Raw genomic sequence first — 72,089 nt, 5'->3', positions numbered from 1 at the left:
GGACTTTGTGTCCGGACTGCCATTGTCAACAAGTAAGAAGGATGCGATTTGGGTTGTTGTTGATAGACTGACTAAGTCGGCTCACTTTATCCCCGTGTGTATGGATTTTTCATTGGATAGACTAGTTGAATTGCACGTTTCTCAGATTGTGAGATTACACGGGGTACCTATTTCTATCGTGTCGGATAGAGATCCGAGATTCACCTCGCGATTTTGGAGGAAATTGCAAGAAGCTTTGGGTACCAAGCTGCATTTTAGCACTGCTTTTCATCCCCAAACCGATGGTCAATCTGAGCGGATAATTCAGATACTTGAGGATATGTTGAGATGTTGCATCCTCGAGTTCAGTGGTTATGGGAACGGTATTTACCTTTGATTGAATTCGCTTACAATAATAGTTTTCAATCAAGTATTAAGATGGCACCTTACAAGGCTTTGTACGGTCGTAAATGCCGTACACCGTTGTTTTGGACCGAGCTCGGTGAAAGTAAAATTTTCGGAGTTGATTTGATTAAGGATGCTGAACAGAAAGTAAAGGTAATCCGTGAAAGTCTGAAAGCAGCCACAGATCGTCAAAAATCGTATGCGGATTTGAAACGAAAGGACATTGAATATCAGGTGGGAGATAAAGTGTTCCTTAAAGTTTCGCCTTGGAAAAAGGTACTCAGGTTTGGCCGTAAGGGCAAGTTGAGCCCGAGATTCATTGGGCCGTACGAAATCTCCGAACGAGTTGGTCCGGTTGCGTATAGATTGATTTTGCCCCCTGAGCTTGAAAAGATTCACGACGTCTTTCATGTTTCGATGCTTCGACGCTATCGATCTGATCCATCGCACATAATTAGCCCATCAGAGGTTGAAATTCAAGCCGATATGAGTTATGAAGAAGAGCCGATGCATATCCTAGCTCGTGAAGTGAAGGAGTTGCGAAACAAAAGGGTTCCGTTAGTGAAGGTGTTATGGCTCAAACACGAGATCGAGGAAGCTACTTGAGAAACCGAGAGATCGATGAAAGAACGATACCCAAACCTATTTACCGGTAAGATTTTCGGGGACAAAATTTCTTAAGTGGGGGAGAGTTGTGACAGCCCAAAATTGACCCTAGTCGGGAAGTGGTTTCGGGACCACAAAACCGAGTCATAAAAATAATTGATTTCCATATTCTATGCTTATTATGTGTGTACATGAGTATGTGGAAGTTTCATTCTCCAATTTTGCCAATTGCATGAGAAATTATTAAATAGGGATTGATATGAGACATGGTGAAAATATGATAGGCTAATTTAAAATGGTCTATTAATGCATGTTGTGAAAATGATGGGTTTGCATGTCAAATTACCCAAAATTTGAGCTAGTGGTTGGCCATGCTATGGGTGGAAACATGTTGGGAACATGTTGGCCTAGTGAGGTATGTAGGAAAAAAATAAAATAAGGGGCATGGGCATAAAATAATGAAAAGGAGTATGATGAATACAAAAAAAAATGTGTGTAGTTGTTTCCCCCCCCCATTGTCGTGAGCTAAAGAAAAGAAAGGAGAAAATTTTGTTCATCCTTTCTCATCTTCATTTAGCCGAAACTAGAAAGAAAAAAACAAAGAAAAAAAATGCTCATCCTTTGGTTCATCCTTGGCCAAAAATTTTAAGGAGGAAGGAAGAAGAAAGGTTGAAGAGGTTCGGCCATGCATGTAGCTAGGCTAAGGTATGTTTGATGATGTTCCATGAGATGCATGCATGTTTTAGTTGTTAGCTTGAGTTCTACCTAGCCCATGGTCTAAATCTTGCTATGTGATGGAAATGACACTCGGCCATGGATGCATCATTCTTGGTTGATATTTGATGTTGTGGTGATGAGGCATGAGGATGAGTTAAGATTCGGCCTAGGTGGAGTTTGTGTTAATGCCATTGCATGCTAAATATGAAGCTTGTTAATGATGCATGTGATGGTGGCTTGATGATTCTTGAACCTCCTTTTTAGCATTTTTGAGTGAGCACATATGTGCATTGGTTGCTAAATGGAGAAGAATCGGCTAGCAAGTTGTGTGCTAAGGCCGAATATAACTTTTGCATATTAATGAGCAATGCATGTGTTAAATTGATGGAAAGGGAGAGGATACTTTACTAGTGTGTATATGTGTGTATTAGCCAAGTTTTGAACTTGAAACAAAAGGGTGTTTAGTCAATACAAGTGACCATACTTGTAGAATGTATTAAGTGTTGAAATCGGCCCCAAAATAGACATGCATATTCGGCCAAGGGGGAAAAATTAGCTAAAATGTTGAGTTTGATTCATGATTCCGTACATATGTGACTTTAATGTCTAATGTATAAATATGGGCTAAGTGCCTTGTGTTCCTCTTTTCGATGCTCAAATGATTAAATCAATTTATTTGTTTAATTAAGCTCAAGAGCAAAGGGGAACTAAATCCGATAAAGGGAAGGAAAAAGTGGTCGAATAGCTATCGGAATCGTTCGACAACACCTGAGGTAAGTTCTTGAGTAAGAGAGCTTAAATTATGATGTGATTAGATCATGTTTTAAGCAAATTAAAATCATGCTCTTTGTGTGGCTATTGAGCCGAATTTGCAAGAATGATAAATGTCTTGTGTTTGAGTTTTGCTAACGAAAATGAAATACGAATGGGCCATGATTTATTGTTAAATGTGCATGGTTATTTGAATGATGTCCGGGCTAAGTCCCGAAGGCTTGTGCTAAGTGACAATATCCGGACTAAGATCCGAAGGCATTTGTGCGAGATACTAATTCCGGGCTAAGCCCGAAGGCATTTGTGCGAGATACTAATTCCGGGCTAAGCCCGAAGGCATTTGTGCGAGTTACTAAATCCGGGTTAAGTCCCGAAGGCATTTGTGCGAATTACTATAACCGGGCTATGTCCCGAAGGCATTTGAACGAGGAGCTATATCCGGTTAAATTCCGAAGGTACGTGATTTGGGAATGAATGAACTTGCTGTAAAATTCCAGTTAATACTCTCGAAACATCCCAACATTGAGGTATGTTTCGTATGTGCTTGAATTTAGTTGAGCCCTTACAAATAAGTATTCGCTCAGTTGATAAACGATCTTCCGGCCTTTGGCTGAGTTGATCTTTTGTGTATGTACATAAGGGTTGATAATGTGAAGCAAGTACGATATCGTAAATTTGTGCATATGAAATTATCCGTTTAGCTATATGAATGCTATACTTTTGTTGTGCTGGAATTCCTTGCTCAAAACTTACTAAGCATAAATTGCTTACTCCGTTTCATTGCTCCTCTGTTTTATAGATTTGGTTCTCCAGCTATCGGACTCGGGATCTTGAAGTCAAAGTCGCCCACACTATCAAAGCCCCCCTTTTGGTACAATTTTGGTTGAACTTCGAAATGGCATGTATAGGACTACCCGTTTGTTGTGGGTCGTGGACCCTTTGGACTTGTATAAATTTTGGATAGCCATGCGAAAATGGCTTATATGTGTTTGAGTATAATGTTATAATCATTTGGTGTGGATATGCTTGACAAGGATTGGCCACGGGGATGGTTAATCACTTTCATAAATTGTGCTATTTATGCAAAAAGGGCTAGTTGAATCATGGAAACCATGAAATAGGTAAAGTCTACCTTAAAGGCAGATGCTGACAGCAGCAGTGATGTAGATTTGGAAAATCACTAAAAATAGTAGGAATGGAATTAAATAGTGAATAAATTATGTAAACAAACCTTGATGAATCTACTTTCATAGGAAAGTAACGAAACAATCATACGGACAGTATGTTAAGAGATATTCAGGTTCTCGTGAGACAGGGCCAGAACGGTTTCTGGATTCCCTGTTCCGACTTTGGAAATTCATTATAAATTAACCAGAGATAATTAGGAGTCATACCATATATGTATAGATTCCTCTCTGAGTCTAGTTTCTATAGAAAGAAACGGCATCAGTATTGGAGCCCTGTACAAGGATATATCCAAGTCTTAATGCGCAAAGGTCAGGGTAGTCGATCCCTGTAACATGGGAGACTTTGACTAATAAACTGTACTAATTGGCCCAACCAAAAATTCTAGAAAAAAATATGTAGCCGGGCATATGAGTCTAGTTTCAGGGAAAAATCGAAAACTGATTTTCGAGTTGTGAAACTCAAGATATGATTTTTAAAGCGACTAGTATGCAGATTGGCAGTGTCTGGGAAATATTTTTTATAAGGGGTTTAAAGTCTGTTAACACCTCGTGTTCGACTCCGGTGTCGGTCTCGGGTTCGGGGTGTTACATTTGATTGGTATCAGAGCCAGGTTTAGTCGATTCTAGGACTACCGTAATGCGTTAGGTCTAGCTATACATGCCATTTTATGTGATTACTTGATAGTGTGGTGATTTCTGACAATTGTAAATGTGTTTATTTATAGTAATGGATCCCGATCCCAACCGAGAGGTAGCTGATGATCTTGAGAGTGTAGCGCTTGCTCCCGCACGAGGGACAGCGCCGGCGGACTCTCAACCTAATGCTAGTAACCCGAATGATGAAGCTAGACAAGCTTTCTATAGCGTGATGAATGATTGGTTCAACCAATACATTCGAACTAATACGGCTGTCCCACAACCTCCATTCCCAACTAATACCACCCCCGCACCTACAATACCTCCGGTAACTGACCAAATAAGGTCAAATAAGCCCCCAGTTGACAGAATCCGAAAACATGGGGCTACTGAATTTAAAGCTACGGATAGCGACGATGCCGAGCAAGCTGAATTTTGGTTGGACAACACTATCCGGGTACTCGATGAGCTATCTTGTACACCCGATGAATGCCTAAAGTGTACTATCTCCTTGCTACGTGATTCTGCCTATTATTGGTGGAGTACTCTGACTTCTGTTGTGCCCCGAGAGCAAGTAACTTGGGAGTTTTTCCAAACTGAGTTTCGGAAAAAGTATATCAGTCAGAGATTTGTTGATCAAAAACAGAAGGAATTTCTTGAGCTTAAGCAAGGTTCCATGTCAGTTACTGATTACGAGCGAAAATTTGTTAGACTTAGTAGATACGCTCGGGAATGTGTTTCGTCCGAGGCTATCATGTGTAAACGCTTCGAGGATGGGCTGAATGAAGATATAAAAATGTTCGTTGGCGTTCTTGAAATACGAGAGTTCGTAGTACTAGTCGAGCGAGCTTGTAAAGCCGAAGAGCTTAGAAAAGAAAAACAAAAAGTTGATGTGGGAACTGGAGAGTTTCGTAAAAGATCTTCGGGAAAGTCTCTTCAACAGGCATCAAAGAAATTTCGAGATGATGCGGGCCAGTTTAGAGGCACTTCGGGCCTTTTTAGACGAGATCGTGATCGACCCCCTGTGGGTACACGAGGCACTTCGGTCGCCAGTGTTGGGAATGAACGTCGAGATAGAACGAAATGTCGATATTGCGGTAAATGGCATTCGGGGAGTTGTAGATTCCCTGACCGCTCCTGTTACAAGTGCGGATCAGTTGACCACTTCATTAAAGATTCCCCGAGGTTGTTTGAACAGAATGAAAATCAGAGTGGGAAACCGGGTGCTACCACTGCTCGAGGTAGACCATCTTGAAATACGGGCAATGCTAGTGGTGGTCAGAGAGGATCTAGAGATGCTACGACCAGATCCGAGGCTCGTGCGCCTGCTAGAGCTTATGCTATACGTGCCCGCGAGGATGCTTCTTCGCCTGATGTTATTACCGGTACTTTTACTCTCTTTGATACTAATGTAATTGCTTTGATTGACCCCGGTTCTACTCATTCTTACATATGTGAAACCTTAGCATCCAGTAAGACTTTACCTATTGAGTCTACTGAGTTCGTAATTCGGGTGTCAAATCCCTTGGGTCGTTACGTGCTTGTCGACAAAGTGTGTAAGAAATGTCCCCTAGAAATTCGAGGTTCCTGTTTTCCGGCGGACTTGATGCTTTTGCCGTTTCATGAATTTGATGTTATTCTTGGTTTGGATTGGTTGACCGCGCATGATGCGGTTGTGAATTGCAAAAGCAAGACTATTGATTTGAGGTGCGCAAATAACGAAGTAATCCGAGTTGAGTCTACGGACTTGGAGGGGATGCCAACTGTAATATCAGCAATGTTGGCCCAGAAATATGTAAGAAAAGGGTGCGAAGCATACCTTGCGTATGTACTGGATGACAAAGAATTAGACAAGAAACCCGAATCTGTGCCGGTGGTTTGTGAATACCCGGATGTTTTTCCTGAAGGATTACCGGGTTTACCACCTGTTCGGGAGGTAGAGTTTGGTATTGAGCTTGTACCTGGGACTACGCCGATTTCAATAGCTCCGTATCGTATGGCACTAACCGAGTTAAAAGAGTTGAAAGCTCAGTTGCAAAAATTGACGGATAGAGGTTTTGCTCGACCAAGTTTCTCACCTTGGGGTGCACCAGTATTGTTCGTGAAAAAGAAGGACAGAACCATGAGGTTGTGCATTGACTATCGTCAACTGAATAAAGTGACGATAAAGAACAAATATCCGTTACCGCGTATCGATGATTTGTTCGACCAACTAAAGGGAGCCTCAATGTTCTCAAAAATAGATTTGAGATCGGGCTATTATCAGTTGCGAATTCGAGATTCGGACATACCCAAAACTGCTTTCAGAACGGGATATGGTCACTACGAGTTCTTAGTGATGCCGTTTGGGCTCACAAATGCCCCTGCGGTATTTATGGATTTGATGAATCGGATCTTCAGACCATATTTGGATCGGTTCGTAGTTGTGTTCATTGATGACATCTTGGTCTATTCAAGAGATGAGACCGAACATGCTGAACATCTGAGGCTAGTGTTGCAAATTTTGCGGGATAAGCAGTTATATGCTAAGTTCAGTAAGTGTGAGTTCTGGTTAAGAGAGGTTAGCTTCTTGGGTCATGTGGTATCCGCATCGGGTATTCGAGCTGACCCGAGCAAAATTTCAGCCATACTTAACTGGAAGCCTCCAAGAAATATTACCGAAGTTCGGAGCTTCCTGGGACTCGCCGGTTATTACCGACGATTTGTCAAAGGTTTCTCGATGATAGCCACACCAATGACGAAGCTACTTCAAAAGGATGTTAAGTTCGAATGGACGGAGAAATGTCAGAAAAGTTTTGATCAACTAAAAACTTATTTGACTGAAGCTCCAATTTTAGTGCAACCCGAATCAGGCAAAGAGTTTGTCATTTATAGTGACGCATCCCTACTTGGGTTGGGTTGCGTATTGATGCAAGAAGTTCGAGTGGTGGCCTATGCGTCGAGACAATTAAAGCCACATGAGAAAAATTATCCGACCCATGATCTTGAACTAGCTGCCATCGTATTTGCTTTAAAAATATGGCGACATTACTTATTTGGTGAGAAGTGCCATGTATTTTCGGATCACAAAAGTCTCAAAAATTTGATGACTCAAAGAGACTTAAATCTGCGACAAAGACGTTGGCTTGAGTTGTTGAAAGATTACGAGCTTGTCATTGATTACCACCCGGGAAAGGCTAATATGGTTGCGGACGCCTTAAGCCAGAAATCATTGTTTGCTTTACGAGTGATGAATGTGCACTTGTCTGTTCTACCCGACAATGTGTTAATAGCTGAATTAAAAGCCAAACCATTATTGATTCATCAAATTCGTGAAGCCCAGAAAGTTGATGATGAATTGGTTACAAAACGGGCTGAGTGTGCTCTGAACAAGGAATCGGAGTTTCAAATTGATGATGATGATTGTTTGAGGTTCAGAAGTCGTTTGTGTATTCCAAGGAGTTCGGAACTCATTTCGATGATTCTGAACGAAGCCCATTGTAGCCGAATGTCAAGTCACCCGGGGAGTACGAAAATGTACAACGATTTGAAACGTTGGTTTTGGTGGCATGGTATGAAACGAGACATCTCCGACTTTGTTTCGAGATGTTTAATATGTCAACAAGTGAAAGCGGAACATCAAGTGCCTTCAGGATTACTTCAGCCGATCATGATACCCGAGTGGAAATGGGATCGAGTCACAATGGACTTTGTGTCCGGACTGCCATTGTCAACAAGTAAGAAGGATGCGATTTGGGTTGTTGTTGATAGACTGACTAAGTCGGCTCACTGATTTTCGAGTTGTGAAACTCAAGATATGATTTTTAAAGCGACTAGTATGCAGATTGGCAGTGTCTGGGAAATATTTTTTATAAGGGGTTTAAAGTCTGTTAACACCTCGTGTTCGACTCCGGTGTCGGTCTCGGGTTCGGGGTGTTACATTTGATTGGTATCAGAGCCAGGTTTAGTCGATTCTAGGACTACCGTAATGCGTTGGGTCTAGCTATACATGCCATTTTATGTGATTACTTGATAGTGTGGTGATTTCTGACAATTGTAAATGTGTTTATTTATAGTAATGGATCCCGATCCCAACCGAGAGGTAGCTGATGATCTTGAGAGTGTAGCGCTTGCTCCCGCACGAGGGACAGCGCCGGCGGACTCTCAACCTAATGCTAGTAACCCGAATGATGAAGCTAGACAAGCTTTCTATAGCGTGATGAATGATTGGTTCAACCAATACATTCGAACTAATACGGCTGTCCCACAACCTCCATTCCCAACTAATACCACCCCCGCACCTACAATACCTCCGGTAACTGACCAAATAAGGTCAAATAAGCCCCCAGTTGACAGAATCCGAAAACATGGGGCTACTGAATTTAAAGCTACTGATAGCGACGATGCCGAGCAAGCTGAATTTTGGTTGGACAACACTATCCGGGTACTCGATGAGCTATCTTGTACACCCGATGAATGCCTAAAGTGTACTATCTCCTTGCTACGTGATTCTGCCTATTATTGGTGGAGTACTCTGACTTCTGTTGTGCCCCGAGAGCAAGTAACTTGGGAGTTTTTCCAAACTGAGTTTCGGAAAAAGTATATCAGTCAGAGATTTGTTGATCAAAAACGGAAGGAATTTCTTGAGCTTAAGCAAGGTTCCATGTCAGTTACTGATTACGAGCGAAAATTTGTTAGACTTAGTCGATACGCTCGGGAATGTGTTTCGTCCGAGGCTATCATGTGTAAACGCTTCGAGGATGGGCTGAATGAAGATATAAAAATGTTCGTTGGCGTTCTTGAAATACGAGAGTTCGTAGTACTGGTCGAGCGAGCTTGTAAAGCCGAAGAGCTTAGAAAAGAAAAACAAAAAGTTGATGTGGGAACTGGAGAGTTTCGTAAAAGATCTTCGGGAAAGTCTCTTCAACAGGCATCGAAGAAATTTCGAGATGATGCGGGCCAGTTTAGAGGCACTTCGGGCCTTTTTAGACGAGATCGTGATCGACCCCCTGTGGGTACACGAGGCACTTCGGTCGCCAGTGTTGGGAATGAACGTCGAGATAGAACGAAATGTCGATATTGCGGTAAATGGCATTCGGGGAGTTGTAGATTCCCTGACCGCTCCTGTTATTTTTTAGTTGTGTCAGAAATGGTGGTTTCAGAATCCCATTTTTGATATTCAAATCCGTAAATATTATTATTTTCATATTTACGAGGTTAGTATAAAGTTTAATTAAAGAATGGTCCCTTAATTTTTTTAAATCAAATAGTTAATTAAGGTGTAAGGACTAAACTACAAAAATGATAAAAGTTCATAGTTATAAATTTTTAATCAATTGAAGGACCAATTGAGCAATTTGTCCATTATGAATAAGCCAAACAATGGTGATAGACAACTATCATCTGCCAAAATTGTTAATCAAGGTTAGAGTTAGTTAATTATAATTAATTAAGTTAATTAGGATTACTTAATTATTAATCTAACTATAGAAACTAAAATTAAAAGACATCATCTTTTATTTTTATTCCTCTTCATCATCGAAACAAAGGAAGACCTAGGCAGCCATTGTTTTTGCTCCAAACATTCTATCATTTAATTTGATCAAGAATTGAATCAAATTGAAGATAACCGGGGAAAAGACAAAATTAAAGAATAGTATTTAAAGATTCAATTGCTTGTTTATGATTAAATTGTGTTTACTTTGTTTTGTAGACTATTTAAATGTAAAATTAGTATTTTTGGCATTAATTGGACTGAATTGTAAAATGTAGAAATTATGGTTATTTTTTATTGATACATGTTGGATCTAGCGCCCTAATTGTAGTATTTTCGTAAATGTACATTTGTATTTTTCTTTTGAATAGATTGGTTAATAAAAGTATTCATAAATTACATTAATAGTTTGTATAATGTCCTCATGTGGTTTTTGCACACTAAACAAAATAGAAGGAAATGTTGTTCATTGGTTGTCTAATGTTTAAACTAATACCAAGCGATATTACGTGGTTGGATCGTAATACATAAAGACAGCTTATATCAGTAGACAAACCTAAATATGTCCTCAGTCTGATCGAAAATAAGCAAACCAATTGAAAGACTAAATGTTGTCTATCAAGTTCAATTGTAGAGATGTTGTGTCTTAGGCATCGGAGCGCATGATTCCCAAAAAATAGAGACATAGATGCGACTGACTGGACTAACAGTACATTGAACTAGACCCAAGCAAAATAGATCTTGAATTCATTTATGGATTTATTCACTTGTGATGTTCATACAGTTGTATACCTAAATCCTGAGTGGATGATGGACTATGTATGTGTGACTCGTACACTTTGATGTAAGTAAAAGCCTAAGTTCAAATAGATAAGGAACATAAAGTTGGCACACTGGGTGTACGACTTTTGCAGTATATAGCGTCATTCACAACAGTGGAATTCATAGCTCGAGACACGGGTAAATGGTATACTCTTATTGGCATTACATGGTTGATGAAAAGTAAACGTAGCCACGGGTTCTTCGTCTTTGTAATGAATAACTTGATCACGATTTGATAGTGATTGACTTTTTATGAAGGAAGAAGTAATGATTACCATGAGATAAAATAAGATCATATTGGGAGAACAAATATTATGCCAAAGAGATTAAGGATATCTTATGAGGGTAACACACTTATGACAAAGTCATTAGGTGAGCACTAATCGAGTTGCTTTCTTAATGGTATGTCGTTGGGGAGAGCTTAGTCACGATACTATAGTGAAATAAATTCGTGACTAAATGAGTTTATAATTAATAGGCAAAAAGCTTAAACTTAATTATAAATCATTTGAGACTCAACTGCATATATCCAATTGGTCTCTCCACTAGCTCGTTGAAACCAAAAATGAATTACATGTTGAATCAAATGAACAAAAATGAATAGAAATGGAGTAATAGGAAACATTTGGAAATGATTATGGTTTTCTCCTTAATGAAAATTGAGAAATAGAATCATTTGGAAATGAATGTGGTTTTCTCCAAAATGAAAATGAAAATGAAAAATGACCTAAAAATGAATTTATGTTTTTTGAATAAATAAAGTTCAAAAATGTAAATAAATCATTTGGTCATAGTGAATATTAAATATATTTTCGAAGATTCTTTTATGGTAAAGTTTTCATGGTTTTAATGGAATTAGAATTCGATTGAGAAAATTATTTAATGAGAAATATATTGAAGTTTATTTTTGGGAAATAGAAAAAAAATATTTGGTTGGATCAAATTATATAGTATTGGGTTAAAAGCCCAGGAAATACTTGTAATTGGACTCGATTTGGAAGAGTCCCAAAAGCCACTTTTACAATAATGGGGGATGGCAACCCTAGTTAATTAACTAGGGTTTAAGGTTTAGGGTTGTCGCCCCTTACATCTTAATAGTACTAGGATTTCATTTTTCTAGTTGAAATAAACTTCTCTGATTCAACAAGAGTTTTACCTTCTCTCCCTATAAATAGATGGCACTATTAGGTTATTTATACAACTTTCAAATATCGTTATTCTGCCCGAAAATAGTGACTTTTATTTTCTAAGAATTAAATATATTCGAGAAGAGAATTTTCATTTTCACCCAAAAGAAAACTATTTTTAGTTTTTGTGTTTGATTTGTTTTGTTTGAGCCCACGCTTGAAGTAATTCGTGGTAAAAGGATTGTTTGCTTAAAAGTTGAAAATGAAAAGGATCTGTCTAGCTGAAAACATAGGTACTATTTTAGTCTAAGAATTATTGTTATAAATATCACAAACCAAATCAATTTTCAAAATTTTTATTTTCTGCTATGCAAGAAAACTGTTTTCAAACTAGATTTTTCCCAATAAATGGTATCAGAGTTACGATTGTGCTATGTTTATAGTGTAAATCGAGACCAAAATTCTCTCTCTTCTCATGTATGAGTGATTATATTTGACAAGATGTGACATTATTATAATTGCATGCATGTTTAGGGGAATGTATGTGAATGAATGTAAGATATTATTTTATTATTATAGATGAAAAAGTAATTTTGCCAAAGTTGTGATTTCTAGAAATTTAAATGTAATTTATTATTATCTTGGGCATGTATATTTTAGATCTTGGACTGCCATATCCACGAATAGTTTTATTTTTTATTCTTTTAGAATAAAACATTTGAGCCTAAAACGGGCATAAGAATTTTGTAACCTAATTTTCCCTAAAACAAACTTGAAAAATTGAGACGCATCCTAACCATTGACCTAGCAAAACCAAAATGTGGCCAACAGTGGTCCGATGGTGGTCCGATGGCAGCTCGGTGGTGGTCGATGGTGGCTGTGACACGAAAATGGAATTAGAAAGACAAGGACGACAGAAACATGAATTGGTATCGCAGCAGTAGTCCATGGTGGAAAACTTGAAGACCCAAGGTATGTTTTGGGGTGAATTTTTTAATTTTTGCAATTTTTATTATTTTAGGAAACTTGGAAACTTTGATGACCCAAAATTGGAAACTTTGACTGGTCAGAGTCATTTAATTTTATGCTTTTAATTTTATGGATAAGCATGATGATAATTATTTGACTGCGAATGTATGTTTATGCATATATGAGATAAGCATGCCAAATAGATTAAGAGAGAATGTCACATGTACTTGTCATGTATATATTGATCATTAATGATTAAAATCGAACATTAAAAACCTTCCTTTTTTAAATATTGAATGGGATAAGGCCCCTAAACAAGATCTATGGCCTCTATCAATGGTCTCTTGTGATGGCAAAGTAATTTAACTACCCCATGGTAGGATTGTCATATCGATCTCACTGGAGAGATTTCCTAAAGTAAGTACAACTCTCTTGTGATCGTATAGTAGTTGGATCAGCCTTCGTGGTAGGTACAATCATACGATATTTCAAGAAGTTCTATCTTCAAAGATGACAATTAGTCACAACATGCTACTCGATAAGATTGTCTCAGGATGACTCATTTGTGGTGCATGATGCGATAGGTGTTGAGTTGATGGTTATACATTTAAGATCTTGTAGTTAAGTAACTCTCCATGGAGCTCTACCTAAGTTAGAAAGATGATCAAATGTTACATTATTATTAGTACATGAGAATGCCACAAGAATTAGGTTCATGTACTAACTGGATGGAAATTCATGTTCTTACTAGTTGATCATGATCACCCCATAATGGCTTGATTCAATGGGTGTAGGAATATCATTGCAATGGCTTACAAATAATTTCAAGGTTTAATGTAAGACACATGCATCATCTTAATGCATATTGTACTATTGCAAAATGTTTTAAAGATTTTTTTAATACAAAGATATTAACATATGAAAGATTTATTTCCAGTTCAAAAATGGCACCAACTCCCTTATTGAACATACTTACTGAAAAAAACTGAACAAAAATAACTATAAGAAATGGAAAAGGAACATGATAATTGTCCTGAGCTGTGAGAAACTTAAAATAGTTCTTAATAATAAGTGCCATTTAGCCACTCAAGTTGAGGTTAGAAAATACTGGGAGGAGTCTGATGAGATAGCTCATTGCTATATGCTGGCAAGTGTGACCCGCACCCTATATAAACTATTGGAGAGCTGTAAGATTGCCAAAGCTGTTCTGGATAAGCTAGAAGACATGTTCGGAGGCTAAGCTACCTTAGCTCGATAGTCTATTATAACTAGCATGATTAATGCCCAACATAAGTCTAGTACTTCGGTTAATGACCATATGATAAATCTTATGGAATACTTTGTTGAGGTCGCGGACAATGAGGCCAATTTGAACCAAAATAATCAAATTGAGATGGTGTTCAAGAGCTTGTCCAAGGACTTTGCTGGCTTTCAGGCCTTATATTACATTGGCAACAAAAACCTTACGTTTACACAACTCATGAAGGATTTACAATCCTATGAGTTGATGTTAAATGGCAATTAGCCAGTCTAAAGAGTAGAAGAAAATATAGTTGTCCCTTCTTCCTCAAAATGAAAGGGAAAATGCACTAAGAACGGAAAGACTAAGGTCTTTGGGCCACCATAAGTGGAAAGGAAGAGAACCAAAAATCCTAAAGACTTATCTAAGTCTAAAGGCTTCTTATGCAGTAAGAAAAGGCACTTCAAGGCAAATTGTAAAGAGTGGAAGGAATACCTGGCCACCAAAGGCAAATGTATAGAACTCTTTATAGTAGAAGCTTGCTTCGTAGAGGATTCAATAGAACACTAGGTCATTAATTCAAGAGTCGCTAATCATGTTTTGTTTCTCTTTAGGGGTTTGACGAGATGAAAGATCTTAGAGATAAGAATCTATCTTTGCAAATCAAAAATGAGACAACTATGGCAATTGAATCAATAGGAGGTTTACATCTTTATTTTGATAATTTTAGGAAGATTATTTTAATAGACGTTTTCTATGTACCAAGTTTCAAAATAAACTTAATTCCAGTTGCATGTTTATATAAAAACAGCTTGATCGTGACTTTTAATAATTGAATTGCAATATTTAGAAATCACAATCTTATATATAATGGATGGATGTTAAATAATCTCTATTTTATCAAACCAAATATGTACACACTGCTTGACACTAAAATATTGAATAAGAAACTTAAAATTTTTCACTCTAATGAGGCATACCTTTAGCATTTGAGACTTGGTCACATTAACCAAGAAAGAATCATTAGACTTATGAAAGACAACATCTTAAATTTACTTAAAGAAATCGATCTTCCACAATGTGAATCTTTCTTCGAATGTAAGATGACCAAGTGATCTTTTAATGTAAAAGGAACGAGGGCCGTAAAACCCCTCGAACTTGTGCACACTGATGTATGTGGCCCCATGAGCGTCAGTGCAAAAGGTGGTTATGAATATTATGTAACCTTTATTGATAATTATTCCAGTTATGGGTATGTGTACCTAATGCACCACAAGAGTGAAACATTTGATAATTTCAAATTGTTTCGTGTGGAAGTAGAGAAACAATTAGGTTTACCCATAAAGACACTTTGGTCTGATCAAGTTAGGAAATATTTATCTAATGAATTCTTAGGGTACCTCATAGAGTATGGGATTCTATCCCAGTTGACCGTGTCGAGCACTCCACTATAGAATGATGTGTAAGAGTGAATGAATCAAACATTGTTAGACATGGTACATTCGATGTTAAGTTATTCGAAGCTATCAATCTCTTTTTAGAGATATGTGGTACAAACAACTTGCTATATTCTAAATGATGTGTCAACTAAGGCAGCATCAAAAACTTCATTCGAATTGTGGCATGGCAGAAAGCCAAACCTTAATCATTTAAGGATTTGGGGATACCTAGCCCACGTATTGGATAAAGATGCAAGGAAGTTGGTCTCATGAACATAATTGTGCATGTTTGTAGGTTATCCAAAGGGAAAAAATGGTGGTTTGTTCTATAACCTGAAAGAGTAAACTATAATTGCTTAAACTCATGCTAATTTCCTTGAAGAAAGTTACATTAATGACATCAAACCTCGAAGTAAAGAGGTACCTGAGGAACTTTCGGGAAATATACAAAACCCTACAGAAACGGTTCCACAACCAACTCCTAATAGTATACCTTCAAACGATTAGTAGCATAGGGTACTTCGTCGTAGTGGGAGGGTCTCTTGTAAGTCTGAGTTCTTCCAATCTGGTGGAAGTGTTTTTAACACTTAGTCCACCAAACAGCAACATAATGATCCACTTACGTATGACAAAGTGATGCAACATGCTGATTCCAAGCTCTGGGAAATAGTTATGAAAACTAAGATTAATTCTATGGATTCCAACTCAGTGTGGGAACTTGTAGACCTATCGAAAAGGATAACATATAGGGTGTAAGTGGATGTATAAGAGGAAAAGAAATGCGGATGGAAAAGTGGAAACTTATAAGGCCTGACTTTTAACAAAAGGTTATACTCAGAAAGAAGGTTGTACAGGCCCAAATTTGGCTGGGGAGCAAAACCCAAACACCAAAACCCAAACCAACCCAATTACATGTCAGGCCTGACATGGCCTAAATCCAAAACTTGAAAGGCCCGACAACCTAGCCCAATACTCAGCCCAACAGTAACCTTAGCCCAAGCCATAACAGAAAAAATAAAAAAATTTCAAACCCTAGGTGCGGCGCACCGAGGGTCTTCTTCTGGTCAATTGCCCCACTGCTGTCACTTGTCTTCTACCACCGCCACTGCTCTGCCACCTTCTGCCCACCTGCTCCAGCGCTACCTGCACAATGAAAAAGAACACGCAATAGCAGCGCAAAAAGGGGAAGAATACAGTAATAAACAGTGGAAAATTGTTGTATTTTCGGCTATAAAAGCCAGATCGAACCAAAGTATTTTTTTGGACAAAAAACATTAATAAAAAAAACAAAACAAAACAAACAGATTTGAGAGAGATTCAAAAAACAAAAAATAAAAATACAGTTTCAAGGTGAATATTTTATTTCATTTTATTTTATTTTGTTAGTTTTTTTATTTCGAAGCAATATTAATAAAAAAGGAGTTTTTACCTATATCGTCGTCGCCGGAGTGTAGTCGAGGCTAAAAGGGGTTGCATCAAAAAAAAGGGAAACTTTTTAGTTTCTCGACCGCCGTATACGGCGGTGTCGGCACCGGGGACCGGCGATTGACATGACGGTCGATGACCGAGGCTAGGCCAAATTCTGGGGAATTTGACAGAGGGTAAGAGAGTTTAAAAAGGGTTTTGAAATTTTTTTTAAAAAGAAGGGTATAAATGATTTTTTTTTTGCAGAAAACTGGCTTTAATAGTTGGTCTAAACGGCGCCGTTTTGAAGTTTGTCCTTAGAGGCCAAAACGACGCTGTTTTGACTTGGATCGGACCGACCCGACCCGAACCTTAGTTGGTCTAAACGGCGCCGTTTTGGTAAAGGGAATAATTCCCCATCTAGTCCTCGCCCTTTTTCGGCACAGTTTAGTTGGCCCCTGTTTCCTTTTATTTGTAATTTATGACTTTAAATTTCATTTTCATCCCAAATTAGTCCCAAATCTGTTGATTTCGATTTATTTTGCAATTTTTTTATTCAATACTTTTCCTCATGTATTATTTATTTATTTTATTATTTATTTTAAGTTTTTCATATGTTAAGCATTTCAAACCATATTAAACTATTATCCATTTTATTTTTTTGTATATTATATATTTGGAATTGTTTTCACATATCATTTTTCTAAAAGAAATTGTTTTGTATATCCTTTGTTTGAAACTTTCTTTTTACATATTATTTGTTTTCAACTTTTTATATATTATTTTAAAATCGTCTTCTATGTTATTTATTTTTGCTTTGCATGTCTTTAATTATGTTGCATATTATTTACTTTGAATTGTTTTATACTATTTACTTCAAATTGTTCTATATATATTATTTTGTTTCATTTTTCTTGATTGTTAAATATCGACATTAAAACAACATGCATTGTGATATTATTGCCCTTATGTGTATTGTATTGCTTATTTGTACTTATCGATTATTTGTCATCTATTAGAGTACTTTTTTTGGTTTACGAATTATTACTTCGCATTGCATATTATCATTTCCATCATGCTTTATTTGCTAAAAAATTATGTTTAATATGGTTTAAGTTTTGGGAATCATTTTATTCAAAAGCTTTCAAGATAACGCAATATTCGGTATTTAGGATCTTCGAGAGGATTGAGCCTTAACGTATTGGGTTCTAATTTTCCTCGTTGAATCCAAATAATCAAGAATATTCTTCAATCCAAACACATAAATAAAAAGCCCATTATCGGGAATTCGATACGTTGTGTCCAACGCATTGGATATGACATGTTGTTTTCTCAAGATGAGGATTTTTCTAAAAAATAATAAAGGCAATATTCAAGTTTGGAATTTTGAGAAATTGTGTCATAACTTATTGGGTTATGATTTCTTCATCTGACTTAAACAATTGAATATCCTTATAAATTTTATTGCATGAGTTTTTTTACGATGAGCTCATTTTTAAAGAGGTGAAATATCATGCCCTAACTCAATAGGTGTGACATTTTCTCTCTCCGAAATGAGAGGATCTTAACGGGTAATTTGATTTATACAAGTTTTCTAAATACAAGAATCGTATTTTAAAATCTTTGCACATTTTTTATATTAAGACACTAATTAATCGACAAGGTACCAATTTTGGGCGTGTCGAGCGTGCTAACCCTTCCTCGTGCGTAACCGACTTCCGAACCTATTTTCTGGATTTTATAAGACCAAAAATTATTATTTTAGTAAACTTAAATTTTTATTAAAATGATTTAATTATGAGGTGGTCTGATCACACCTAAATAAAAAGGATTGGTGGCAACTCCATTTTCATTTTTTCCAAAATTTAAGTCGATCCCTTTTTTCAAAAAAAAAATGATTTCGACAAAGGTATTGATTATGAAGAAACCTTCTATTCGATTATCATGCTCAACTCAATCTACATATTGTTATCCATTGCGGTGGCTTTCGATTACGAGATCTAGCAAATGGATGTCAAGACAATATTTTTGAACAACTATCTTGAATAGAGCATCTATATGATGCAACCCACTAGATAAATAGCTAAAGGAAATGAGCTTAAAGTTTGCAAACTACTTAGATCCATATATGGACTTAAGCAAGCATCTCACTCATGGAATCAAATATTTGATCAAGCGATCAAGACTTTTGGATTTGAGCAAAACGTAGATGAACCTCATGTTTATAAATGTTTAAGGGATAGAAAGGTGGTCATTCTCGTTCTATATGTCAGTAACATTCTACTTATTGGGAATAAGGTAGGGACATTTTCATCGATTTAATTGTGGTTAACTCAACAATTTATCATGAAGGACTCGGGATAAGCTAATTTTTTTCTAGGCATTCGAATCCTAAGGGATCAAAAGAACAAATTGATAGCACTATCCTAAGCTTCATACATAGACAAGATATTGGAGTGTTATGCAATGACTGATTTGAATAGAGGAAATCAACCCTCTAGATCGGGATTTTATCCTTTTTTAGATGATTGTCCTAAGACACCAGAAGAAAGAGAGAACATGAGAAATGTTCCTTATGCTTCGGTAGTAGGAAGTCTCATGTATGTTATGTTATGCACACACCCAGATATCTATTTTGCAGTGTGGTTGATAAGTCAATATCAGGCGAATCCAGGACCAAGACACTAGCAAGCAATAAAGCATATACTCAAGTACTTATGGAGAATAAGGGATTATATGCTTGTATATTTTGGAGGAGCTTTTACTCCTATCGGATATACTGATTCTGACTTCTAAACGTGTTGAGATTTGAGGAAATCGACATCAAGTTGTGTTTTTATCCAAGGCGGTGGGTCCATTGTGTGGAAAAGTGTAAAACAAAGTTGTACTATTAACTCTACTATGGAGGTGGAATATGTGATTGCTTCTAAAGCTACCATAAAAGCAATATGGCTTTGAAACTTCCTTACGGATCTTGAAGTAATTCTTGGTATGAGAAAAACTATCACGATGTATTGTGACAATAGTCCAGCAATAGATAATACCAATGAGATGAGAAACCATAAGAGGACAAAACATATTGATCGCAAGTATCATATCATAAGGAAGGTAGTTGCAGATAGAATCGTGAACGTAATCAAGGTCGTATTTGAAGACAACCTTGCGGACCAATTTACCAAGACTCTACTAAATAGGAGTTGTGAGAAACATGTGAAGAACATGAGAATTCGGTTCTAAGTTTGATTCGACCGAAACATATTTTCTAGACTCTACTGCTAGAAAATATATTTTCCAAACTAACGATTCTATCAGTTTCTATTTGAGAAGAAAATTTTATTTTCACCCTAAAAGAAAAGAAAACTATTTCTAATTTCTGTGTTTGATTCGTTTTGTTCAAGCCCACACTTGAAGCAATTCGTGGTACAAGAATAACGAAAAAGATCATTTGGTTGAAAACTGGGAATGACAAGGATCCGTCTATCCAAAAACATAGGTACGATTTCGATCTAGGGTTTATTGTTATAAATATCACAAACCAGATCGATTTTCAAAATTTTTATTTTTCGCTATGCAAGAAAATCGCTTTCGAACCGAATTTTTCCAACAATATGGCATGTACCTAGGTTGGTTGGCTTGTTTCCTAAGTTAGTTTTGGCACTTTTTTAAGTGACTGATAATCTTATAGTGGTTGAATTTTATCTTTTGATTACTAGTTAATTAAGCTTAATTATGTGAGTTTGAATGTGCAAATTGGTTGGTATAATAATGTTGTATTGGAGGTTATATTTTGAAATGTTTGAACATGTTTAGATAGGTTAATTGGATGATTATGTTTTGTGGTACATTTTAGGTATGTTTAGGTTCATTTGGTTGAGGCTTTGAACACTTAAAAATGCAGGATTATAACCATTTGGTCACTAAGTCTCGAGACAGAAAGAATATGTTTCAAGACTGCTAGAAAAAAATTCACTTAAAATTTCCATTAAAACCCTGATATCTCGAGACATATTTGTATAGTCTCGAGACAACTAGCCTTTGTCTTGAGACAAAATAACATCAAAGCTAAATAGATTTTTCCTTTCTCCGAGACTTGAGATAGGAACCCCTTATCTCGAGACATTTATGTTGGATCTAGTGCCCTGGGTGTAGTATATTCATTTGTAAACTTGTAATTTTTTCGAACAGATTGATTAATAAATCAAATTCATTGATTACATTAATATACTTTGTATTATTATCCTCATATGGTTCTTTTCACGCAAAGAAAAATAGAAGCAAATGTTGCTAATTGGTTGTCTAATGTTTAAACTAATACTAAGTGGTATTACATGGTCAGATAGTAATACGGAAAGGCAACTTATATCAGTATACGAACCTAAGTATGTCCATAATCTGATCGAAAATGAGCAAACCGATTGAAAGACTAATATTTTGTCTATCCAGTTTAATTGTGGAGATGCTTTGTCATTGAAATTGGAGCGGATGACTCCTAGAAGATAAAGGCATAGATGTGACTCACTAGTACTTCAGACTGGACCCAAGAAGAAAATATCATGAATCTATTTATGGATTTATTCACTTATGACATTCATAGTGTGACATAACTAAATCTGAGTGGATGACGGACTATGTATGCGTGACTCGTACACTTTGATGTAAGTACAAGCTTGACTTCGAATGGATAAGGAACAGAAGGCTGGTGCGTTGGATGTACGACTTCTGCAGTATGTAGCGTCATTCACAACAATGGAATTCATAGCCTGAGACATGAGTAAATGATATCTTTTCATTGGTATTACATGGTTGATGAAAAGTAAACGTGGCCACGAGTCATTCGTCTTTGTGATGAATGACCTGATCACTATTTGATAGTGATTGACTTTTCATGAAGGAAGATGTAATGATTACCATGAGATAAAATAGGATCATATTAGGAGAATGGATATTATCTAAAAGAGATTAAGGATATCCTATGAGGGAAACACACTTATGATAAGGTCATTAGACGAGCACTAATTGAGTTGCTTTCATAATGGTATGTTGTTGGGGAATGACTTTGTAACTAAATGAGTTTATAATTAATAGGTGAAAATCTAAAACTTAATTATAAATCATTTAAGCCCCAATTGTATATGTCTAATCGGTCCCTTCGCTAGTGCGTTGAAATAAGAAATGAATTGCATGTTGAATCAAATGAACAAAAATTGAATAGAAATGATGAATGTAGTTTTCTCCAAAATAAAAATGAAAATGAAAAATAAAAAACGACCTGAAAAATGAATTTATGCTTTTCGAATAAATGAAGTTCGAAAATGGAAATAAATCATTTGGTCATAATGAACCGTTGAATGCGAAAATATTAAATATATTTTATCATAGATTCTTTGATAGTATAATCGCCATGATTTTAACGAAATTATAATTGAGTTGAGAAAATTATATCATTGGAAATATATCTAAGTTTATTTTTGGGAAATAGAAAAACAAATATTGGGTTGGTTCAAATTATAATGTATTGGGTTAAAAGTTCGGAAAATACTTGTAATTGAACCCAATATAGAAGAGGCCCAAAAGACCCTTATATTATAAGGGGGGACGACAAACCCTAGTATAATTAACTAGGGTTGTCTTCCCCTATATCCTAGTCGAACTAGAATTTTGTTTTTCTAGTTGAAATAAACTTCTCTAATTCAACAAATGTTCTACCTTCTCTTCGTATAAATAAATGGTACCAATAGGGATATTTACACAACTTTCAGATATTGCTATTCTGCTCGAAAATAGAGAGACTTTTATTCTCTAAAAATTAAATATATTTTCCAAAATAACGATTTTATCGGTTTTTATTTGAGAAGAGAATTTTTATTTTCACCCAAATGAAAACAAAATTATTTCTAGTTTTTTTGTTTGATTCGTTTTGTTAGAGCCCACACTCGAAGCAACTCGTGGTACGAGAATAGTGAAGAAGATCATTTTCTTGAAAGTTAGGAAGGACAAGGCTCTATCTATTCGAAAACACATGTACGATTTCGGTCTAGAGTTTATTGCTATAAATATCACAAACTAAGTCAGTTTTCAAAAATTTTAATTTCCACTGTGTAAGAAAATCATTTTCGAACTGGATTTTTTCCAACAATTCAATTATCAAAGAAAAATTAGGAAAATATGAGAGGTTGGTCTCCAAACCTAGTCTCAAGACATACAATATCTTGCATTAAGACACAACATGTAGTGTCTTGAGACATGTAACACCCCAAACCCAGCCTAGATGTTATGGCTATATCTGACAATGTTACACGATAGTGTTTTTGAAACCTCGTTGTTACGTTGAAAACATTCCATGTCATTATCTTTAGTAAACCTTTGTTAGAACTTAGAAATTCGTCCTTATTCATTTAAAACATTTGTTTTAAAACATCCCTCGTTGTAGAAGCTTTAATAAAACAGTCTAAGTGATCATGTGTTTAGAAACTACTTTAACTTTTTGAAAACGGAATTTCCTACGACCAGCAGGTATAAATCCATAAAGTAAAATAAATAAATAAATAAAAGCCCAAAATTTAAAACCAAAGTCCCAGAGGGTCCTTAAATTACAACCCAAATAATCAATAATAATTAAATCATAAAATGAAAATTGAAAACCATGAAGTCCAAAAATTTCTGTGGTCACCGCTGAGTCCTCCGTTGCACCGATCCGTCTAAGTCTCGGGATTACCTATGCACGTTAAACAAAAAGGGTGAGTTTACTTAAACTCAATGTGTAATCCCGCAGAAACAAACAAACAATCAGTATTCATAGTGCACAGTTGAACAGTCTTGGTCCTGAGCCCTTTTCAGTATCAGTGACAGTTTTGGCCTTAGCCCATCTCAGTACAGTGTCAAAAATGCAGTAGGGCCTTAACCCATCACAGTATCAGTAGCAATAACAATTATGCAGTACCAAAATCCTACTCATCCAAACTCTACACACCATCTCTGTCCAACCCTACACTCCATGTGGGGATATAATCAACCCACCCATCCTTACACTCCAAGTAGTACCGAATGTGGCACAAAACAATAGTTTGCAGTTGAGCTGCCAGTAAATTAGGCTTAAAGCCTTTCAGTACACTTCCTCCGAATAACAACCCCCAACCCAATGCAATGTAACATACAATGGATGATATGCTATTATGCAATTTCAGTACATATATTCGGTTCAGATATTAACCTGCTCAGTGCAGATATCATTCAGTCAATTTCACACATTTAGAGGTTTAAGTAGTGCTTACTGACCTTATAGTAGGTTCACAGTTGACTTGGGCGGCCCGTGCAACCTTAGAAACATTCCCATAAACATGGGCCCTCAAACCCGTGTGTGGCCCATTGGCCCAAATTGGCCTTGGCCGTGTGATCCATTTTTAATGTAAACCATGCTAGCTAAATATCCATATATGTTTTCACTATTTACTTATATATTCATTCAAAGCTATCTACTTGAGTCATTTTCACTAAATTATTTATATCTTGAGCTACAGAATTCCAAATTAAGATACGCTTGATGTTTTTGAAACTAGACTCAAATACCTTTCTACCATAAAATTTTTAGATTTTATAGTTTATTAAATAAGTATAGTAAAATCTTCAAATATGTCCTGATTCTGTTGTTTGACAACTTCGACCTTTCCTTACTAAAAATTATTTATCTCTTAGTACGGAATTCAGATGATGTTTTCATTTATTTCTCTTGAAAATAGACTCGTTAAGGATTTAAACATATAAATTCAAGCCTCTAATTATTTTTTTACAATTTTCAATGATTTTTCCAAAGTCAGAACAGGGGAACCCGAACCATTCTGACATTGTCTCACAAAATTCATTATATCTCATAACTTACAACTTCATTGCTTACACTGTTTCTTCCATGAAAAACTAGACTCCATAAAATTTAATTTCGTATTTTATTCAACCTCTAACTCAATTTTCATCATTTTTGATGATTTTTCAAAGTTAGACTACTGCTACTGCCCAAAACTATTTTAGTGCAGAATATTGATTTCCAAGTTTATAACACCCTTATTTCCTTTCTCTACAATTTTTTTGCATCATTTTCTATTATTTCTTGACAGCAAGAAATTTTGGCTTTTCACCAAATCTCATTTTCTGCATTTTGGGTACACACCTGATATCGTTTCTGATGCGTAAGCACTCCTAAGCCTCTAGAATCTCGCTTGAGTAACCACGACTTCGTACAATCACAGCGTTGATTCAAAACCATCAGCCCCTTGATTACTCCTAAACACTAAAAAGGAATCCCCCTTTCAGAGATTAACCAAGAATGATTAACAATAGACAAAACCGTTACTTACCGACACACAACCAATGATGAACAACCAAATCAATTGGAAAATAAAGAAAGAAACGGAAGGGAAAAAATAATGGAAACTTCGGCAGCAACTAGGGGAAAGAATCGGCAGATGAGTGAAAAAGAAAAAGAAAATGTTAGAAAAATTTTGAGTAATTGGAGAGAAAATCAAAACTCTAATTTTTTTCTGCAACAAAAAGATAATCAGATTATTTTTTGATAACCTTTCCCCCATTATCTCCTAAAATCACTCTCTATTAACCCACTAAAACACAACTACTCAAAATTTTACCCCAACACAACTCTTAACCAAAATTGGAGCAAAAATACTGTCTCCATGCCATCACAGAGAATTGAACACAGGACCTCCTTCACACTAACACTCTACTTATCTACCAGACCAGCAGGCCCATTCTGTTAATTATTTGCCAACTTTTACTTAAAAGCCTACTAACCAAAGAAGTCCTGGCTTGAACTTGGGACCACTCACACACCCAAAACACTTAACCACTGAAGTAGATACACAGTTGTGTCACACCTTCGCAAGAACAAAATTAAAAATTCTGGGGCGTTACAAGACATGCTAACTTCGAAACTAAATATTTCAAAATAATTTATGACTTGTTTCGAGACAAACCCTTGTTTGGAGACATAATTTTGAAACTTGACATTTGAGTTTGGATTCAAGTCCTATCTTCAAAACTATCTTATCATAACCTTGTAATTAGATGCAATAGATTATTAAATACTATGAATGCATGTGAATGATTTTATTAAATGATTTATTGGTTATGCTATTAAAATTATGTTGAATTAGTTTGAGTTTCTTTGGAAAAGTAATATGATGTCACACACTTAGATCTGACGACTAGGTTGGGAGTGAGGTGTCACAATAGAAATCAACATTCAAACTTTTAAATTTTTTTTGGGGGGGGGCTACAAAAGGATTGAAATCCTCTAAAATTAAACTATCATTGGCCAAGCCAAGTTAATACCGTCATCATGAACATGGTTCAGCACGTCCTCTGATGGTTGCACAAAGGAATGAACACCCAACGGGTAAAGATAAGGCATAGAAGCTAAGCCAATTCCAACTTTTTTTCCCTTCTCTATACGTATGTTTAACATCCCAATGTTGTTGTAAAATCATAATAATAGCCTGAAGAACCGTTGAGTGATACCAAGCTGCTGACTTATTCCGAATCAACCGAGTCATTTTAAACTAACCATTTCCAAAATAATACGATATAGACTAAGACCCAATGCAAGCTTGAGGCCATCTAATGCACCCGTGGTTTTGCTTCCACAACCGAACATCTTATATATATATGCCATATGTATATATATGGCATCTTAAAAGAAAAAAAACATTTGAAATATTACATTCAATGCAATCTTTTTTTTCTTACACATCATTGATTGCATATTTTTTTAATATATATTAAAATATAATAAAATTGATATAATTATACTACAAAAGTAAGTAAATATTAGTTATAACACTTTTTTATTCTTTAAGGTTTATAAGTACAAAACTATTTTGTAAAACTTCACAACACAAAGTAAAAGAAATTTTTATCTCTCAAAATTTTGAGTCTTGTTCTATCTAAATTTTGAGTTTTGTAAATATTAGTTATCAAGGTCATTCCAAAAATTGAAGAGGATCCAATCAAGTAAGTTATTTCAAAAGATTTGAACATTGTATTTTTTTTTTTAGAAAAATATAAAGTTTATATTTTAATGTTAAAAGAAACATAAATATAAATAATAGACTATTCGAAATTAGTTAGAAATAGTTTAACATTCAATATTTCATGGAATGAAAAAAATGCAATTGAAAGCTAAATAATAAGTTGAAAGTGAAATATATATGCAAGAGGTTGAAACTTATTTCCATGCTTTAATCAATTAATTAAGGTGCACTTTGATTTGAAAAGCAATTTTTAAATGTTAATGTTTTATATGTATGGAAAAAATAGAAATTATATATACTATTTGTATTCATAATAAAAATTTATATGTTGTTTGTGTAGATTCCATAAGTACTGTTTTAGCAATAGGTAAGATCAATTACAGACATCCTTCACGCGCTGCTCATGTTCCCTATATGAAGAGGAAAAATATTTTTAATAATTCGAGAGCTCCTCTTGGAAAGAAAATACAAATCTGAGTGGGAAAAGATGGTGTGCCACCTTCAGTTCTTGAAAATTGGTATGATCCGATAATTAAAGAAAGGGAAAAGGTCGTTTTGGAGAACGCTTGCCTAGGAATGAAATTTCTACTTATCCAATTCCTCCCTTCGGTTATTCTTGGCTTAGTATTGGCTCCAAATATTGTTCGAGAAATAAATTTTAAATACCGGCTAACTCAGTTCTAAAGTTTAGATTTGAGCATGAAGAATTCCAGCTTTTTTCAATCAAGTTTGGCTCAAATTCTCAACTTGTTCAAGGTTGAGAAAGTTGGGTGAATAAGATTTTGGAAAAACCTTCATATGAAAGGACTCTTCTTGCAATTAGAGTATTTGATATCATGCGAATTACTTCCAAACTTCTCATTCATATAGAAAAGAGAGTAGATGTGTGGCGTGCCATTCTTTCCAGATGAAGTACCATTTCTCAAACCACCGAAACTACTTGGGGGAGTTTAGTTTCACTCTTGAAGATGTACGTGTTCTTCTTGAACTTCCATGTTTTGGAAAATATAACATATATTCTCTAGATTTATATCAAGAAGAGAAGCAAATTCAAGACTTCATCTCTGACTTATTTAAAAGTGAGTGTGAAAGAACAAATGTCACTTGGTAGTATTGCAAACAAGTGACCGATATGTACTGGAAGAAAGTAGAAAAAAAGACTGGAGCAGATCTAATAACACTGAGTGCAGTGGTAGGTGGTGGTTGATAAAGTGGAAAAAGAGAAATATAGCCGACGATTAGGCTTAACAAAGAAGTAAGTTGGGAGAATTTCAAAGAGAATTCTTTAAGAGTTCAAAATACTTAAAATACCAAAAGTGTCAAAAGTCATTTCACTAGTTGTGAGAGGTTCATATTTGTAGTGTTTCAAAAGTAGTAGTTACAAAACTTGTAATTAATGAGTAATGAAAATATTTTTTAGTTACAATTTCATTAATGATTAAAAAGGTATGGTCAAAAGTTTTGTTAGTGATGGTGAATAGTGAAGAAGAATTCACTATGTTTCTGAAATGAGGGAAAAGCACTCAACGTTACAGGAAAAGGTTGAGATGAGAACTCTTAACTACATTCATTTTTTATTCACCAAGCTAAGCTCTCCTGAACATCCCAAAATTGAAGATAACCTAAGAAATTTGTCATACTCAAGGGTTGCTTCCACTTCTTTTACTTTGGTAAAGTGGCACCACGTGAAACATCTCTCGCGGAACATCCATTGAAACGCAAGACAATAGTTATTTTAAAATGCGAGTTATTTCTGATTAATGATTATTTTGATTTGTTCCAAACGTGAGTTGTTCTCGACATAGTTGTTCTCAATGTAGAGGTTGTTCTAAATAAGAGTTGTTTTATGGTCATGCGTTTCTTGGTAAAGCTTGTTCTAAATAATGGCTCTTCTGGAAAAAAACAATTGTTCTAAATATAAGTTGTTCCAAACAATGATTGTTTTAAACATAGTTATTCCCGAAATGTCACTATTTTAAACAATAGCTATTATGAATTTTAGTTGTTCACAACAACAGTTGTTCTCAAGTAACAACTAAACTGGATGATAGTTCTTCTAACTAAAGCCCTATTCTGAACATAGCTATTTTGGGCATAGTTATTCTCAAACAACAGTTGTTATGAACATCAACTATTCTAAACAAGAGTTGTTGTCCCAGAAGAGATACACTTGGTAACAAAAATTCTTGAAATATAATATTCTTTATTCCAAGAGATAAAACTTTAGTAGCCAATTTTGAGTATCTACAATTAGTTTTCTTGATTATTTTATTGTGTTAAGTTTATGTGCATCTAATCTGGTGAAGGTCCAGCTTTCATTTGAATGTTAGAGAGATCTCCTAATTACTTGTTTAGGTTTAATGATTCTTGTTGATATTTCAAAAAGTTGCTATTGTTTATTGGTTGTTTGTAACGTTTGCTTTAGTGGTTTTTGTGTATTCTAATTGTTTTTTTCTAAGTTTGCACGTTTTACTTTTATGCTACGTTTGGTTGAAGTATTGTTTTTTCTACATGTTTTAGTATTGCAAGCAATAAATTAATCACAATTGATAACTTTTAGCCACTCACATAAGTAATTTGTAGGAAAAAGAAGGAAATTTTGTTACTTATTTTGAAGAGGTCTTATTTTTTTATAAGTTTTTACCCGGCTCTTTAATTGTATGTTAAAATTTGTACTAATTATTCTTTATTTTATGTCTAACTATTTTAGAATATATATATGGTAAATAATTTTTTTACTCATATTATTACACTAGTAACCAAACATGGCATTAGTTCTTTTAGTTCAACATATTCAAATGACATTTATCATCAAAGTTGTTTTATTGACCATTTCTAGTATTTTGCTACCTATGTCCATTGCTAATTATTTTCTTACCATTTTATAATTTTTTATGTAACGTATTAAACAAAATAGTTTTATGTTCGTACATTGATGCACATAGAATGTCATGCCAACAAAAACCGTTGACTCATTAATCATTAATAACAATGTCAGCAAAACCATTAGAATTTTACAATCAATTGTTAAATCTAACGGTGAAATGATTTAATTAATCAAATTTGATTATATAAAAAAATTAAAAAATTAAATGTTTTTTTTAATATTACAAATACTTAATATACCATTAACCTTAAATAAGAAAAAACACAATAAAGAAAGAAAATGTTATGTATATAAAGATTGGTAGTGGAGTATCACGAGAGTCATAAATTCCATCAAAAACCATAGGTGGAGGTACGAAGAATTAATAAAAGATTTTTGGATAAGAAAATGGTTACCTAACTGATTGATGATAGATAGACCCAATTATTCTGTATATATTTATTGAAGTTTTTAACTGGTTAGAAATTATCATTTATCTTGATATAATGTTAATAAAAATAAAATTAATCTAAATTAATAATCTAAATTTTTTTGAAATAATAAGGGAAGGGAGAGTTATGATGTCTGTTGTTTTATTTTGTACTTTTTAATTAAAGGAATATTGGATATGTTTAGGTTAGAATTTTTCATTTATATTTTTAAATTACTAATTCTTCTGAACCGAAAATATTAAAATGTTTTGATTTATTATTGGGAATTATTCAGTTAAAAAGGAAAGTTTGAATATGGATTTGGAGATAATTATGTATTCTCTTTGCAGCAAGAAATTGTGAGGTCAAAGTTGGCCTCTTGACCATCAATATTAGTGAAATTGAGGTTTGCATCTAAATTGGAATGTAAAATTTTCAATCAACGAAGCCTATGGTAAATGATAAATTTTCAAAAATAAATAAATGAAAGAAACTGTCAATCAATTAATGGCGTCCCTATCTATACTGAAGCTACAAGGAAAGAGATTTTTGTGGCAACAAAACCCTTTTATACGTGGCAATACACCACATCTCATTTCCTTTTTTGAAAAAGGCTTAAGTAATTTCATATTTGATTTTGATTTCTTTTTAAATATAGTAGTTAAATATGATATTTGTATTTAATAAAAATTATATATTTTGATCCTTGAATATAATAGGTTAATTTTATAATGTTTAATTCAGATTTTAAAATAGATTTTAATTAAAGTTGATAATTTCTTCAAATTAATTCTAAAACTTGAATTAAATCATATCTATGCAAAATTAAATAAATTTATAATTAATACAAAACATATTATATTAACAAAATCATGAAAAATTTAAATCTAATAAATTAATAGGCCCCTTTCATTGACAGAAACTGTCAATTGACTGGTTTGATCATTAATCTCGTTGACGTGACTGACGAAAGTCAACAAAAATTGTCACATTATAGTATATTGACATGACATGCCAAAATAATTTTTTTTTCAAAAATAAATTTTTTTAAACTAAAATGTGCATATAAAATGAATCTAGATAAATAGTTGTCTAAATTCATTTTGTATAAGTACAAAACTATAAAATTCAAAAATTCTAAAAATTATATTTAAAAATTTTAAAAATATATATATAAATCTCAAATGTGCAAAAAATCAAAAAAAAATTATTTATTAAAACAACTGAACCTTTATGAAAAAATGCACCCAATTGAGTCCTTAGTGATCCCCAAAAAATTAATTGACCCATTCCTTTAATAAAAATCATCAATTGACTAGTTTGACCATTAATCTCACTAACATAGCTAATGGAAGCCACCAGAGACTACCAAGAGATAGTATGTTGACATAACATGCCACATCAAGAAAAAATATTTTTTTATCTTTTAATAAAAAATTTTATAATTTTTGATTTTTTTTTAGTTTTTCACTCATCTAAAATGAATCTAACAACAATTTGTCTAGATTCATTTGAATACGGATAGTCATTTGTCAATATTCATTCTATATACACATTTTAATTATTTTAAAAAATTTGATAAAATATTTGTTAAAAAATTTTGAAAAAAATTGTTGGTGTGACATGCCCACTTTAGCATACTGCCATGTGGTAGTGTTTGATGGCTTTTGTCAATCATGTCAGTGAAGTTAACGGCCAAACTAGTTAATTAACAGTTTTTGTTAATAGAAGGGACAATTGATTTTTTTGGGTCATTGAGGGCTCAACTAATTTTTTTTATTTTTACTATGGGCTTTTTTTTTTACCTTTAAGCCATATTTTTTTAATATTGTATATGTGTTATTTCTTAATTTAATAGGGTATCTGTATTTAATAAAAGTTACGCATTTTGATACTTGAAGATAATAGTGCCAACATTTTAGTGTTTAATTCGGATTTAAAAGTAGATTTATTGCTTAACTTTCAATAAATCAACCCTAAAATCTAAATTAAATCACATCCATAGGGTTGTACTTGACAATTAAATGCAAAATTAAACAAATTTATCATTAACACCAAATTTTTTCTGTTAACAAAATCATGAAAAGTTCAAACCTAATAAACTAATTGGCTCGTTTCATTAACAGAAACTGTTAGTTGACCAGTTTGACTGTTAACCTTGCTAACATGGCTACAGAAGCCACCAGAAACAACCACGTGACAGTATGTTGACATAACATGCCATCTCAGGAAAAAAATATTTTTTTAATCTTTTTATAATTTTTGAATTTTTTTAGTTTTGCACTCAACAAAAATGAACCTCACATTTGAATATGGACAATCATTTGTTAAGATTCATTCTATATATACATTTTAATTAATTTAAAAAATTGAAAAAATATTTTTAAAACAAGTCATTAAAATATTTGTTAAAAGAATTTGAAACAAAAATTTGATGGCATGGCATGCCCACATTAGCATACTGCCACATGACCATTTCTAATGGCTTTTGTCAACTATGTCCGTGAGGTTAATGGTCAAATCAGTCAACTGACGGTTAATGGAAGGGCAATTGATTTTTTTTTGGGTCATTGAGGGCTTAATTGAGTGCAATTTTTCCATAGGGGATCAACTATTTTTCTACTTTTACTGTGGGCTTTTTTTATCCTTAAGCCATATTATTTTTAATGTGATATATGTGTTATCTCTTAGTTTCGTGGGGTACATGTATGTAATAAAAGTTGCACATTTTGATACCTGAAGATAATAGTGTGAACTTTTTAATATTTAATTTGGATTCAAAAGCAGATTTATTGATTAACTTTCAATAAACCAATCTTAAAATTTGAATTAAATCACATCCATAGGGTTGTACATGACAAATTAAATGCAAAATTAAACAAATTTATAATTAACACCTAATTTATTCTATTAACAAAATCATGAAAAAAATTCAAACCAAATAAATTAATTGGTCTGTTCTATTAATGAAAACTGTTAGTTGACTAGTTTGACTGTTAATCTCGCTAGCATGGCTAATGGAAGCCTCCAGAAATGTCACATGGTAGTATGTTAACGTGGGCTAATTGACATGGCATGCCACGTCAAACAAAAATAAAAAAATTCAAGAAATAAAATCTTTTTTAAATAATTAAAATTTGCATATAGAATGAATCTGGACAATTAAATTGCTATTTAGATTCATTTTGGATGATTGCAAAGTTAAAAAAATTATTAAAACATTCTAATATATATAATTTCAAGTGTGCAAAAACTTACAAAAAATATTATTTATTAAAACAATTGAGCCCTTATGAAAAAAGTACATCCAATTGAGCCCTCAGTTTCGTTAATGGAAATCGTCAGTTGATTGGTTTGACCATTAACCTTCCTGAAATCGCTGAAAGAAGCCACTAGAAATTATCATGTTTCCGTATGTTGATGTTGCCACGTTAGCAAAAATAATAATATTTGCTTTTGAAAAATATTTTTTAATAATAACTTTTTTATTTTTTTTCACATTTTAAATATATATTATAATTTTTAATATTTTTTTCATAAGTTTTGAAGGTTTTTTAGTTTTTCACTCATCGAAAATGAATCTAGACAACCATTTGTCCAAAATTATTAAAATCTGGACAATTATTTATCCAAATTCATTATATATCTACATTTTAATTATTTAAAACATATTTTATTTTTGAAAAAATATTTTAAAAAAATAAAATATTTATATATTTAAAAAAATAAAAAAATACATTAAAAATATTTTTTTTTTGAAAAATATATATTTTTCCACGTGACAATTTCTAATGGCTTCAGTTAGCCATGCCAACGAAGTTATGGTCAAAACGGTCAACTTATAGTTTCCATTAATAGAAGGGCCAATTGATTCTTTTTGGGTCACTAAGGGCTCATTTGGCACACTTTTCTCATAAGGGCGTAATTGATTTATTTTTTTTACTGTCGGCCTTTTTGTCCCTTAAGCCTTTTTTTTAATGCGGCATTTATGTTATTTTTTAGTTCAACATGGTACTTCTATTTGATAAACGTTACACATTTTGATACTTGAAGATAATAGTATTAACTTTTTAGTGTTTAATTCAGATTTAAAAATAGATTTAATGAAAGCTAATAATTAAAGTCAATATTAACAATTAACAATTAACCCTAAAACCTAAACTAAATCACATCCATAGGGTTGTACTTGATAAATTAAACGCAAAATTAAAAAACATATAATTAACACAAAAATTATTCTATTTATAAAATCATGGAAAATTCAAACTTAATAATATTAATAGTTAATTTTCATCAAATCAACCCTAAAACTCAAATTAAACTCTAAAAATCTAATATCTACCCCACTAAAAGAAAATTTCATCCTCGAAATTTACATGATCAAAATAGGTGAGGATACTATTGATGCATCGCATCCTCAGGCTCCCACGTGGCCTCCTCGGTGTTATGATTACGCCACAGAGCCTTTACCAGAGGAATAAACTTCCTCATCAGAACATTTACGTCTCGATCCAGAATCTGAACCGGCTCCTCCTCAAAGGTCAAATCTGGCCTAACCTCAATCTCCACCACTAGAACAACATGTGTAGGATCAGAGTGGTAGCGCCTCAACATAGAGACGTGAAACACGTCATGAATCTGATCTAACTCCAGAGGTAGCTCTAATTGATAAGCAACTGGTCCCACTCGCTTTAGTATATGATAAGGTCCAATAAACCTAGGGCTCAACTTGCCCTTACGACCAAACCTCAGTACCTTCTTCCTTGGCAAGACCTTGAGAAATACGAAGTCCCCCACGAAATACTCAATCTCTCGACGCTTTAGATCTGCATAGGATTTCTGTCTGTCAGATGCCGCTTTCAGATGATCCCGAATCAGTCTAACCTTATCCTCAGTCTCCGATACTAACTCAGGACCCAGAACATGTCGCTCGCCCAACTCAGTCCAACATAAAGGAGTGCGACACTTATGACCATATAGTGCCTCGTAAGGTGTCATTTGGATGCTAGACTGGAAACTGTTATTATAGGCGAACTCCGCTAGCGACAAGTAATCCTCTCAACTATCTCAAAAATCAATAGCATAGCTCTTGAATCTGAGCCTTATGCTCCATTCGATAGGGAGCGATGGATATCAGAGCTGTACTTGGAAGTAGCTCAATCCCAAATTCCAACTCACTATTCGGAGATAACCTCAGTAGCTCCTTCAAAAAGACGTCCGGAAAATTTTTTACCATTCTGATATCCTTAATTGTAGAATCCCTAAAATCCGAAACACTTACGTAGGCCAAGAATGTCTTACATTCCTTACGAACCATCTTCTCTACCACCAGTGTAGAGATCACATTAGATAAGTAATTCCGGCGTTCTTCAATCATGACTACCTCTTTATCCTCCTCAGTCCTTAGTGCGACCCTTTTAGTCGCACAGTCCAAGCTAACACGATGCTTGACCAACCAGTCCATCCCTAGAATTAGGTCGAACTCCCCAAATGGAAGCTCCATCAAATCAGCCAGGAAGGTTGCCTCTTGTACCTCTAAAGAAACGTCCCTATACAGTTTGCTAACTCTAATAGATTGCCCTAACGGGCTCAACACCGTAACCTCACTCGTAGTGCTCTCAACTAAAATCCCCAAGTTTCTAGATATGTTGTTAGTTATATATGAGTAAGTAGACCCTATGTCTATCAAGACAATATACGGTACATCAAAAATAAAGAATGTATCCGTGATGACGTTCGGATTATCTCCATCCTCTTAGCGACGAGTAGCATAAACTAAGGCTAGCTATCTCACCTCAGCCTGTCCAGCACCTCTGCTCGATGCTCTCTGCCCACGACCCATATCATTACCCACCTCTGGCCTGTCCACGGCCTATCAGTGGCTGCTACACTACCCTCTGTGGCTGTGCCGTACTAGTATCCAGAGATTGCATCTAATCGGCCCTCAGCAAACACTCCCTAATCTGGTGCTCCAATGACCCACACCGCAAGTACGCCCTAGTCCTTCTCCAACACTTGCCCTGATGGTGTCTACCACAATCAGTACATGGCTGCAGTCCAGTAACAGTAACAGGAGGCCTAGCTTTAATCAGCCAATCAGCTCTAGCCTTTTTCTTAGGCCTCTGTACAGAACTCGAGGGCTCTGAATCCCTCTTATTCTTACCCCTCTTGCCAAGTCAGATGTTTGGGCTGAGTGCCCTCTTTAACAGTGAGCCACCACTGATAAGCCTCATCCCTCAACAGTTAGACTACACCCTTTAATTTCTACTCTAGGGTGCAGTCTAAGTCATCCATGATCCTCTTCGTGACCTCAATCTAGTACTCAGCCACATTAGGGGCAACTCTAGTGACACCCTTGATGAGCTCAGCTCTATTGGACTGGAGTCATTCCGTAACCGACCCTCGACCCCCGATCCAGTATTAGACCTAGTGACCCTCTCCAAAATCCTTAGCATATCTTGGGACAATGCGTCGTCCCTAGCCATACGATCTTGAGGCCCAGTCTCAATAGCAGGTGACACTAGCGTCTCACTCGTATCCAAATTTGGTTTGCTACCTAGTGAAGAGAACTCAACTTGAGCTCCTCTGCGGCCTCTAGTACCCCGTCTACATATACCTCGTGCGCTCATTGTCTAATCACATTTATCTGTATTAAGAGATTTATGAATTAGTTACAGCTCCAGTGTTTATTAAAAATGTTTTATGTAAAACAGTATCGGTTATTCAGAGTTCATTTTCGTAAATCGCAGTCTAACTATAGTTTTCAGTTTCTCTACAATTTTCAGTATACACTAACTAGAGTGTTTTCAATACAATTTACTACCTATAGTAGTTTCAGAATATACTATCCATAATAGTTTCAGTTTAAAACAAATCACAGTTTAGAATACTTATAGGATCGACACCGGAGACTCGGTGTACCACTTGCTCAGTAAAAACATTTCAAATCATTTGGAAATCAATTAATTTTTTGAAAGTCCATTTTTTTATAAAACCCATAATCCATAGTCGATTTTTAAACCTAGCTCTGATACCACTAAATGTAACACCCCAAACTCAGCCTAGACGTTATAATATTAACATGCTCAGTAAAGATATCATTCAGTCAATTTCACACATTTAGGGGTCTAACTAGCGCTTACCGACCTTACAGCAGGTTCACAGTCGACTTGGGTGACCCATGCAACCTTAGAAACATTTCGGTGAAAATGGACCCACACGCCCGTGTGTGTCCGTATAGGCCCAGACGCCCGTGTGGCCCATTCAACCCAAATTGGCCTTAGCCCTGTGATCCATTTTTAATGTAACCCATGCTAGCTAAATATTCATATATATTTTCACTATTTACTTATATGTTCATTCAATGTTGTCTACTTGAGTCATTGTCATTAAATTATTTATATCTTGAGCTACAGAATTCCAAATTAAGTTCCGCTTGATGTTTTCGAAACTAGACTCAAATATCTTTCTTCCATAAAATTTTCAAAATTTATAGCTTATTAAATAAGTACAATAAAATCTTCAAAGTTATCCTTATTTTACTGTTTGACAGCTTCTACATTTCCTTACTAAAAATTATTTGTCTCTTAGTACGAAATTTGGATAATGTTTTCGTTTATTTCTCTTGAAAATATACTCCTTAAGGATTTAAACATATAAATTTAAGCCTCTAATTATTTTTTTATAATTTTTGATGATTTTCTAAAGTCAGAACAGGGGAACCCGAAATCATTCTGACCTGGTCTCACAAACTTTCTTATATCTCATAATTTACAATTCCATTGCTTACACTGTTTCTTCCATAAAAAAACTAGACTCGATAAAATTTAATTTCATATTTTATTCAATCTCTAACTCAATTTCCACTATTTTTCATGATTTTTCAAAGTTAGACTACTGCAGTTGTCCAAAACTATTTTAGTGCAAAATGTTGATTTCCAAGTTTATAACACCCTTATTTCCTTTCTCTAAAATTTTTTTTCGCTTCATTTTCTCTTATTTCTCTTATTACTCGACAGCAAGCAATTTTGGCTTTTCAACGAATCCCGTTTTCTACTTTTTGGGTACACACCTTGTATCGTTTCTAATGCGTAAGCACTCCTAAGCCTCCAAAACCTAAAAATCGACCAACATATCTCTAGATTAATCACTGAATTCATTTTTAATCAACCAATTTTGGAAGGAACTCGACTAAGAACCTAACAAAACCCTTACCTCGCTTGAGTAACCATGACTTTGCACAATCACAGTGTCGATTCAAAACCACTAGCCCTTTAATTAACTCATAAACACCAAAAATGAATCCCCCTTTTAAAGATTAAGTAAGAACAATTAACAATAGACAAAAACGTTACTTATTGAACACGCGCAACCAACGATGAACAACCGAATTAATTGGAAAAAAAGAAAGAAACAGAAGGGGAAAAAGTAATGGAAATTTCAGTAGCAACTAGGGGAAAGAATCGGCAGAGGAGAGAAAAAGAATAAGAAGAAAACGTTAGAAAAAGTTTTGGGGAACTGGAGAGAAAACTGAAACTCTATTTTTTTTTGCAACAAAACGATAATCAGATTATTTTCTGATAACCTCTCCCCAATTATCTCCTAAAATCACTTCCTATTAACCCACTAAAACACAACTACTCAAAATTTTCTCCAACACAACTCTTAGCCGAAATTGGAGCAAAAATACTGTCTTCGTGCCATCACAGAGAATTGAACACAAGACCTCTAACACACCACTTAACTACCAGACCAGTAGGCCCATTCTAATATAAACTTACGAACAATTAAACTTAAGCCCTTTACACAAGGTTAAGGGATTTATTTATAAAAATACCAAAATCTACCCAAAGAAGGCTTGAACTTGGGACCTCACACACACACCCAAAACACTTAACCACTGAAGCTGGCATATATTTATGTCATATTTTCACAATAACGAAATTAGAAATTTTGGGGCGTTACAATATTAACAGTTAATTTTCATCAAATAAACCCTAAAACTCAAATTAAACTCTAAAAATATAATATCAATACCTTTGGTATCAAAATATATAATTTTTGTCAAATATAAGTATCAGATTGGATAAAAAATAACACAAGTACCAAATTAGAAAAAAAGTGTCAAACTCAAGTAGTAAAGTTTTCAAAACTAGCATTTATGTATACTAAACTTACTTGGCAATAATTTAGGTAGGTTTTATTTAAGTATAATAAAATTAGAGTGAAAATAATTTTTTATGTTTTAAATAGTAAAATAATTTCTTTTTAATTTTTGATGTCAACAAGTAAAGAATTTTGACTTTAAATGATTGAGTGAAAGGAAAATCGAAAAGTTGAAAAGTTGAAGGAGTAAAAAAAAATTAAAAGGAAAGATTGAATATATATATATTGGGGGGGAAAATTGGGAAAATTAATATTTTCATTCACTACTCGATACATTACTCGATAGAATTGAAGAAAAAAAAAAGAAAAAAGAAAACTTTTAACATATGCATAGATTTTAACCAACTTAAATCTCTTTTGCAATTTTTCTCTTTTTATTATTAGAATACAATTTGAAATGATTTATTGTTATATTAGGAGGAAAATAATCTCTTTTCTATAAATAATTTACATTTTTCCGTACTCTCTTTCTACACTTGCACATTTTCACTCATCCAGTCGCTCTTTACATGGATATGATCATGCTTCAACTTAATTAACTAGTTATGAAAAAACTATTGCTTTGTTTCAAAGATAATTAAATTAGAGTTGGAGTGAGATTTTTCTCTATTCATAAACTTTAACATCCCTTCCCTCGAGTTCTTAGTTTGGAAGACGAGAGTTTCATTGTTCTTGATGCTCATTTGAAGGTTTTTTCCCCTTTTAATAAAGTAGTTATCAAGGAAACTAATTAGTAATTAAATCATGTTCTAATAACAACATTTTCATCTTCAAGAATTCAATGGAATGTTAAAACTTCCCATTTGAAATTTTGGATGATAATGGATTAGAACTTTAACAATGAGACTAATTATAACAATGAGAAAAATAAACCTTGAACCAATTGAAAGCAATCAGACTCAACCATGACACTGTCAACGCGCATAGACCAAGCCATGATAGCGCCTCCTTAACTGCCATCGTCTCTGCCAAAATGGGGTTCAAATGAGCACCAGCCAACAAGGACACCCCACGAGTCTCGAAGAGCAGCATCCACATTGCACTTCAAAGTACCCTCAGGTGGTGGCTGCCAAAACGCAGCAGATTCTGAAGTAGCAGGCCGCCGCGGCTGCACTCGTTCAAACAACCCATTGGCCTCCCTGCAAGTAAGCATCCACAAACAACACAATATGAGAAACCAACACATCCTTTCGCTGCCAACAGAAGAGGTTACGATGGAACCAGATACTCCAAAGAATAGTAAGAATCCGATCCCTACTCTGCCCAAAATCACTATCAAACAGTTGTTCGACGAACTTGTTAACGAAGACCTGGGAAATAGAAAGACTAGCGAACCACCAAATCTGAACAGAATGAGTACATTGAAGGAAGACAGGCTCTAGATCCTCGGTATCACCACACTGGACACAATCGGGAGATATAGACAACCCCTTATCCAACACCGAGCCTTGCAAGGAACGAAATTATGCAAAAGACGCTCTTTGACTTTCGGAGCTACTGGTAGGCGAATTGAAGTCCAAGGAGTTAAGCCAAACTTGAGCCTAGGCTTTTTTTATTAAACCGTAACTAGACTCATGGACACTATTCCAGTATTTGTAATATAATTTACCAGTATTACTTTTCAACTCTAACAATCTAAGAGTAAATGTTTAAGTAATAGTAAATAAAATTTTAAAAGAATAATCAAAATGAGTTTAAAAAATATTAATAATTTAAAATATTCCAATTAATTCAATCATTTATTTAAATTTATTCAATTGAAATTTAAAGAAGGTGTGCACTTGGGAGGCATGAAAGCAGTAAATGACCTATTGCCATGCAGAGGCAGTGTGACTCAGTGGCATTTAATGTGAAGATGCTATGATATAGAAAAGATAATGTATTGCTTACCTTTGGACTTCAATAATGGAAATTGTTATCTGGTGTGTTTAGAAGAATCGTAATTTCTATGTATTTTAGAGTGTGTCTTGGAGTAGCATAGATTTTATTAACTGTTCTTATAATTGGGTTAATCAATTTGTTTCGTCGGTAGAGGTCTAAAGAATTCGATTCGGAAATCTATTCCTTACACACACATGATTGGAAATTGGGCTTGTTTGAATTTTGAAGGTTCTATCAAATACGAGGATGGTTCAGCTGCTGGGGAAACTTTGAGAAATTCATGAAATGGAGAGTGGATCATTGGGTTTAATAGGTTCTTAGTGTTGAATATTGGCAATATCCCACATTAGGAAAAGATAGAAAGGGAGGGGGTTTGGTTTGTTATATATAGAACCCCTCCCCCTTTGGTTGTATCATCCCAAAATCTTCTCCTTTGTAATATTTCTAGAGGAAATATTAATTTGGTAGTGTCCGAGGACGTAAGCTAAATTGGCCGAACCTCGTTAAAACTCTGGTATTTTATTTCTTATTTGTTTGCTTTTATTTAATAGCTTTATGTTGGTTATATTTATTTAGTTATTATTGCTATAAATATCTAAGTGAGTTCTGTCTAGTTGTTGGGTTTTAAGCGGGACCATTGTGACCCCTCCAATTTAACTGAGAATTTTCTTAGTATAATTGTTGGCATAATAATTATCTAAATATTTCTGATAATATTGTTATTAATATTATCGTCGCTTCCGCAACAATTGGTATCCGAGCCAAGGTTTTGTAGTATGCTCTGTGTTTGCAGCTTAGTCTGATCTTACACATCAGAAACATTTCCTAAAGCTTGTGGGTATTCTGCATTTGGTGGCTATTAAGTAGAAGCTATGGCAAAAATGACAGAAGAAAAACCATCCATATCAACAACTTCCACTTCGTACATTTTGCCGAGGATTGGAACTGCAAATACGAGATTTGTAGTGGAAATTTTTGATGGAACAGGTCATTTCGGCATGTGGCAAAGTGAGCTTCTAGATGCCCTATTTCAACAGGGTCTAGATATTGCCATTGAGGAAGAAAAACCAGAAGGGGTTGATGATAAAGAATGGAAGACCATCAACCGATTGGCATGTGGTACAATTCGATCATGTCTTTCCAGAGAGCAGAAGTATATATTCAGTAAAGAGACTTCTGCAAGTAAATTGTGGAAAGCATTGGAGGAGAAATTCCTGAAGAAGAACAGTCAAAATAAGTTGCATATAAAGAAAAGACTGTTTCGTTTCAGTTATGTTCCTGGTACCACAATGAACGAGCACATTACCAATTTTAATCAGCTGGTGGCTGATTTGTTCAATTTGGATGTGACTTTTGAAGACGAAGACTTGGCGTTAATGTTGTTGGGATCGCTTCCAGAGGAGTTTGAGTACCTTGAAACTACTTTACTTCATGGAAAGTCGGAAGTAACTTTCAATGAAGTAACTGCTGCATTGTATAGCTATGAACTACGCCGAAAGGATAAGTTGAAAGGTTCAAGTGAAGCAGCAGTGGAAGCATTGGTAACAAGAGATCGTCAGAAAAGTCAGTCTAAGGGGAAGAGAAGAAAGTCCAAAGGTCGAGTTGTTGCCAAAGATGAATGTTCCTTTCGCAAAGAAAAAGGACATTGGAAGAAAGATTGTCCAAAATTGAAGAAAAAAGGGAAGACTCCGCAAGATGCAAATGTTGCAGAATGCAATAGTGAAGCAGAGTCAGACTTTTCTCTTAGTATGACATCTTCAACATTACATGCAGATGAGTGGATCATGGATTCTGGTTGTTCCTATCATATGTGTCCCATTTGGGAATGGTTCTTTGAATTTCAAAAACTAGATGAAGGGGTTGTTTACATGGGTAATGATAACACGTGTAAAATAGCCGGGATAGGTTCAATTAAACTGAGGAGTCATGATGGATCTACTAGAATTTTGCGGGATGTACGATATGTCCCAAAGTTGAAGAAGAATCTCATCTCTTTGGGGTCGTTAGAATCTAAAGGCCTAGTTGTGACAATACGAGATGGAGTTCTTAAAGCAACTTCAGGAGCATTGGTGATGTTGAAAGGCATAAGAAAGAACAATCTGTATTACTACCAAGGTAGTACAGTGGTCGGGACAACAGCAGCAGCAATTACGAGTACCAAGAAGGACGCTGAGGCAACACAGCTGTGGCATATGCGTTTGGGCCATGCTGGTGAAAAATCCTTGCAAACTCTAGCCAAGCAAGGATTATTGAAAGGTACAAAGACTTGCAAACTTGAATTTTGCGAGCATTGTGTTCTGGGAAAACAACGAAGGGTGAAATTTGGCACTGGGATTCACAATACTAAAGGTATTCTGGATTATGTGCATTCTGATGTATGGGGACCGTCCAAGACTCCATCACTTGGAGGAAGACGTTATTTTGTCACCTTTATTGATGATTTTTCCAGACGAGTTTGGGTGTTTCCTATGAAGAACAAAGATGAGGTGCTTGAAGTTTTCCTTAAGTGGAAAACTAAAGTTGAAAATCAGACAGGAAGGAAGATTAAGGTTCTCCGATCAGACAACGGTGGAGAATATAAAAGCGATCCATTCCTGAATATATGCCAAGATTGTGGCATAGTAAGGCACTTCACCGTAGGTGGAACACCGCAACAGAATGGGGTGGCAGAGCGTATGAATCGAACGCTTGTGGAGAAAGTTCGATGTATGTTATCTAATGCTGGATTAGATAGAAAGTTTTGGACTGAGGCTGTGACGTACGCTCAACATCTCATCAATCATTTGCCATCATCTGCTATAAATGGCAAGACTCCTTTGGAGAAATGGTATGGAAAACCTGCTACTGATTATGACACCTTGCGCATTTTTGGTTCTATTGCATATTATCATGTGAAAGAATCAAAGTTAGATCCAAGAGCAAAGAAGGCTCTATTCATGGGCTTCAATGCTGGTGTTAAGGGATATCGTTTGTGGTGTCTAGAGGCAAAGAAGACGATAATCAGTAGGGATGTTACCTTTCATGAATCTGCCATGTTGAATAAGGTAAATCCAGAAGGAGTGAGTAGTACTTCGCAGCAGGTGGAGTGTACTCCGCAGCAGGTGGAGTTTGAGCAGAGTGTGGTAATTCCAGCAGAAGGTACCACTAGTGATTCTTCATTGGCAGATGCAGAGTCAGATGAGGAAGAGGTTTCTACCCAAGAACCTCAACAGCAATCAGAGCCAATTGCAGTCAGAAGGCAGAGACGAGAAATTCAGAAACCAGCTCGTTTCACTGACATGGTAGCTTATGCACTTCCAGTTGTTGATAATATTCCATCCACTTACACCAAAGCCATTCAGAGTTTAGAGAATAATAGATGGTTAGGTGCAATGGAAGAGGAAATGCAATCTCTAGAGAAAAACAAGACGTGGAAGCTGGCACAACTACCAAAAGGGAAGAAGGCGATTGGTTGCAAATTTGAAGACACTATTGAAGTTAGTGTTATGAGAAGATGTTCGAAGATGTGGAATATCGCCAAGGTGGAGATTTGTTGAATATTGGCAATATCCCACATTAGGAAAAGATAGAAAGGGAGGGGGTTTGGTTTGTTATATATAGAACCCCTCCCCCTTTGGTTGTATCATCCCAAAATCTTCTCCTTTGTAATATTTCTAGAGGAAATATTAATTTGGTAGTGTCCGAGGACGTAAGCTAAATTGGCCGAACCTCGTTAAAACTCTGGTATTTTATTTCTTATTTGTTTGCTTTTATTTAATAGCTTTATGTTGGTTATATTTATTTAGTTATTATTGCTATAAATATCTAAGTGAGTTCTGTCTAGTTGTTGGGTTTTAAGCGGGACCATTGTGACCCCTCCAATTTAACTGGGAATTTTCTTAGTATAATTGTTGGCATAATAATTATCTAAATATTTCTGATAATATTGTTATTAATATTATCGTCGCTTCCGCAACACTTAGAGAGTTGTTCAGTGTTCGATGCAAAATTATGGAGTATTTTGGATGGATTAAAATTTTAATCGATCGAGGTTATGATTCTGTGTTAATCAAGACTGACAGCCTTCAAGTGGCTAAAATCATTCAAAAAAAAAATACCTATAAGAGAATCCACTTTGTTTAGAAAGAATCTTCTTTTGCTGCCTCAGTTTATTATTAGAGTATTTAGCATATTGTTAGAGGGGATAATCAAGAGGCTGATAATCTAGCCAAATTCGCACATGAGGTAAGTCAAGAGAATTTTGTAAGTATTCTCGTTTGAGAGTTCGGGCTAGCTTTTGTAACTTGTTTTTATTTCTTGTTTGTCACCAAAAAAATTAATGGAAATTGCTATTCGCGAAGGTGGATATGAAATTATAACTTAAAAACTAGGATTCGTATTTGTTTCATTAATTTATGTATCACATTATGCTTACTATTAAAAAAACATTTGTTATACAAGTTTTAAAATTTAAATTTATTTATTAAAATCGCATGATTAACTATAATATATATTTCTTTTTTTATAAATATATGGTTTAATATAAAATTGTGTTTAAACTTTTTTTTTCTTAATTTAGTATATGAGTTTAACACTTTTTAGTTGAAAAAAAAAAGATAATTTTTTTTCTAATTGAGTACTTAAACTTTTTTATCATTATTTAATTTGGTATATGAACTTGACATAATTTCTTAATTTGGTATCTAAGCTTTTTATTTTCTAGTTTGGTACATAATATTGTCAAATGTTATACAAATTACTCCAATATACTAACAATATTAATTTTTTATGATGGAGCAAAAATAATCAATGTATGAGCAACATATGAGAAAAGAAACAGAATTGCTTTTTATATTTTAAATGTTCAATTACTTTTAATTTTTTTATTTTTAGTTTATTTTTTTACGTAACATATTGAATTTTTTTAATTTTGGTTTTTTAAAACTCTTGTTTTCTTCTTCAATATTCATTTGTAAAGCATAGCTCAAAGCATAATTTTTTAACACAAATTTTCTCTAATATTGATGATACTTTTATGAAATTGAGCGCATTGTGAAGACCAATCACGCTTTAAGCATGCAATCCCTCTCTAACCATTCTTGCCATTAGCAGTCAAAATAATCTCGGCCCCAATGAAAAGTAAACTTTAAGCATATTGTTTAGCAAAATAGAGGAAACTCCAAATAAATGCAATCACTCTTGCCCTTAAATTGCATGCCATCTACCACATATTAATCATACTTTAGCTATTTTTGTTCCTTCATAAAAAAAACTAACACAAGTATTATTTTGGGTAATTTATAAAACATTTGACAAGTTTAGGTATAAAAAAACCTTGAGTACTAAATTAGAAAAAATTTTCAAGTTTAGATAGCAAATTAGAAAAAAAAATTAAACACTAAATTAAAAAAATCAGATTAAAATACTAAATATTATGTTAAAACTAAATTTATATATATTCATAGCGCGTCCAATTCCATTACAAACTCTAAGGGTCCATTTGTTTAGGTATGGAAGTCATTTTCAGTGAAACAAATGGAACCTTAATATGAATAATTTATAAGATATATGATGTAATTTAGTTAAGTAGTTAGTAGGTTAAAATGTATGGGAAATTTTTTCTCATAAATAAAAATTTCAAGATTATTAAATTAAAATATATTTATATTTTAAAAATAAATGTTATATCCTAAGATTAAAATACTCATATTATTGTATAAAAATAAAATTTGAAATTTAAATCATATTTGATGTGTTTGGAAAGTTATAAGGCATTTGGATTTGATTATAATTATTTGTATTTTTTTTATAGATAAGAGAAGACAACACACTGCCTTAAATCAATTTATTCATACATGGGAACCACCTAATATGTCTTATAACAGTAGTCTCCTAACATGAGGTACAGGAACATCAATATAAACTAAGTTAACATCATTAGAAAGACATGGTTTAGCTAGCCAATCAGCAACCATATTTCGTTCTCTATTCACAAATTGGAACTTAATTGTTGGAACCTGATAAGACACTTTCTTGATTTTCCTAACAAGAGTCATTGAAGGTGTACTTCTAGAGCATTCATTAATCATATCCACAACCATCATTCAATTAGATTCGTTTATCACCTTAGTGTAACCTCTTCTTTAAGCTATTTCTAATCCATGTAGAATCGTCCACAACTTAGAAACAACAGTTGAACCCCTCCCATTAAATCTTTAAAACCCTACGATCTAGTTCTCAAAAGAGTCTCATAATACACCCTCAACTGTCGACCAGTTTCCATTCCTACTAACCGCTTCAATTTTCACTTTTCACGTAAGAATTGAAGAAAGTAACTTAATGTCAATTACATTAAATTTAATGAGACTCATTAATTACAACAAATAATTTAAATATGCAATATATGTGTAGTTATGTGTAGTTCGGAGTAAAATTTAGGAAGAAGGTTATAATAAGATTTTATTTAATATTTGGAATAGTTTGTCTTTCTCGTTATTCAAGGTACATTAAATGAGGGAAAAAGGTCATTCCTTAGCATTATACATGTAATATTCAAGTAGTGATGGCAAAAATCATTATACTTGGCGTGCATCATACCAAACCTTTTTAATGTAAATTATTAAACATTGGGTTGATCTCAACAACGACATAGTCAATGTATAAATGTATTGAATTACATCATTTTCCAGGGATAATGAAAGCTTTAATTTTACGAAATCCTTTATTTAATTGCAAAAATATATTAAGAGTATGTATAACTTTGGGTGTCCACGAATATGATACCTATATATAGATAAATATATGTATTTAAACATTTCACCTTCTCTACAATAATAAATGCATTACAAGAGCATTTATGGTTTATGGCTTTTATATACGACTGACATTTTAATTGAAATTCATATTATTACATTATTCACAGACCAAAATTTGTATCATAATCAACATGTTAATTTCTATTTGGTATTCTGATGATTAAAGTTGAAACCCTACTTTTTTGGTCAATTTATAATCTACATTTATAAAAAAGAAAATGGTTACATGGCTTAAAATTCAGATGATTATTCGATTTTATCCTCAATAATTAATTGCATTAAAGAATAACAAATTAAATGAAGGGAACCTACATGTTAATTCCTTCTCACATTTATTCATACCGTTAACAAAGCAACTACATTTTGCTAATCGCTACTCTTTTAAGGATTCTCAACATTTTATATCTACACTAATATTTAATTTGATGACATAAGTTAGTGAGATCAACTTGACTAAATTTTCATTCAAGATAAATTTAAATCAATTACAAATACTAATTTCAACCTAAAATGCATCAAATGTCATAAATTACTCAGTAACCTTTTTTTTTATCTTTTAAAAAAATAAATTCTTTTTTTTTCTCCGGCAAAAAACAAAATCAAGTTAAAAAAACTATTCACTCCTTTTTTTAACCCCTTCCAACTTTTAAATAATAAGATAAACATGCTCTAACGCATTAAAATTTATGTTCTTCTACATTGATGATAATACTAACCAAACTAAGACTCAATCATTACAAAAACCTACTCACTCCTCAATAAATTACTTGCTTAACTCTTTTTAAATATAATAAAACTAATAAATCATATAATTTTTTTTAAATCTATCAGTCATTTAAAAGATAAATATATAGTTTTTTTAACATGTTATTTTTTCTTTCGTGTGTAACGTAGGAATAATGTTAATAATATGCATAAAATATTCATTATTTTTTTTCAAAAAAATCATCGTTCCTTAAACAAAATATTAATTGTTTTTATACATTGTTCAAAGATATTATAATAGTAACATTATCCAATTTCGGATTTCTAACGATATTAATTGAAATAAAATTCAATTAAATTAATTCGACATTTTGGTTAAACTAATTTGTAAAAAAATAAGTTGTTTTCTTATTTAGATAAAGAAAAAAGTTTAACTACATAATAAATAGCAATTGATACATATATTATATAAATAAAAAATTAAACATCCAAGAATTTTTCGTGCAGAATCTTTAAATTTTATTTGTTGTGTGGATATAAAGTTAGAACATATATATTTCAGCATTAATGAATGTCATGATCCCTCAAAACATGCTGTGGAATCTAAATCGTGATTAAAAAGGAAAACTTGATGCCAACCTTTTCCCCTTCACCATTAATGAAAGAAAGAGATTTTCACATTCTGAAAAAGTGAGATAATAACATGGAAGTAAACCCATTTCGTAACAGAAGTTGAAGAGAGTAAGTAAATAAATCCAAAGGTAACAAAAAGAGATGAGAAAAAAGACCCCAAAATTATGAAGGTTATTGGTAGCCGTCATTCGTTGCACCATTACTGTGAAACTCTTCGGGGCGGGGGGGTGAATTGAATTGAAAAAAAAAATTAATCCTTTGAAGAGCCTCAAATTCTATCTCTTTCTCAATGTTTACAGCTTCCCTCCATTAAATGCAATTGCACCCTCTCAATACGCTTTGCATTAACTCTTTGGCAGCCACAATTTTCTCCATCTCTTCACTCTATCTTCTTCATCTTCATCTTCTTCTTCTTCTTCTCCTTTATCTTCTGCAACTTCATCTCCTTCGTATGTCACTTTGTTCCTACACCTACGCCCCTTAAAACCTACTTCTTATATATACCTTTATAGCTCATACGGTAAAGCCTGCTTTCGCAGGAAAACCATTAGCTACAGGTAACGAGGGCTGGAAGCAGATCCGTATCTCCTCCTTTCCCTGTGGCTTTTCGAGGGTTCTACTTTATTAGGTCTAAAATTTATATGCAACCAAGTTTTGCTACAGTGTTTCAGTCTCTTTTTTCAACCTTTATAAGCTCAAAATTCCCTTATGTTTTTCTTCATCTTACGTTATTTATTTATTTATTCTGAAATGATGCAGACATAGCCGACGAACGGAAAAGGAAAGAGAGTTGGTTTGGAGACTGACAAAGAAGGCATAGTTGGATTCTCCGTGATCTTGGTTGGAACGTTACATATGAGGGGAATTTTTCAAAATCGTCAACATTTCAACATTCTTCTTCTATAGATTCTCTCCTGCTCCTACATTGGCACGTAAGAATCAGATATTCTATAAGGATAAATATACTATAATATAAGCTGAAGGGACGAGAACCCTTTCAGCTGCTAAAAGGAAGAACACATTGATATATGAACAAACATTGGATAGGGCTTTTGGGATTCTGAAACATCATGCCAGCCGGAGTAATGATCCCGGCGAGAAACATGCCGTCGATGATCACCGGAAACGGGAGCGTTAGTGGTTATGGAACATCCTCAGGACTTACTCTTGGTCAGGTTAGAACTTAGAACACCATATTTTTCTCTCTCATCCATCGCCTACCGTTTCAAATCTCTGATTTCTAAGGGATTCTTCTTAGTCTTTGCAGTTGTCATTTTTTGTGCTTAATCTCTTCAGATTTCCCCCTTTTTCCATATTTTTTAACCTTAACAGATTAATGGGTATTTCCTCGTATTATCTTTTCTCCCCATTACAGTACTTGAAACAATAAATCTGTCTCTCCTTTTCCACTGTTTGGAACTCAAGAAAATGTGTTTTTCAAAGTGATTTTGGTCATATTTTGCTATTCCAAGCAAAATCCTTCTCGGTATTTGAGAAACGCGTAAACCCTTTCTTTTCCCATGAATCTAGCTCCCCTGATTCTTCCTCATTAGTCAAATTACTGCCAAAACATGCGTTTGTCGCATATAAATTTAGTCTACTTATCATATATAAATCCGCACACTCAAATCTACTTTGATTTTGCCTTTTGCTTACCATTTTTCCCCCTGAACTACCTTCGTTTTTTTTTTCCATATGTGGGAGATGGGATTTTTATTTTAGTTTTTTGAGCGGGATTTTCTTTTTGGATTATGAATGTTAGATTGAAAAACCATAAGGTTCGGACTCTTAAAGATCTGTTAGATAATGTTCCAGCAACCTAACAACATGATGGAAGGTCAACTCCACCCTCTTGAGATGACCCAAAACGCTTCTGAAAGTGAAATTGTTCGAATGAGAGACGAAGAATTTGACAGTACAAACAAATCTGGTAGCGAAAATCATGAATTAGGTGGCTCTGGAGACGATCAAGATCCTCGTCCCAACAAAAAGAAGCGTTATCATCGCCATACCCAGCATCAGATCCAAGAAATGGAGGCGTAAGCTAAAAACATTTTTAATTTAACTCGTTAATTTATTCAACAATATATGCTAAAAAGCTTCTTCTTTCTTTGAAAATTTTGTTCCTTGTTTTATAGATTTTTCAAAGAGTGTCCACACCCAGATGACAAGCAAAGGAAGGAGCTTGGGCGTGAGTTAGGGTTAGAACCGTTGCAAGTCAAATTCTGGTTCCAAAATAAGCGCACCCAAATGAAGGTATAACTATATTTATAGTAAAACGTCAATGGGAACTCAACCTTGTTAAGCTTTGCTCATTTTTGTTTAAACGTCAATGGTTTTCTTGTACAGACTCAGCATGAGCGTCACGAAAACACACAGCTGCGAACTGAGAACGAGAAGCTAAGGGCTGACAACATGAGATATAGGGAAGCTTTGAGCACTGCTTCATGCCCAAATTGTGGAGGTCCAACTGCTGTTGGACAAATGTCATTTGATGAACATCATCTCAGACTTGAGAATTCTCGATTAAGGGAAGAGGTATCCTATTATATTTTTACAACGTTCATAGTATTTGTTTTTGTAGTTTTCTAACGTTTGGATGGAAACAATGTAGATTGATCGTATATCAGCAATAGCTGCAAAGTATGTGGGCAAGCCAGTGGTGAACTTTCCTCTACTTTCATCTCCTGCGCCTCCTCGACCATTTGATTTCGGTTCACAACCTGTCACTGAGGAGATGTATGGTGTTGGGGATCTTCTCAGGTCTATTAGTGCACCTTCTGAGGCCGATAAGCCAATGATTATTGAGCTTGCGGTGGCAGCTATGGAGGAACTGGTTAGAATGGCTCAGATGGGGGAACCTTTATGGATGACCAGTCTTGATGGTACCACCTGTATGCTGAATGAAGAAGAATATATTAGGACTTTTCCTAGCGGAATTGGGCCAAAACCTACTGGCTTTAAATGCGAAGCTTCAAAAGAAACTACTGTTGTTATCATGAACCACATTAACCTTGTTGAGATTCTCATGGATGTGGTAAGCTTTTATAATCAATATATATACCCGAAAAATCGAACAAGCCTCTGCAAGCAAAAAAAAAAAAAAAGGCACTAATCTTTGGGATTTTGTTTTCAAACTCAGAACCAGTGGTCAACTCTGTTTTCGGGAATAGTTTCGAAGGCTTCAACTTTGGATGTTCTCTCAACAGGAGTAGCAGGGAATTATAATGGAGCCCTTCAAGTGGTAATGTGGAATTCTATGTTTACATCGATAAATTGTTTTGATGACTATACCGATTAAAATTTTTTTATGCTATTTATATCCTCAGATGACAGCTGAATTTCAAGTTCTTTCACCTCTTGTTCCCACTCGTGAGAGTTATTATGTAAGATACTGCAAACAGCATGCCGAGGGAACTTGGGCTGTGGTTGATGTTTCCTTGGATACTATACGCCCCAGTCCCACTGTGAGATGCAGAAGAAGACCATCTGGTTGCCTAATTCAAGAAATGCCCAATGGCTACTCAAAGGTAAACTACCCATTTTCAGATGCTTTAGTCTGCATATCGCATTTGTTTTACTCCATTATGAAATGTAGGTTACATGGGTTGAGCATGTAGAAGTGGACGATGGAGGTGTTCACAATCTGTACAAGCAACTGGTAAGCTCCGGCCATGCTTTCGGAGCAAGACGATGGGTTTCTACTTTAGATCGACAGTGTGAGAGGCTTGCAAGTTTAATGGCTTCTAACATTCCCACCGGCGATGTTGGGGGTATAATATATTAATATTACAACACTCCTCTTTTACCTTACATATGCTTTTTGGAATGTGATGCTTAAATTATGTTTGGACGATATATTTGCTTAGTGATAACAAATCAAGATGGGAGAAAGAGTATGCTGAAGCTAGCTGAGCGAATGGTAATCAGTTTCTGTGGAGGAGTTAGTGCCTCTACAGCACACACGTGGACGACATTATCGGGAACTGGGGCTGATGATGTAAGGGTGATGACCCGAAAGAGTGTAGATGATCCAGGTAGACCTCCAGGGATTGTGCTTAGTGCTGCAACGTCGTTTTGGCTCCCTGTTTCACCTAAGAGGGTTTTTGATTTCCTCAGAGATGAGCATTCTCGAAGTGAGGTTGTCCACTGAACTTTTCAACAACTCCATTTGCATTTACGTTAAATATTAGAAAACAAAACCATAAACTTGGTTTTCTCTTAAACACAGTGGGATATTCTGTCTAATGGCGGAGCTGTCCAAGAAATGGCACACATTGCTAATGGTCGGGATCCAGGCAATTGTGTTTCACTACTTAGAGTAAATGTAAGTGTGTACTGTTTACCAATGTAATAACCGATTAAATTACGAATTTAATGTAGTTGTTCATAACATGCATGAAATAAATTTGTATAGAGTGCAAATTCAAGCCAGAGCAACATGCTGATTTTACAAGAGAGTTGCACTGATCCAACAGCCTCTTTTGTGATCTATGCTCCTGTTGATATTGTTGCGATGAATGTTGTCCTAAATGGAGGGGACCCGGACTATGTTGCTCTTCTTCCCTCGGGTTTCGCAATACTGCCTGATGGAATGACTGTGACTGACGTAGGAATGGCTGATTCCGGCGGGTCTAGTGGATCTCTTCTAACTGTTGCATTTCAGATTTTGGTCGATTCTGTGCCGACGGCAAAACTTTCTCTCGGATCCGTTGCAACAGTAAACAATTTGATTGCATGCACCGTTGAAAGGATAAAGGCATCTCTGTCATGCGATAATGCATGAACTTACCACAGCTTTAAATCGTAGCTATCTTAGCTAGGTATGGTAACACAAACTTTTAAGCTTTTACAAACATTTTACCATCAAATGCCTTGTAGAAAAAAATTTGTTGATTGTTTTGTATAAGCAAATATAAACCTTTTTCTTTTCCATGGATTTGAATATTTTGATTATCTATCTAACATTTATATTGTGTTTTAATGATGCAGAGATTAACTTAAGCAGTAAGAAAGGGAAGGTAAATTAACATTAAGAACGATGGGGTTGAGGAATTCGATCTTGGAATTATAGAAAAGGAGGGGAGAAGTCAAGAACGCACCTTGCATGAGCCTCTTTGACATGTTGGACTTCTGTTTGGGAGCCAAGAAACTGACCTAAGCAAGTTCATCATTTGTTCAAGAGTTAGAGGTTCGGGAATTGACTTCCCCCAAGAAAAAAAAGTGAATGCAAAAACTTCATATATAGACCTTTATTGTAAAAGGGGGATTTTAACTTAATGTTTAGGGATTTAAATTTTTGTACAAGTAATTGGATTTCTAGTTCCCTTTTACCTTCTTCCCCTTCAATTGATTGCGTTTCTTGAATGAAAGTATTTTGAATGTTTGTATTACTGTTCGGGAAGATTAAAATTTTTATGGTCATCCTCAACAATGTTATCTTTATGTTTGACTTATATTCTTTTCCAAAGCTGCAGTATACCTTATTGATTATATTTTATCTTTTTAATTAATTGTTTTAAATTTTTTATATAATTAAGATATTCTTCATATTCATTTTAAGATGCCTCTTTTTTTTTGTTATTATTTTTAATATGCTTTCTCTCCCTAGGTGTTTTTATAATCTCTCCTTGCATACTTGTGGAATAACCTATTTAGAAAGTGATAATGTGACATGTCAACCAATGATATGATAATACATGGAAGCCTTATATTATAACACTTGGCAAGTATTAATGAAAAATGAATTAATAAAAAGTCTTTAAAATATATAAATTGTTATGAATGCTATTAAGGATGTTTAACCTTTCACCTTTCATATTTTTTAACCTTTTTAATCTTTTTATAACTCCTTTCCTATTTATGTATTAAAATATTAAGAGTCTAATCTCCCTCCAAATAGAGAGAAATATGCTACTTGTAAATATGATGAAAAATATAGAATGTAATAGAAATCCTCATATTTTCATATCTACATTTTATCTATTATTTTTTTTTATAATACGTTATTTAGCACGAATGCTTAAATTAATCCAAGAGCCTTACATTTTTCATTAGTCTGGATCAAGGTATGTAATACATTTTATCATGATATCCATTATGATAAAATTATTTATATTTATAATTTGCTTCATTTTTTTAGGGATTCCACTAATCCTGTAATTTGTTAAAAACTTCTAACATAGTCAAATTACTTGTAATTTATTTTATAACTAAATTGTTGTAATTATTTGAGTATTCTTTTTTCTATTATGTTATGCTTGAAAGTATTGTTAAGGGATTACTTATGTTTGCTTGAAAGTTTGTTAAGGAACTACTTATATTTATATTAAATTTATATTGTAGCTATATCATCAATGTCGAACCTTGGAAAACTTGACTTTGTGGCTCATGATATTACTAGAAAGAACTCTTTATCTTGGATGTTAGATACTGAAATTGTAACACCTCTAACCCTTATCCGTCGTCGGATTAGGGTTACGATGCATTACTAAATAAGATACAACTTTCAAACAATTCCGAATTTCATATAATCATAATTATATTTAAACAAACATGTCACAAAGCCATACAAGAAAATGTACATTAAAATCTTAAGTAAGAATTATGAATTATCACGTCGATTCAATAAAAATTCCTGAGTAATTAAATTCCTTATGTTCAACTGTTCACATCAATTTATATTCACACCTTGCCAGTTACCATGTACTCTATTCGACTAACCTATTTAAACTCATTTAAAAGACAAATATACATCATTATAAAAGAACAAAGCTTATGCCTGAACTCCTAATGAGCCATTTCCAAATAACCATGTTTCAATATCATCACCAGGCTAAGAAATACATGTTCGGTCATTATAACACATTACCTATAACATATTTATACTTTATTGACATTCATCAATTCGCATACTTATCAATTTAAATATGAACATCAAGCCGAATCATATAATCACTTATATTTTCAAACCAAACATATTTTAAAAGCACCACATGAATTTACGATATTTCTAAATACCTAATTATTACATAGCATAATTAAAATTCAACTAACATGTCAAAACTCATAATTAAATATCACCTTAATAATTCATTCGATTGCAAGCTCAATTCATGCTCCAATATAATCAATTTCAAATATAAAAATTATACACATGAAATATCCATTCAAAATCACATAAACTCAACTTAAACAAAATGATCATGGATAACTCATTTTTATTTTCTTTAAAAAAAAACAAACCGAACCTGTATAACCAAGATACACCCAAACATATTATCAATACAACCCGAATCAAGTTATCCTACACTTCCAAAATTTATAAACATGCAACTCAATTAATTACCAATTCCATACATTCCACTCATATTATATATATATCATCTCATTCACCATATTATCAACAAAACATAGCTACCGTATATTACATATAAATAAGCCATAGCCAAAATTATAAAATTAAACACTTAATCAAGAACCCATAAGACAAAAACCAAAACAAATACTAATGATTAAAGACAAGCCATTTTTCGCATGGCTATATACATACAAGTTCCAAAATCAATTATTTTATCCAGACTATACATGCCATAAGCTCAAATTTTAACTTAGTAAAATACCGAAGAAAACAGTCGATAGTGTGATAGGCTTGCTGATGATCCCGAGCTCGTAACACGATTCCAAAATCTATAAAACCGAGGTAAACAAAAATACACATAATAAGCTATTAAAGCTTAGTAAGTCATAAGCAGAAATTCATATATATATTTTTATATTAATACTTATTCCATCATTAAGTTAAAATAAACCAAAGATCCTAATATTTTGTATCATATAACGCTTTAAATAAAATCACATTAAATTTTCATATAAACAAACCATATGGCCAAATACACATAAATATTTAGCAAAGCCAAATATTCAATAAATCATTATGCCAAAATATGTTTATACTCAAATGGTTAACTCATACTCTATATTTCATTTGAAACTATTATCAATTTAAAGATAATCAACCTACCTTAACACTAATTAAGCAAATGGCTAACACATACCTGAATAATTTAGCTTTCTTAACACCTTTATTTGCTTTTACTATTGCTCACATAAGATTTATAGAACATAGAGCCTTGTATAAAACACCGGCATAAAGCCTGCTAGGCACAAAGCCTGATACATTTCATCGGCACAAAGCTTGCTAGACATAAAGTTTGAATTAATTCACCGGCATCAAGCCTGCTAGGCATTAAGCTTGAAAATCTCAAATACAAAGATGATCTTTCGTATAATTTACAACATTAAAATTCAGTTCAAAGAATTTGTAACCTATATTCGAGCCATACACATATGTATGTAAAATTCATAAATTAAATTCAGCTCAAGAACTTTATAACCTATATTTGAATCACATATGTATATAAAATTCGTACATTAATTTCAGCTCAAGAACTTTAAAATATATATATTCAAACCGTATGTGTATATATATATTTCATAATATTAAGTTCAACTCAAAGAACTTGTATCATACATTCAACTATATATATAATTCATAACTTTAAATTCAACTCATGAAATTAAATCTTACATTCGAACTACATATCCATGTAAATTCTACTATTAGTTTCATATCATTGAACTTAAAGCATACTTTAATTAATATACGTGTAATTTATACCATTACTTTTAACCTCCCAAAATCAATTTCTATGTTCGGTTTTCACATAGAAAAATCATCAAGTTTTATTCAATTTATATACTTTTAGTACCAGCTTACTAAATGTATGATAGATATATTTATATAAATTCCAATTTAATAACATTTAAATTGCAATTAGACTTACCTCGGATATCGACGAACACAGTCGACTACTCGACTACTTTTGACTTCCCCCGATCCAATTCCGTTTTCTTCGTTTCTCGATCTTAAATTAAGATTGTAAATTGGCCGAACCTAGCTTATGATTTTCTCTTTTTTTTTTCTTTAGTTTCCGTCATAAGAAGATGAAGAATAATGAATTATATTTTGATATAATTTAACATATATTAACATATTACTAGTTTGCTTATTTAACCTTTGTTTATAAATTTATATACCTTATAATACAAGGTCATTCTTGACCAATACCACCCACTTACTTAATAGTGGGCTAATAACCTATTAAGGACTCCATATTAAAAAGGCATTAGCAATTTAACACTTTACACATTAACTAGCCTTTTATTTTTTTACGCGATCAAGTCCTTTTTCTTTAATTAAGCACTCAAACCATAATATTAATTCACGAAACTTCCACACATGCAAATTCACACATAATAAACACAAAATAAAATACTAAAATATTTTTCAGACTCGGTTGTGTGGTCCTGAAACACTATTCTGATTAGAGTCAAAACCGGGTTGTTACACAAATACACTGAGATGCAAAAGGCCTTGGTGAAACTATTGATGAAGGAAATGAAGCATCTAGTCAAGATAAGACCAAAGCTATGATATTTTTTCACCATCACCTCCATGAGGGACTAAATCCTGAATATTTGACTGTTAAAGATCCACTTGTCTTTTGGAATAGTCTAAAAGAAAAATATGACCACTAGAAAATCGTAATACTTCCTAAAACTCGCTATGATTGGTTGCATTTGAGATTACAAGATTTTAAATCTGTGAGTGAATATAACTCGGATATATTTAGAATCACTTGTCAATTGAAATTATGTGGAGAAAACATAAATGATGAGGATATGTTAGAAAAAAACATACTCCACATTTCACGTAAATAATGTTATCTTGCAAACACAAAATCATGAAAAAGGTTTTAAGAAATATTCTAAGTTAATATCTTGTCTTTTTGTGGCTGAGCAAAATAATGAATTGTTAATGAAAAATCATGAGTCATGTCCAAGTGGCTCTACTCAATTCCCTGAAGCGAATGTGAATCATATAATTGAAAAGATAAAGGCCACACTAGTAGTCGTGGTCAAAGACATGGCCGTGGCCATGGTCGAGGACGTGAACATGAACGAGAATGAGGTGGTCATTTCAAGAATACCCACCAGAAGTGGGATCATAGAGATGGAAAGAATGAAAAAAATACAACTGGGAAAGTGGAAAGTTTGTGTTATCGTTGTGGAGGTAAAACCATTGGTCTCATACCTATCATACACCAAAGCATCTTGTGGAACTATATAAAAAATCATTGAATGATAAATGGAAGAAAATAGAGACAAATTTGTTTGTAAGAATGACAAAGATGATTATGACATCATTGGTACAACTAATTTAGAAGTTGTTGATTTCTTCATCACCCCTAAAGGGAATAATTGATCTTTTTTAATTTTATTTTTATAGTTTTAAAGAATAAATTTTATGCAAATTTGTTATGTTATTAACAATATGGTTATTATATGATTTAAACTATTTATGAAAATTTTATGTATTTTGAAAATCTATGTGACATTTATTTATTTTCTTTAAAGAATACGAATACCTCTCAAATTCATACAATGCAATAAATGGTGAAGACTTATGCTTAGCAGACAGTGCAACTATTCATACAATACGTAAGAATAAGAAATAATTTTCTCATTTGACAATGTAAAAAACTAGTGTGAGTACTATATCTGGTAGTACCAAAATCATAGAAGGCTCTAGAAGAGTAAATATATTGTTGCCTAGAAGAACTAAGTTTCAAATTAATGATGTGCTATAATCTCCTAAATCTCAAAGAAATTTGTTGAGTTTTAAAGATATTCGTCATAATGGATATCATATTGAGACAATAAATGAAGGGAATAATGAATATCTTCAAATTACGAGTATAATCCAAGGAAATAAAAATATTTTGGAGAATTTGTTCTAACTCTCCTTTGGTTTGTACTACATGAGAATTAGTAAAATTAAAGCACATACTATAATAAATCAGAAGTTTATTGATGACTCTATTATTTGGCATGACCGGTTAGGCCATCCTAGTTCAATTATGATGTGAAAAATTATTGACAATTCATGTAGACATCTATTGAAAAGTCAGTAGATTCTTTAAGCTAATAATTTTTCATGTGATGCTAGCTCTCAAGGTAAATTAATCATCCGGCCATCACCAGACAGGATAAATTATGAATATATCACTTTTCTAGAATGAATACAAGAAGATATATATGGACCAATACACCCTCAGTGCAGACCGTTTAGATATTTTATGGTTTTACTCAATGCTTTGACTAGATGGTTGCATGTATCCTTGGTATTAACTCGCAACCTTGATTTGCAAGGTTACTTGCTTAGTTGATCAAATTACGAGCACATTTTCCAGACTTCCTAAGCTTTTAATGATTTTTGTATGTCTATTAGAATAAATGTTGAACATCCTGTAGCACATGTTCATATACAAAACGGTATTGTTGAATCATTAATCAAACGTCTTCAATTGATTGTAAGACCATTACTTATGAAGTCAAAACGTCCAATTTCTACTTGGGGACATGCCATACTACATGCAGCATCACTAATTCAAGTTAGGCCAACAAGTTATCATAAGTTCTTCCCATTACGAATAATTTTTGGTCAGAGACCAAATATATCCTATCTGAGAATTTTTTGATGTGCTGTATATGTTCCGATTGCTCCACCACAAGCTCTAAGATGGGTCCTCAAAAGAGGTTAGGAATATATGTTGGATATGAATCCCCATTAATAATTAAATATCTTGAGCCATTAATGGGGAATTTATTTATGGCTCAATTTGCTAATTGTCATTTTAATGAGTTAGTTTTTCAAACATTAGGGTAGAAAATAAACAATTGAAAAAAAAAGATTGGAATGAATTATCATTTTCTCATCTTGATCATCGTACGCAACAATGTGAACTGGAGGTTCAAAGGATAATTCATTTACAAAATTTAGCAAATCAATTGCCAGACGCATTTACTGATCTAAAAATAGTGACAAAATCACATATACTAGCTGTAAATGCTCCAATCAAAATTGATGTCCCTAAAGGACGAACTCTAGTTGCTAGTGAGTCTAAAGCACGTTTGAAGCGTGGTAGACCAGTTGGTTCCAGAGATAAGAACTCTCGAAAAATAAAATGAGTAAAAATAGATGATGGTTAGATCGAGGAAGTAATAACTTTAAAAGGATCTCCAGAAAATATTTTAGACATGACTAAAGTTTAAGAAAAATCTCAAGTACCTGATAATGAAGATATTTCAACAAATTATGTCATGTCAAGAGTTAAGTGGATCTGAAATCAAATTGACGCCGATGACATATTTGCATGCAATGTAGCATTAGATATTTTGAATGACAATGTAGATTATGAACCAATGTCAAATGAAGAATGTAGACAAAGAGATGATTGGTCAAAATGGAAAGAAGCAATTGAGGCAAAGTTAAAATCTCTTGTGAAGAGAGGTATATTTGGACATGTAGTTCGTACACCTGAAGGTGAAAAACCTGTGGGATATAAATGGGTTTTTGTGAGAAAGAGAAATGAAAATAAGAAATTGTGAGATATAAAGCTCGCTTTGTTGCACAAGGATTTTCACAAAGACCTGGTATTAATTATAAAAAAGGCATACTCTCCTGTGGTGGATGTAACTACTTTTAGGTTATTAATTAGTCTGGCAATAAGAGAAGAACTTGATTTACACCTAATAGATGTAGTTACAACCAATTTATATGACCCACTTGATAATAACATTTACATGAAACTCCCAGAAGGTTTTAAACTGCCAGAAGCAACATATTCATGTTCTTGAGAACATTATTCAATAAAATTAAATAGACCCCTTTATGGATTGAAACAATCTGGGAGCATGTGGTATAATCGCCTTAGTGAGTACTTATTGAGGAAAGGCTATAATAATGATCCCATTTTCCCATGCATTTTTATAAAGAGGTTTGGATCAGGATTTGTTATAATATTTGTGTATGTTGATGATTTAAATATCATTGGGACTCATAAAGAGATTTTAGTGACAATGGAGTGCTTAAAGAAAGAATTTGAAATGAAAGACCTCGTAAAGACAAGATTTTGTCTAGGGTTACAAATTGAGCACCTAAAGAATGGAACCCTTGTGTATCAAACAACATATATAGAAAAAGCGCTAAGAAGATTTTATATGCATAACACACATCCGTTGAGCACCCCAATGGTTGTTAGGTCACTTGATGTAAATAAAGACCCTTTCCGTACTTGGGAAAATAATGAAGATGTTCTTGGTCTTGAAGTACCATATTTAAGTGCTATTGGTGCATTGGTGTATCTTGCTAGTCATACACGACATGATATATCATTTTATGTCAACTTATGAGCAAGATTTAGCTATTGTCCAACCCAAAGACATTGAAATGTGGTTAAGCATATTTTTCGTTATCTTCAAGGTACAAGAGATATGAGTTTATTTGTCCCTAACCTACCCAAAATAGGATTGGTTGGTTTTGCAGATGCAGGGTACTTATCTGATCCTCACAATACTCGATCACAAACTGGTTATGTTTTCACATATGGTGGTACTGCAATTTCTTGGCGTTCTATGAAACAAACAATTGCTACTACTTCTTCTAATCATGCTGAGATTTAGGCAATCTATGAGGCTAGTCGTGAATGTGTGTGGCTAAGGTCTGTAATTCATCACATATGAAAATATTGTGGTTTATGCTCTGAAAAAGAAGCTCTAACAGTCTTATATGAAGATAATATAGCTTGCATTGCACAACTTAAGGATATATTAAGGGTGATAAAACAAAACATATATCACCAAAATTTTTCTTCACTCATGATCTACAAAAGAATGGAGATATAAATGTTCAACAGATTCTTTCAAGTGAGAATTTGATAGATCTTTTTACTAAGGCGCTCCCTACTGCTACATTTGAGAAGTTAATTTTCAACATTAGATTGTGTTGTTTCAAAGATCTTAAATGATGCTTACATGAGAGGGAGTAAATTCGCACTACATTTTCTTTTAAGGTTGTGACATGCTGTGTATCAATGGATTACTTACTCTTTTTTCCTTCACTAGGTTTTTGTCCCACAGGGTTTTTCCTAGTAAAGTTTTTAAGGAGACATATCCTTTATACAATGAACATCCAAGGGAGGGTGTTATGAATGTTATTAAGTGGATGTTTAACCTTTCACCTTTCATATCCCTTAACCTTCCGCCTTTCATCTTCCTTAAACCTTTCATCTTCTTGTAACTCTTTTCCTATTTATGCATTAGAATATGAAGAGTCTAATGTCTAATCTCCCTATATATAGAGAGAGAAGTATGCTACTTGTAAATATGATGAAAAATATAGAATGCAATAGGAATCTTCATAATCTTATATCCATCTTTTATTTATTATTTATTATTTATAATATAAATCTATTAAAAAAGAAATTATAAAAATTCTTTCATATCTAGAATGTATTAGACAATTGGATGTTTAGATTCAAATGAATTTGAATATTCTTGTGTCCATATTCATTTCATATGTACTTTTTAATAATTTTATATATTTTTAAATTTTTATAAAAATTATATTGTACCAATTTGAAAATATATAAAATCAAATACTAACAAATCAATACTCTACGATACTTTAAGAAATTAAAAAAATAATGCCATAACAATATATAAATAGTAACAACTAAAAAGGTTTGCTTAAATGTTTCTCTCAAAACTCATGATAATTTATTAAAATCAAGAAAAAATTTTCAACCAAAATCATTAAAAATCTAAAAAAATTGAAACTATGTTGAAATTATTAAATATATCAACACCAGAACACCAACACGTGGTCATTTGTTGACCAAGTTTATCTCCATATTTTCTTTGTTTATTTATTAGCTATTTTTGGTTACTTAGTTGTTTGGTTGTTACCAAATTTTTAGTGGATTTGTTTTTCCTATAAATAGGTCTTTGCTAAGCCTATAAATATGCAGTCATTTCATTGAATAATATTATCATCCCTTTGCAGTCTTATTCTTCTTATGAGTTATATGTTCTTTCTTTTTGTCGTTTGTCAACTATTAGTTCTACAATCTGGTATCCGAGCTAGGTTCTCCTGGGCGCTGTCAGGATGGGCGATCTTCAAGTGGTTGGTGGAATCAAGAAACTCAACAACCAAAATACAATTCTTGGTCTACATGCATGATGTCGTACTTGCAAGGTCAAGACTTGTGGGAAGTAGTAAATGGAAATGAGGTTATGTCGCCAGAAGCAGAAGACACGAATAGTGTCTTACGGAAGTGGAGAATCAAACTGGGTAAAGCGATGTTCGCCTTAAAGACCATAGTCGAAGAAGATGTGCTAGAGCATATACGTAATGCCAAAACTTTGAAGGAAAATTGGGATACGTTAGCCAAACTGTTTTCAAAGAAGAATGATACAGAGCTCCAACTCTTAGAAAGTGAGTTACTGTCGGTGTCACAACGCGACATGACGGTCTCACAATATTTTCATAAAGTAAAGACGCTATGCCGGGAGATTTTTTAGTTGGATCCGGAGGCTCCTATTGGTGATACTAGGATGAAGCAAATCATCATTCATGGTTTGAAGTCAGAATTCAAGAGTTTCGTTGCTGTCATACAAGGATGGCAAACTCAGCTGTCGCTTGTAGGATTCGAAAATTTGCTAGCTGGTCAATAAGCCTTAGCTAAGCAAATGAGAGGAGTCTCGTTGAAGAAGGAAGAAGAGGCACTCTATGCCAATAGAAGCAGGTGGAATTTCAAGCAACATACCACGGGTAGATCTAAAAATAATAATGACAAGGCAAGAAGTCATCAAGGCGAATAGAGCATTCGTGCAAGGGGAGCTTTGAAGAATCAATACAATGGCAAAAAGTTTGAAGGGAACTGCTACAATTGCGGGAAGAAGGGTCACATGGCAAAAGCTTGTTGGTCGAAGAAAAAATCGGTAGAGAGTAATGTAGTTTCTTCCAAAAGCGAAGATGAATTGGATGCTGAGACACTATTTACAGCAACAACATCTGAAAAGATTGATTACAAAAAAGATTGGATCGTCAACTCGGGATACTCAAATCATATGAAGGGTGATAAAGAGAAGTTGCAGAACCTGTTAGAGTATAAGGGAAGCCGAGTGGTTGTAATGACGAACAATTCAAAGTTACCAATAGCTCACGTCGGTAATACGATAGTCTCTCCTCAACATAGTGATATCGAGGTGCCACTCCATAATGTCTACCATGTCCCAAGTATAAAGAAAAATCTTCTCTCGGTGGCACAGTTAACATCTTCTGGCCATTTTGTTCTCTTTGGTCCACAAGATGTGAAATTGTATCGAAACTTGGAGGTTATAGAAGAACCGGTGATGAAAGGACAGAGGTTGGAATCGGTCTATGTAATGTTTGTAGATATCGCATAGGTAGACAAGACAAGAAGGAATGAAATGGCAGACGTGTGGCACATGCGGCTAGGTCACATTAGCTATTCCAAATTAGATGTAATGATGAAAAGGTTAATGTTGAAGGGACTTCCACAACTTGAAGTGAGAAAGGACACGGTGTGTGTAGGCTGTCAATATGGAAAAGCACATCAGTTTCCATACGAAGAGTCCAAATATAAAGAGAAGAAACCATTAGAGTTGGTCCACTCTGATGTGTTTGGACCAGTTAAACAAGCTTCTATTGGTGGGATGACATACATGGTGACTTTTATTGACGATTTCTCAAGGTATGTGTGGATTTACTTCGTGAAGGAGAAATCTGAAACTCTTTCAAATTTCACAGGGTTCAAGGAGGTAGTAGAAGCGGAAGTTGGCAAAAGAATTCGTTGTCTACGTAGTGACAATGGAGGAGAGTATACCTCAGACGAGTTTTTTGATTTCCTTCAAGAAAACTGAATACACCATCATTTCACATATGCTAGCACTCCACAACAGAATGGCATAGCAGAAAGGAAGAATAGGCATCTGGCAAAAATTTGTCGAAGCATACTTCACGCAAAGAATGTAACAGGACGTTTTTGGGTAGAAGCAATGAGGACGGCTGCATTTGTGATCAATACGCTTCCTCAACAAAGGTTATGTTTTATTTCACCTTTTGAAAAATTATGGAACATGAAACCTTCAGTTAGTTATTTCAGAGTTTTCGGATATGTTTGCTATGTATTTGTACTTGATCATTTACATAGCAAAATGGACAAGAAGGTTGTTAGATGTATTTTTGTAGGATATGATAGTCAAAGAAAAGGGTGGAGATGTTGTAACCCGACTACTGAAAAGTGCTACACATCCCGAAATGTGGTGTTCGATAAAGCTTCTTTATGGTGGTCCTCAGACAAAGAGGTATTGCCAGACTCAAATGGTTTTAAAGACGTTGTGTAATCTTCTCAAATCCAATTGGGTTTAGATGAAGCTAAAGATGTAGATGACGAAGGCAATGTCGAAGAAGATGTAGCTCAAAGTCCTTGGCAAACTGGTGTGTATCAACAACCAAGCGAACAAGATGAGCCTAATGTAGTGGGAACACCAACTTCACTAAGAAGGTCAACAAGAATAAAAAGCCAAATCCAAAGTATGCCAATGCCGCCATAGTGGAAGAAGCAAATGCAAAAAAGCCGGAGATATTCGAGAAAGCGTTTCAAAATCCAGAATGGATTAAAGCTATGGAAGAAGAAATTGCCACGCTATATAGAAATCAGACTTGGGAGCTCGTGCCAAAGCCAAAAGATGTTAAGCCTATTTCTTGCAAATGGGTATACAAGATAAAGTGCCGCACAGATGGATCAATAGAGAGACACAAGGCTCGTTTGGTAGCTCGAGGGTTCTCTAATAGTATGGAATTTGTGGCAAAACTTATAACTGTACGAGTCCTATTAGCACTTGTAACTTTCAAAAATTGAAATTTGTCGCAAATGGATGTGAAGAATATATTTTTGCATGGGAAGATGGATCGGGAGATCTACATGGACCAACCGATGGGCTTTCAGAATCAAGATCATCCTGAGTGTGTGTGTAAGCTCCGAAAGGCACTTTATGGATTAAAACAAGCACCGAGGGCTTGGTATGGTAAGATTGTTGAATTTCTTACTCATAGTGGTTATTTGGTGACAAGTGTGGATGCTAGCCTGTTTGTTAAAGCTAAAAGAGAGAAGCTAGCTATCGTGCTAGTATATGTGGATGATTTAATCATCACAAGAGATTGTGAAGAAGAAAATTTTCAAACTAAGGAGAACTTGTCAGTTCGTTTTCAGATGAAAGAACTTGGACAGCTCAAGCATTTTCTTGGTATAGAGGTCGATTATTCTCAAGAAGGAATATTTATTCATCAGCAAAAGTATTCCAAAGATTTGCTGAAGAAGTTTGAAATGCTTAAGTGTAAGCCAATCTCGACGCCAATGGAGCCAAACGTTAAAATATGTGCTCATGAAGGGAAAGATTTAGAAGATGCTACAATGTATCAGCAGTTAGTGGGAAGTCTTATCTACTTATCTTTAACAAGACCGGATATTTCTTGTGTAGTTAGTGTGATAAGTTGGTACATGCAACATTCGAAGAAGCCTCATTTGGAAGTAGCTCTTCGAATTTTGAGATATGTGAAGAATACACTTGGCTATGGTATTATGTACAAAAGAGGTGGAGGTTGTAAACTAGTTGGCTATTGTGATGCTGACTATGCAGGTGACCATGGTACTTGACGCTCAACTACCGGGTATGTTTTCATGCTTGGGTCGGGAGCAATTTCTTGGTGTAGCAAAAGACAACCAACAGTGTCTTTGTCAACCACCGAAGCGGAGCATCGAGCAGCAGCGATGGCAGTGATGGCAGCTGAAGAGAGCAGTTGGCTTATGCAACTGTTAGAGGACTTGCATCAACCAGTAAAGTATCCGATTCCTCTGTATTGCGATAATTTTTCAGCAATATGTTTGTCAGAGAATCGAGTTTTTCATGCAAGAACTAAGCATGTGGAGGTGCATTACCACTTTATCCGAGAGAAAGTCTTGCAAGAGGAGATTGAGTTGAAGCATGTTAGAACGGAAAATCAAGCTACAGATTTGTTTACAAAAGGCTTGAGTGGAAACAAGTTCGAAAGCTTCTATCATCAGCTTGGCGGGGCAAACAAAGAAGAAGCTGATGTTGAGGGGGAGTATTAAAGATATCAACACCAGAACACCAACACGTGATCATTTGTTGACCAAGTTTATCTCTATATTTTCTTTGTTTATTTATTAGCTATTTTTGGTTACTTAGTTGTTTGGTTGTTACCAAATTTTTAGTGGATCTGTTTTGCCTATAAATAGGTCTTTGCTATGCCTATAAATATGCAGTCATTTCATTGAATAATATTATTATCCCTTTGCAGTCTTATTCTTCCTGTGAGTTATATGTTCTTTCTTTTTGTCGTTTGTCAGCTATTAGTTCTATAGAAATAACAAAGAAGAAAACATATAAACAATGTGAATTAGAGTTACAAATCGATTATTTATTTGATGTATAAAAAAGTGAGGGATAAAGATAAAAAAATTCGAGCAAAAATGAAGTAAAGTAGATAGTTTTATTAGAGATAAAAGAAACAGATGAAAAAATTATTCATAAAAGTGCAAAAAATTATTAAAATGTCAGAAAAATGCAAAAATAAAATCTAAAAATATTTAAAAAATTTATATTATTATTATATTAAAATATAAAATTATTAAAAAGACGAATGGAGTTAAATATTTATTTGTCCAACATTGTAGACGTGTTGTTTTAAAAAACAATGGGCGAGTCATCAACACATATTCCTTTCTTGCCATACACCAAGTCATTGTCCTCATGCCAAAAATGCATTTGGTGTTTTGCGGTCTAGTGCTGTAAGTTCTTATTTTCCCTTTTTAGGTGTTTGCTTTGGTCAAACCGTAGTTGTAACTTCATTATTTTGTTTCTAACCTTTTGGTTAGCTCTTGACCTTTGAATTTTATTACTGAAATTTTCTTTCACCGAGCAAAAAAAAAAAAAAAGTTGGTAGCATCAAACTCCATATTTGTTGATTGCTTGTGAGCAAACTTGAGATTGGGGACATTCTTTAGGTTATGCCCTTCCTTTGGCATATGTATATTGGATCACGGTAATTTTGCAGATTCTAAAACTATATAGAAGCTGGTTTTATTTGTTGGATGAGATGTGAGGTGAAGTTAAGGTAAGATGTTGTATGTATGGCCACAAAGCTAAATAAATGTTGCTACTGCTAAAATTTTTGAGTGGAAGTGTTGACAGAGAAAATGTAAAACAATGAAATGATCCTTAGGTTGCATTTTTCCGCCTCTTTCTTGAACACCTCTTCTTGCACGACTTTGGTGAAGTTGAATTTGTTTCCATCCAAGGGCTGAAGTACCTCATCAACACATCATTTCTAGTAATAACTTATCAAACCAATCAAAGGAAATTTAACAAATACTCAGAATGAAGTAGCTTCTAAAGCAGTTCTTTTCCACATACACCGCTACGAGGAACAATCTCCTCTGCCTCAATCTTTTGGTAATTCAAACAAGCAACGAGAACCCTCTTAATCCTCCGCATCATCTTTGCTATTACACAACAAAACAAAAGAGTTTAAAACAACCCATATATTTTCCAAAACCCATAATAAAAATTGAGTTTATGTAAAACTGTACCTCTGAATTGAATCTTTCAACAAAATTGACTAATAAAAGAAACACGAGAAACAGAAGTTATTCAGTATGGGTTTTTTTTTTTAAGGATTTTAGAGAAGTTTTCTATGTCGATATACATCGAGAGAGATGAGAAAAAAAAATAATTATGATTAATTTTTAATTATTTTTAAGTAAATTTCAATATTTATTTCTAAATTTTTCAATATTTTTATGTTTTGCTAATTAATAAGGTGGTGTGATGTGCTTCATTGGCTATGAAAGAGATTTATAAATTGATCGTGCACCAATTGTTAACTCAATATATTTTTTGTATGCTCTAAACTCAAGTCTTTGAACTTTAACTATAGGAAATGTATGGTTTCATATGAAACTCTCCATTTTTTTTTAATTATCTTTTAATTGTAATTGGCTTTTTTTAAAGATTTTTTATAGAAAAATTAATATTAAGATTGTCAGAATCAAATCAAATTGGTTGATTGATCTAATTAGACCAATAATTTGATTGATAATATATATAATCGGAGAAAACATTGTGAACCGATAAAAAATAGAAAACCAAGAATTAAAAGAAAATAGTTGAATTGGTTGAACTAATTATGATTATTCTTTATTTTTTTATAAAATTTTTATTTAATTATTATTAAACTAGTGATTCAATTGCTTTGAAAAATTGATAATTTAATGAGTTTGATGATTTTTACAATATTAGCCGACATACATAGATGGACTAAAGTGATATAAATGGATGATGACTAGACTGAGAACTCTTTGAATAAAAAGTAGTGAGAAGCATAAGGAGTTGGATGTTGGATGCATAAGAATGTTAGAAAAGGAAAGAAATTAGGTCCCGTGAAAAGTGTGGTAACCTGCAACTTGAAATAACCAATTACCACCATTTACAGTATACAATGTCCAGCAAGCTGGATTGGGGTTTTCAACAATTTCATTTTTCATGCAAAATTTGAAAGTGTACTACACTTACTTAAAATTTGCTTTCATGTCCAATCTTAGTATTTACTGCTGCTTCTTCGGTTTTACTTTTACTTTTATGGAGTTGTTGGATTTAGAGAAGGAGAAGGGCCAACATAAGAGTGGGACATGGTGGGATAACTTGAGGACCACCTAGAAAAGAAGAAGGGGAAACGTGGAGGATGGTGAGGAATCGAAGGGCCAAAATCAAACTTATGAATGGGAGTTTCTTGAGGTTAGTGGTTAAAAAGGATTGAAGGTGTTTCCTTTGGGATGAAGTTGACATCATCTTAATAATTTCTTAGCAGAAAAGAGAAAAGTGGGGATTAATCTTAAAGGAGACCAAAATGAACTAAAAGTTGTGCAGAGGAGATCAAATTGAATAGAAAATAGGGAACATGAAAAGAAGATGATGGAGATGTTGGTAAAAGTACCATAGAGACCTCTGTATTAGGAGTTAAATTGCATTTTCCCTCTCTATTTAAAAAAATGAGTAAATTAGTCATTATACGTTAACTGCTCCTATTAAAAATTGCATCCATTTCTACTATTAAAAATTGGTCCCTATATGTCAGCATAAGGTAAAAGTGGCATGTCACGTGTTGCTGTCTAATTATTCCGTCAACCATGCCAATTTTTAATAGTACAAAAGGATGAAAATTTTAACATAAAAGATCAATTTATTCTGTGATCTAATGTACAATGAGTAATTTGCCCATTTTTCAAATAGAGGGGATAAAACGCAATCTGACTCCTAGTACAAAAGGCTCCATGATACTTTTACTTGGAGATGTTAGATAGAAGTGACAATAATTTGAAGGTGTATGATTCCAATAATGCGCACTTGTTGTCGTGACAATCACTTCACAAAGTTACCAAAATCATTTTTAAACAAAGTAATAAATTCTACTATATGGCAATTATTCAATAAACAGGCAATTGAATTTTTTAGTAAACGGGCAATTGAATTTTTTTAACTTCATAGGCAATGTTGAGATTTTGACACGTCTTTTTTTTTTAAACTTTTAAAATACAACTTAATGACACATGGCAAAATCTTAACCCTACTTGTAGAGTTAAAAATTTTCAATGCTAGTTTAATGTTGATACATAATATCAACGACGTGGAGAAAGAAAAAAAGGGTGTTGTCAAGGAAAGCCAGTTCACCCACACTGAGATTGAAAGTTGGAAAAGTAAAGGGCCTTAGGCAGATGAGAGCTTAGCGCATT

The 72,089-nt window shown here is 33.9% G+C and overlaps 1 protein-coding gene and 1 long non-coding RNA gene across 3 annotated transcripts; one reads left to right on the top strand and one right to left on the bottom strand.

Annotated features, from left to right (window-relative positions):
* The first annotated feature begins 49,593 nt into the window (after positions 1-49,593).
* Positions 49,594-54,732, top strand: LOC107936747 (homeobox-leucine zipper protein HDG2). 2 transcript variants are annotated; one of them, XM_041088619.1, is made up of 14 exons: positions 49,594-49,915; positions 50,047-50,219; positions 50,335-50,462; positions 51,103-51,326; positions 51,426-51,543; positions 51,637-51,825; positions 51,902-52,324; positions 52,430-52,531; positions 52,617-52,817; positions 52,886-53,060; positions 53,157-53,428; positions 53,519-53,614; positions 53,705-54,110; positions 54,280-54,732. In XM_041088619.1, the coding sequence occupies exons 3-13, from the start codon at positions 50,358-50,360 to the stop codon at positions 54,071-54,073; spliced, it is 2,274 nt and encodes a 757-aa protein (XP_040944553.1). In that variant the 5' UTR covers positions 49,594-49,915; positions 50,047-50,219; positions 50,335-50,357; the 3' UTR covers positions 54,074-54,110; positions 54,280-54,732. The 2 variants fall into 2 exon arrangements, with proteins under 2 accessions (XP_040944553.1, XP_040944554.1); XM_041088620.1 differs by having other exon boundaries at positions 49,595-49,915; positions 51,050-51,326.
* Positions 54,733-56,795: 2,063 nt separating this feature from the next.
* On the bottom strand, positions 56,796-58,252 carry LOC121214671 (uncharacterized). The gene is made up of 2 exons (XR_005910282.1): positions 58,134-58,252; positions 56,796-56,976 (listed from the first exon to the last, which is right to left on the bottom strand). It is a non-coding gene; the product is annotated as an uncharacterized lncRNA (long non-coding RNA).
* Between the last annotated feature and the right edge of the window lie 13,837 nt (positions 58,253-72,089).

This window comes from Gossypium hirsutum, chromosome D02 (assembly GCF_007990345.1).
Source record: "Gossypium hirsutum isolate 1008001.06 chromosome D02, Gossypium_hirsutum_v2.1, whole genome shotgun sequence".
NCBI classification, from domain to species: domain Eukaryota; kingdom Viridiplantae; phylum Streptophyta; class Magnoliopsida; order Malvales; family Malvaceae; genus Gossypium; species Gossypium hirsutum.
The sequence above is the reverse complement of the archived record's forward strand: the minus strand, read 5'-3'. Positions and strand labels throughout refer to the sequence as shown.

What these genes read in the sequence shown, in the direction of transcription:
- LOC107936747 (XM_041088619.1), top strand. Translation starts at nt 50,358, where the DNA reads ATGCCAGCCGGAGTAATGATCCCGGCGAGAAACATGCCGTCGATGATC. An exon ending in ATTCTCGATTAAGGGAAGAG is followed by an intron (nt 51,826 to 51,901) that starts GTATCCTATTAT and finishes GAAACAATGTAG; the next exon opens with ATTGATCGTATATCAGCAAT. An exon ending in TTGAGATTCTCATGGATGTG is followed by an intron (nt 52,325 to 52,429) that starts GTAAGCTTTTAT and finishes TTTCAAACTCAG; the next exon opens with AACCAGTGGTCAACTCTGTT.